The following is a 50,615-nucleotide window of genomic DNA, read 5'->3' as shown; positions in this document are numbered from 1 at the left end:
AACTAGTCCTATTAATGATGGCATTAAATTTGTTGGACATAGACATGGTAATGTTTATATGGTAGATTTGAATGATCTATTCAAGATAAACATGCAATGCCTAGTATCTTTGAATGCCAAGATTAATGAGACTAGTTGGCTTTGGCATCGTAGGCTTGCACATATTAGCATGCATTCACTTTCAAAACTAATTAAGAAGGAATTGATTCTTGGTTTGCCAAAATTGAATTTTGAAAAGGATAGAATCTATGATGCATGCCAACTAGGTAAACAAACAAGAGTTTCATTTAAATCTAAAAATATTGTTTCAACCTCTAGACCTTTAGAGCTATTGCACATGGATTTATTTGGACCTACTAGAACTACTAGTCTAGGAGGAAAATGATATGGTTTTGTAATTATTGATGATTTCTCTCGTTTTACATGGGTTTTCTTTTTGGCACACAAAGATGAAACTTTTCAAGTTTTCTCTAAATTTTACCGAAAAGTCACTAATGAGAAAGGATTTTCAATTCAAAATATTCGAAGTGATCATGGAACTGAATTTAAAAATCAAGAATTTAAAAAATTTTATGATGAAAAAGGAATAGGTCATAATTTTTTAGCACCTAGGACACCCCAACAAAATGGGGTAGTAGAAAGAAAAATAGAACCCTAGAAGAAATGGCCCGTACCATGCTATGTGAAAGCAACCTTCCAAGATACTTTTAGACGGAAGCTATTAACACGGCATGTTACATTTTAAATCGTGCTTTGATTAGATAAATTTTAAAGAAAACCCCTATGAGCTTTGGAAAGGAAGAAAACCTAATATTGTATATTTTCATATTTTTGGTTGTCGATGTTTTGTGTTAAATAATGGTAAAGAAAGACTTGGAAAATTTGATGCAAAATCTGATGAAGTGATTTTCTTGGTTACTCCTCCTCTAGTAAAGCTTTTAGAGTGTTTAACAAGAGAACCTTAGTAGTAGAGGAGTCAATACATGTTGTCTTTGATGAAACTAACGATCTTCCTTTAAGGAAGAATGAAGGTATTGATGATGCAGATCCTCTTATAGAAGGAATGAATGAGATCACTCTGAAAGATTCTACAATTCAAGATGATGAGGAACATGAAGACAAACAGGATGAGAAAGGTGAAGAACATCAAGAACAACCTCAAGGTACAAATGACCTACCCAAAGAATGGAGGTATGTTCACAATCACCCTAAGGAGCTAATTATTGGTGATCCTATGTATGGGGTAAGAACTTGTTCTTCACTTAAAGATGCATTCAATCATTTTGCTTTTGTCTCTCATCTTGAACCTAAAACCATTGAAGAAGCTGAAAAAGATTATAACTGGATTAATGCAATGCAAGAAGAACTTAATCAATTTGAAAGAAATAATGTATGGACTTTAGTATCAAGACCTAAAAATTATTCAATAATTGGCATAAAATAGGTTTTTAGGAATAAATTAGATGGACATAGAAATGTAATAAGAAATAAAGTAAGATTGATTGCTAAAGATTATAATCAAGAAGAGGGAATTGATTTTGATGAGACCTTTGCACCTATTGTTAGATTAGAGGCAATTAGACTTCTACTTGTGTATGCTTGCTTTATGAAATTTAAATTATTTCAAATGGATGTCAAAAGTGCCTTTTTAAATGGATACATTGCTGAAGAAGTCTATGTAGAACAACCCCCAGGTTTTGAAAATCATGCTTTTCCTAATCATGTTTTTAAATTAAATAAAGCTCTATATGGTTTGAAACAAGCACCCAGGGCTTGGTATGAAAGGCTAAGCAAATTTTTACTAAATAATGATTTTTCAAGAGGTAATGTAGACACAACCCTTTTCATTAAAAAAAATCAAGATGATATATTAGTTGTACAAATATATATTGATGACATTATTTTTGAGTCTACTAATGAATCTCTTTGTCAAGATTTTGCAAAGCTCATGCAGGGGGAGTTCGAGATGAGCATGATGGGAGAACTTACATTCTTCCTCAGACTCCAAATCAAACAAACAAAGAAAAGAATCTCCATTACCCAAAGCAAGTACACAAGAGAATTACTCAAAAGATTTGGAATGGAGAACTCCAAAGCAATTGGCACACCCATGAGCCCTTCATGTAAGCTTGACAAGGATGAAGAAGATAAAAGTGTAGACTTAAAATATTATAGAGGTATGATTGGCTCTCTACTATATTTAACTGCAAGTAGACCTGATATCATATTTAGTGTCTGTCTTTGTGCTCAATTTCAATCTAATCCTAAAGAATCTCACTTGAATGCTGTTAAAAGAATCCTTAGATATTTGAATGGTACTCAAACTCTAGGATTATGATACTCTAAGGACTCATTAATTGATTTAATAGGATATTCAGATGCTGATTTTGCTGGATGTAGATTAGATAAAAAAAGTACTAGTGGAACTTATCAATTTCTTGGAGTTAACCTAATCTCCTGGTTTAGCAAGAAATAAAACTCGGTAGCACTGTCTACGGCCGAGGCCGAATATATTACAGCCGAAAGTTGTTGTGCTCAAATCTTGTGGATTAAGCAACAACTCAAAGATTTTGGTATTAAACTTAATGAAACTCTCATTAGATGTGACAACACTAGTGCTATAAATCTTACTAAAAATTCAATTCAGCATTCTAGGTCTAAACATATTGAAATCAGACATCATTTCATAAAAGAACATGTTCAAAATAAAGACATAATCCTTGACTATATTTGTACTGAAAAATAATTAGCCGATATCTTTACAAAAGCCCTAAGTGAAGATAGATTCTGTGAAATTAGGAGAGAACTAGGAATCCTTGATCCATCTGCTTAAATGTCTCTTTAATCCCAAGGGTTCAATGTCAAAAACTCTTTGAACTCAATTCTCTTGAGCTTAAAAGCTCAAAATTATCATTCTCATAATTGATCATTGAGCAAATATCCTTCTCCTAAAGTTTTGAATTTTTTAAAAATTGTTCATCATTTTTTCTGAATTTCTGTGAACCATGAGTCGACCCCTAGGGTCGACCCAATGGCAAACTTATAGTTTTGGCCAAAATCTCACGGGCTCCTTCTTTTTGTTGAAATCCCATTGTTTGAGCCGACCCATTCCACCGTCTTCTTCCTCCATCCAAAACCTTAGGTTCCCTTCTTCTTCCTCTCCAAACCCAAGTCCTACCCCCAAGATTCTTCTCCCATCACCCCTTACACCTCAAATCGACCCTTAGGAATCGAGCTCTTCCCCTTTTCCTCCCTTGATTGGAAAGGATTGAGCGTGCCCTAGATCCTATCCTTCTCCTCCAAATTGGGGTATCAATCCTCCAAAAATCCCTATCCTTCCCCTAAAATCCCTCTATCTCTTCACACATTTGACCTCCTAAGACCCTTGCTTGCTCTGGTGGTGGAAATGGCTCCAAAAATGAAGCTCCCACAAAGAAAGAAGTCGGTCCGCGAGTTGGAAGAAGGCATGCGCAGGAAGAGACAGGCTTCACAGACCTCATCAACTTCCATCCCTGTTTCGGCATCTGCTCCAGGTTCTTCTCGGTCTCCATTAAGCTCCAGTAAAATTTTCTTATCTGATAGAAAGGTAGAACCCGGGAAAAATATAGATTTTATATTTTTTGAAAAAGTGGGGTTCTCCATTGGTTCAAAAATCAAAGATCAAGGTTGGGGATTCTACTGCTCACTTAAAGAACTTACTTATGTGGATTTGGTTAGGAAATTTTATCTGAACTTGAGCTATGACAATGGAACAGTAACATCCACTGTTAAGGGTATAGATATCTGTCTAGATCCTGTACTTTTGAGAGAGATTCTTCATTTACCCTGTGAGGGATACTCAAACATGGAACTCCCAGTCAAGGAAGAAGGAATTATGTGATTTTAGGAAGAACCTTCTCGGGAAGTCTAAACAAACTAGAGGCCAAGATTCTTTCCATTGAGATAAGGATACTACATCAAATGGTAACAAAGCTTTTCTTCCCTAAAAGTGGTAGACATGACCTCCTTTCAGGCCGAGACATCTGCATCATGTTTCATGTGATTACCCAAACCCCCCTAAACCTCCCAGCATTAATGATTGAGGCCATGAGAGAAACACTGAATAGATCCAAGGCACATCTGCCTTTCGGTATGGTCCTCACTTTGGTATTCAGGAGGTTTGGAGTTAGTTTTGAGGGGGAGGCAGCAGCTAGGCTTTCTCACTCTGACACCATCAACCAACATACTTTGCACCGCATGGGATTTACTAAGACAGATGGTGGTTGGACTAAAAGTGTAGAAGAGAGAGTTGAGGATAGAGCTGAGGAAGAAGGTCCTTCATCACCTCTCCATGATATCAGGGCTGCATCTCCAGACATTCAGTTTATTTCTGATCCTGAGACTGGACCATCAGAGTCTACTAGGAGGCACACTTCAGTCCAGCAGCCGACAGCAGAGCACATCCCTCAGAGATCAGATTGGCTGATGACCAGATAGAGATGATCTCTCAGCATGTGGCTTCCTTACTTTCTCGATAGTTGGGCACTTCAGCTTTTGCACAGGGATCCATATCACATGATGTATCTGATCAGACTTTGATCCCTCACATCTCCACTGTCTTCCAAATGATTTCAGATCAGTCAGTTCACATTCAGCAGCTTGAGGGTTATATATTGAGACTGACTGGGAGAGTACTTGACTTGCAGGGGCAAGTGTTAGCTCTGGCACATCCACAGCCACAGGAGTGCATCACTGAGGTCTCAGACCTATCTACGGAGGTAGCCAGACTTAGAGGAGTTTTGGAGAGTGGATTTGATTTCCTGAGGAGAGAGATCAGAGGCTCTAGTGAGCATGCATCCACCCAGTTCACTGCACTGTTACAGTCTGTTTTGAGAGCCTTGAACCTTCTAGATACCATCAGACTCTCTCTTACAGTTTAGTCTGTTACTTCTCAGCCTTCAGGATCATCTCACCCGTCCACTCGTACCGGCACCTCCACTAGTGGCAGAGGCAGACGGGGTAGAGGTCGAGCCCTTGGTCATGATCCTTCATCTCCTTACCCCATCTTCGATTCATCTGACTCTGAGCCATCCAGTCATGATCTCTACTAGATCCTTGTAGTTAGTCTTGTCTTTAGTTTCTTTCTAGGATCTATCTTTTGAGCCATGTAATGATGTTGACTGATTGACTTTTGTATTTTGGTATATGTATTGGAACAACTATGTGGTATCAGTCACTTTTTGATTATATATATATACTCTTTCACTTTCAATGAATGACCTTCAAATTGAGTTACTTTTAATTATGTGCATGCTTAAAATACTATGAATTGCAATATGCTATCCATGATATCTGGTATATCTTTTATGTTTGTTGTATTTAGGGGGAGTAAAATAATACGCAACTAAGAAACAAGCAATAAAGAAGGAAGCTAAAGAAGTAACATTAGTAAAAGGGGGAGTAAACAAAAGTAACATTAGTAAAATTAATTCCATCAAAAGAAAGAAATAGAGAAAATAAATTCAGAAAAGGAGGAGTAAACAATTTTTGTTGATGCTGTCAAAAAGGGAGAGAAATTAAAGAATCAAAAGCAAATTAATTAAAGAATCAAAAGCAAATTGAGCAAAATGTTAAGCAAATGAGCAAATTTTTAAACTCTTAGGCATGCTCTGATACCAAAATTAAATAATCAAATGAGCAAATGTTCAAAATGTTAAGCAATTGAGAAACAAGCAAATGAGCAAATGAGATATTTTTAAATGAGCAAAGAGCAAATTTTCAAATTCTAAGGCAAATTCTGCTTTGCTCTGATATCAAAAATTCTGCTCTGATACCAAAATCACATAATCAAATAAGCAAATATTTTCAAATGAGCAAATTTTCAAATGAGCAAATGAGCAAATTTTTAAATTATTAAGCAATAGACAAATTGTTAGACAAATGAGCAACACAAGCAAATGGACACATGTATCACGTGCCAAAGAATCAATCTTTTTTTCAAGCAAATACACTTATAAGTAATTTTCAAATTGATAGCAAATTTCTTATTTATCTTCAAACTACCTATGATGCATTTCATTCCTTTGAAATTCATGCTAAATGTTTCATATATATGCTTTTGCTCAAGTATTTTGTCATTATCAAAAAGGGAGAGATTGTTGCTCTTTGGATTGATTTTGATGATTACAAAGCATTTGAAGGGGTACTAATGATTTTCACTTGAAAAAGACTTATTGCTTTTCAGGGGCAAAATCATAATTTTATCAAATCTTGATTTGAAAGCATCAAGTGATAGAACAAAAGATTTGTGATCCATTGATAAAAATTTTATAATTTTTGGACATGTATTTTGAAAGATATTCATGATTGAAAAATTTGAGTCGACCCCATGAGTCGACCCTCAGGCATGAGTCGACCCATGAGTCGACCTCTGCTGTTTTTAGGCCAAAAATTATAGAACCTTATTTTCTGCTATTTTTCCACAGAGGTCGACCCATAAGTCGACCCATGAGCATGAGTCGACCCATGAGTCGACCCCTGTGACAAAAAAGTTTCGCAACGGCTAGTTTTTAACCCGTTTTAAGTGCATTTAATGCTCATTTAATGTGGACTAACGGCTCTATTTTAGTTCAGATTGTTCTCCACTATTTCTTAAAGCTATAAAAGGGACAAAAAGGTGAGAATCATCAAGAAGAGAGATTTTTGAAAAGAGGATTTCAAGCTTACTTTTCAGCTCTAAGCAAGAGCTCACTCAAAGCATTCAAGAAGCTTTTAATTCAAGCTCACCAACTCCTCAAGTGCACATTCAAGTCTCCAACCACCTTGAGGAAATCGAAAAGAGCTTTCTTCTCTTTGAGTAAAGTATATTTAAAGCCTCATTCGCTCATTAAAGGAGCTTCTTTTGTATTTTCTGTGCTATTGATTGTTATACTCTGTTTGAGTTATTGTTTTTATTTTGAAAGGATTTCAAAACAAGGAAAGATTGATCTGAACCTTGAATCGGAGTGTATTGAGTTGGCTTGTACCCAAAAAATAAGTGGACTAGCTTGGGATAGCTAGAGTCGGAGATTCTGACGAGTGTATTCAGGTTGAATACAAGTTAGTGGATTGGAATTCTCAAGTAGGAGCTTGGAGAGTGGATGTAGGTGCAAGATTGGTACCGAACCACTATAAATCTTTTTGTTTGTGTTGTGCCTAATTGCTCTTCTTTAGAACTTCTTTATTCTCTTGCATTCTTGCATTTAACCATTAGCCTTGAATCAACTATACTCTCCTTATTCATTTAGCTATTGTTAAACATTTTTCATAAGACATAAGTTAAGTTTAAAATGTTTAGAAACCCAATTCACCCCCCTCCCTCTTGGGTTGCATAGCTGGGCAACATAATTTCTAACATTTTTTTTTCATGGGGGTGACTCTTTAGGGTGAACAATACCCTGAAGAGGGAAGTCAATCAGTTGGGTGCCGAGCCAATTACATAGAATAATGAAGATAATTATCACTCGAATAGAGTTTGGAGTGATCTGGGTTGGAAGACTTTCAAAGAATCAAGGATATTAGAGTCAAAGGGATGGAAAGACAATTGGAGACCTGCTTGAAGAGTCTCCTCGTACAAAGTAACTCGACTCTCCCAAACATTTGAAATATGATCTTCTTGACTTAGAATTTCAAGCCAAAAAATAAAAGAAATAGAGTACCGAGACCAAAGCCTTCGAAGGTTGGCCTCAATAATGGATGACTTCTCATTCTTAGGATGGAAGAAATCTTTGAATCCCTGCATAGACTCTCCAGCCTACACAGTTTAGGATCTTGACACTCGGATGAGGAGGTGACCTCGATAGTATTTCGAGGACTCTTCTCAGACCCAAATCGAGGAGGAGGCAATCGAGAACCCCAGCTAGCTCGATAACTTTCACCCCGATCCTCTCTACCGAAAGATATTTTAAAGGAAAAGAGGATCGAAAGGGGTGAACAAAGAAGGAAATTAACTAAAAATAAAAAAAAAGACAGTAAGAGAACCAATCGAAAAAGAAGTTTTGGATGGAATAAGCTCCTTAGAGAACCATAAACTCACCAGAGCCAGAGAAAGGGATGGAGCACATGACAACAAGAAGCCCTCTAGCAGACTAGAGCACTAAGAGTGATTGGCGGCTGAAAAAATGAGAATAATGGGAGAGTAGGCCTATATGTATATATACACATACACACACACACACATACATACTATCTGTCGACAGTCCAGATCAGACCCTTGAACCATCGATGTCGGCCACATGGCATAGATCAAGACCATCCAACCAAGTGACCCTTTGATACACCACCACTATGACTTAGCCATACAGATTGATTTGTGTGAAATGCTGTCAAGCCAATCAACATCGGATAGGTGACCACCTCTGATTGGTTGGCCTGTAGCCATCAATTCCTAATCTGTAAAGCTAAAATAATGATCAGTCTTAAGCCACCCATCCCTCATAAATGCACTGGGATCCATGAAGTATAGAATCTGTCTAAATAATTAACGCATGATTCATGAAGTGACTTACCATGGCATCAGGTTTCATGAAATGATGTGATAGTTCATCTGAAGACTAAACTACTCAGATTTGCCAAGTCGAACATGCACCGAGGACATATTCTGAGGACTTCTATTTTCTTTTCATGACTCAACCATTTCGAGCTAAAAAGTATGGGACAAGTGTTATGAGGTCATACTACCTCGATCATTATCCTTGGGACTCATTCTCAGTCATTGTTCTTGGGACTCATCCTCAGCCATTGTCCTTAGGACTCATCTTCGGATATCCCTTTTAGATCGACTGAAATATTGAGATAAACTTCAATGATGAACGCCATCTGAATATCTTGATAAGGAAGTAGATAATTTTACTAGATTTAGTCTCTAGATATCATCTTCGGCCATATGTTGAGGATATCAACATACCACCATTGATCCAATTATCAGACTAGCATTGATGACTTCAATCGATAACTCATTAAGACTGTCATGGAGAGCCAAGTCAAAATGACTTCATCAACCTCCATTCGGCCCTTGGCTTGATTGCTTGTCGACTTTAGGATCAGGATCTTGCCGACCACATGGGTGAGGTCCCATGACTAGCACCAACAGACAAGACCATGATTGTGTGTTGATTTCAAGCTACTAGTCTATTCAGCTACGTGGATGACCAATTAGAATCTTCTAACAAACTCTCAGAATGTGGGCACTACCCATGATTAACAACCCTGATTTGTAGGTTAGTGTGTAGATTCCCTATCCTAATGGCTTGATGGATCGTGGCCTAGCCTAACGGCCTATTAGGTTCAGATATAATGATCTATAACTCTACCTCTATATAAAGAGGTAACAAGGAGATCCTTGAGGTAAGCTGAACTTCAAAAAGAGAATGCCCTTACGCTCTTGTCCATCTCCCTTTTTCTTTCTCTCTTATACTATTTTTAAGCTCCGACTAACTTAAGCATCAGAGATCTCCCATCGGAGAACTCCTGACATGAGTGGACTTCTCTTGTGGTTTCTTTTGGCATCCTAGTTCCCGGATCAGGGTCTGTCCTTGGCCACATCAATTTCAACTGGAGTCTTATGGCAACAAGATGCAGTTGATGCTTATTTTGATAATGTGTTTCCTTTATATATCATTTAAGAGATGCACTATGAAGTGTTAGTTTTTTTCATTTGGTTTAGAAGATAGGTAACTTAACCAAAGTTGATTATAATTTTTTTCCATATACAAAAGTTGGTGGACTAAAGATTGAGCAATGTTCGATAAGGGTAAGGTGAGGGATTTAGGTGACTTTTCAGAGGGGAGTAAATCAGTTGATTCTAGTCTCAATTGGCAGCCGACGGTGAGGGCTTCTTCACCAGAGGCCTCTCCAAGGTCAGGACAACCTACAAAGGAGGCGAATGTGTCATCTTCAATAATGTCTCAAGGGAGCGATGGTTCTGAAGCTTCTAAAGCACCAGGTCGTGTTGGAGAAGAGATCGAAACTGACTATTATTGTCCAACTTCGATAAGGACGCCAACCTTAGAGTCTTTTCGAAGGAGTTTCGTCACTTCAAGCATGGATCAGGGAGAGAAAGAGGCTAGAATAGACTTTTATTACCTATCTTTGATAGGGATGCCAACTCTATAGGCTCCTCAAAGGATTTTTGTCACTCCAAGCTCTTTGTCATCGCCAAAGAGGGCTGCTTAATGTAGTGGCTCAAGGGGAATGGCAGCTGAGACTTCATGGTCTTAGGTTGTCTAAAGAGTCTGCAAATTCTGATGGGAAACATCCAAGGTGACTGATGCAGAGGTTGAAGCTTTGGAAGCTTAGGTTCAATCAACTGATTGTCTTTTCTATTGAAGAGCTCCATTAGTCTACATAGCATTGAAAAAATGCGCTCATAGGAGAATTTCTTGGTCATGGGCTACCACTTGAACTTGTTCAAAAACAAATGAAAACAAGATGAAATGTAGAAGATAATTTCATGTCTTGCTATTGTCTGAGAGCTTCTTAATCTTCAAGTTCCTGACAGAGATGGTGAAGAACCGTGCTCTGGACAATGACCTTTGGTCTCGACAGGATAGATTCTTGCCCTTGAGAGTTAGAAACCCAATTTCTGGCTAGGCAAGGATACTATTTGATTTGCAAAAATGTGGGTTTGTCTCCCAGATCTACCTTTAGAATTGTGGGAGACATCGAAAATTTTAAAGCTTGTCTCGATTGTTGGCACTTCCTTGTTTGCGGATGAAAGGACTGCTGCAGCTACATCTAGGATGGGGTTTGCTAGAATGGTTGTGACGATAGATATTATCAAACCAATGTGCCTTGGTGCCAAGGTGAAACTTGATGACACAACTATTTGGCAATAGTTCGCCTACGAGGAGCTTCTGGAGTTGTGTTATACTTGTGGTAGACTTGCTACTCTTTATCAATATTCCAATGCTACCATGATAGAAGCTAAACCCTTGTATGGGCCATGGATTCATGCTATAAGAGTACAAATTTTTGTAAATTCGATGGAGCATCAATTATCATAGACATCTTTGTTAGTAAATAAGTAGCAGCAAACTAGATGGACTATACCAAAAAAGGTCTCCAAGAAGCCATCTCCTTCAAAGGAACAAGGTGTGCAGGATTCCTCTTTGGTTCAATCTAGAACATGGTTTGATCCTTTGTCTACTAATCCTCCTGAACAACAGCTGGACACTCAGAATATGGAGATCTCCATTGTGCCACTTATGCCAACTTCAAAAGAAAAGCGAAAGAGGTCTTCTCCAAAGCCTTAGAAAAATGCCTCATCACTGGGCTCAGAGCCTCCCCTGCAATAGAAGCTCATCATAGAAAATATAGAGATAAAGTCATTGGACAAACCAAAGATAAGTATTGTAGGCATTCATTCAAGACATAAAGATAGCTTAGAGCAAATTTAAAAGATGATGTGGTAGTCTATTAATGAGCTAGTGGAAGCTTCTGAGGTCAACCAATTGTCAGTAGGTGAGAAGGAGTCTCCTCATGATAAGCATGCTACTATTCCTACTTCTCATATGACTTAAGTTGCCAAACTAAAGACTAAGCTTGATCCTAAAGCTAGTTAGTTGAGTGACTCTATCACTCCTGTTGGGATGTCAGAGACTAGTGATTCACCTAATCCACCTGATGGAATTAGACTGACCAGTAGGGAGGATGGGGGGACTACCTTCTCATTCTATGCAATAAAGGTCCTAAAATAGAATTGACAGGGGATGGCAAAGCCCTCCTTTGTAAATTATGCTAAAAATCTTATTCACCAATATCATCCCTCTATTGTTTATTTTCTTGAGACTGTGTTAGCTTCTAATGTTTTGGGGAGGATCAAAAGAATAATGGGGCCAAAATGGGAGGTTTATATGATTCCCTCAATGGGATTATTAGGGGTTATTGTAGTCGCATGGTTCAAGAACATTGGTTCTATTACCTTTTTATACCATAATCATCAAGTTGCCTTCGATATTGTGACCCTAGAATTAAGGGCTACCTAGCTGCTCGGAGTTGTTTATGCGAACACATTTATGATGGAGCATAAAAAGTTATGGGAGAATCTTTATTCAACTTTATCTCTAGGACTACCTACTATTTTTGTAGGGGATTTTAATTGCATTTTATGCTCTTATGAAAAAGTTAGCAGAAAGCATTTCAAACCTAATAGACTAGTGCATGAGTTCTACTCCTTCCTTCAATAATCTAGGCTTTCATGAACTGAGGTATACTTGGTGTAATAATCATCAAAGTTTTGCAAGGGTTTGGAAAAGATTGGATCGATCTTTGGCTAATGATACTTGGTTAGATACCTTCTTTGATTCAATTATCCATCACTTGACTCAATTTGGTTTGGATCATTGTCCCATCTTATTATCTTTATATCATATGAATCATATCATTAAGCCCCTGGTGCGGACACCAGAGCCATCAAAAATCGACAACATAATTTAAGTTTGATTTGGATCGAAGAAGCCTCATTAAATTGATTCTACTTCAGTTATTTATTTTCAATCAATAAATTTTAATGCATTTGGCTTTGGGTCCATAGGGCCATACTTGGATTTGTCCACGTCACCTTTGGAGCCACCACTCTCCACATGCCAAGAGAAGAAATATGCATGCCAGCATGTATCGTGCTCATGCCAAGTTGTGTCAAGCATCAAGCACCCACATGGAGTTTCATTTCTTCCTTAGAATTCTTTAAGAGTTCTTGACTACTTACTTATTTTGTTGAAGGCTGATTTCTTTCCTATGATAGATTATAATGCTTTACTTTTTTGTGGAGGGTTGATTTCTTCCTTGTAAAGATAAGAGATTCCTAAACAAATAGGACCCTTAGAGTCCTATATAAATCTTTGTATCTTTTATGAAAGAAAAGAATGAATGATTTTACAAACTTCACAAATACTTGTGTCAATCGCTCCGAGAGGGAGAGGGTGTGAGACCCAAAATCACCCCACAAGGAGAGGGTGTGAGGCCCACTTTCTATCCTATTCCTTCTACTTAAGATTCAGTATTCCTGCGACTCTGATCGACTCCACCATCTACCCATGCAAGCCTATTCCGTCAAGAGAAGATCTGTCTCTTCCAGAATTTTTATCTGTCGTGCTGAGAGAAGGAGTGATTTCTTATTCTACAGATCATATGCTGTCAAGGACCTTCGTCCCTTAACAGTTGATCTTTGATTTTTTTTTTTAATCCGATGTTGGTAAAGACCTAGTTCTTTATCGATGGATCTGTTTGGTTAAAAGATTAAGAGCCCTAATCAGAGTAGTTTCTTAACTACCACGATCCGGATTCTTATCATCTTCTTGGATTTTCTCACGGGTTTAATGTTTTATTTTCTCTCGTTCCATTCTTATTTTTTTTTTTGCATTTACTCGTGAGCATGTTTAATTTCTGCTATCTGTTTATGAAATTTTCTATTACTAATTATTTACTGATCTCTCGAATGGCATTCGTCTGTATCATTTAGATTGATCTCACTTTAGTCTCGTATCAATCAATCACGCCTCTTGAGCAGAGTATAGGCAACTATACTGTCTGTCCTGAGAATAATGAGCCCCTGGTCGGACGTGATTTGTTGTTGATGGACAGAAGAGAACTTGATTATTAGGATTGATTTTCTTTTTTAGGATTGTCCCGCATCAATTTGGTATCAGAGCAGGTTGATTAGGGCTTTAGTTTAAATTCAGCAATTTAATTTTTCGCAAGTTAAATTTTCGCACTCTAAATTTCGTACTTTACTTTCAAGCATTTTAATTTTTATTGTACCTTATTTCTGCATCTTAGAGTTGCATGACCACTAGATCAGGTACCTGATACCAACATCCTACTTCCCCACCCAATACCAATATGGATCCCAATATAGCAGCCATCATTAATGCTCTGACTGAAAAGTTTGATGACATGAAAAATTTTATGAAAGCCATGGATGAGAGAATAGTGGTATTAGAAGAAGCTAGACAGAAACAATCTGAACCTGAGTCTCCCCGACTACCTATAGGACAAAGAGGTAGGAATCTAGAACTTGATCGACCTATAGGGGCACGCCCGCACCATAACCAGTTCGATCAAGATGAGCGTATTCTTAGGAATGTGAAAGTCGAAGCTCCAAGTTTTGATGGTTGTCTAGATCCGAGAGAGTACCTAGATTGGGAATCAGGTATGGACCACTATTTTGGATGGTACAAAATGTCTGAAGCAAGGAGAGTTAGGTTTGCTAGGATGAAATTGGTGAGGCAAGCCCGACTTTATTGGGAAAGTGTTGAGCGTCTTCTCAATCAGAGAAGACAAGATCCGATAGAAACCTGGGATGAGATGAAAGAAAAACTCAGAGAGAAGTACCTCCCCACCTCTTACCAACAAAGACTTTTAGATCAATGACAGAGGCTTACTCAAGGGAATAGATCAGTCACCGAGTATATCACGAGATTTGATGAATACCTTATGAGATGTGGAGTAACCGAAGATAGAGTTGTTACCTTATCTAGATTTAGAGCTGGATTACGAGAGGATATTCAGCGTGAGCTCTTTCTGCGAGAGGTAACCACGTTGGAACAAGCTTATCAACTTGCCTTAGATTTTGAAAGATTTTCTAGATATTCGACTCTCCGTCGTCCTGAACCCAACCGAGTAACCCCTTCTGGATCGAGACCTAATATTAATCAAACTCCTAGTAACGGATCTCCACTTACAAATCCTATTGGGAGAAAAGAAGATAAAGGAAAAGAAGCTATAGGAGAGTTATCAAAAGGAAGTAGTTCTCGATCTCATTGCTTCAAGTACCATGGTTACGGTCACTTTGCTGCACAATGCCCCAACCGATCATTATTCGTAGAAGAATTAGAAGAAGAAACTCTAAGAAATATTGAGGAGGAAGTTTATGAAGCTGATCCAGATTTAGCCAAGCAATTTGAGAGTACTGAGGACATCCTAGGTTATGCCACACCTGAGTCAGACCTTAGGCTTGGAGTCGTTAGGTATGTCCTAGCCCAAACTAAGGAAAGTGAAGACTGGCGTAGGACCTCTATTTTCCATACCTTCATAAAATTTGACGATAAAATTTATAAGGTGATCATTGATAGCGGTAGCTGTATCAATACCATCTCCACTGACACGGTTAAGCGATTAGGATTAACTCCTGTAGATCATCCCAGTCCATACCATGTGTCTTGGATTGATTCCTCCTCTATTCCCATCAAATTTAGATGCCGTGTGCCCATCCAGCTTCATTTCTATCAGGATCATGTGTGGTGTGATGTCTTACCCATGGAAGTCGGAAGTATCATATTAGGTCGGCCTTGGCTATTCGACAATGATGTTACAATTTATGGCCGTACCAACTCCTGTAGCTTTACTCATCAGGGTAAGAAGATCACGATTAATCCTTCCCCACCTAAGGCTACTAATAGAAAGATAGACGATGGATCAAAAGAAAATCTTAAGAAGAAAAGCCTCAATCTGATAGGTGCTAAAGAATTAGAGACGATCATGAGTGAAGGATCACCAGTTTGGATGCTTGTTGCTAGAGAAGTTCGTGAGGATTCTAAGATGGATTATCCTAAGGAAGTAGCTAGCCTTCTTACTAAGTTTCATGATGTCTTTCCTGAGAATCTTCCAGATTACTTACCGCCTATGAGAAACATTCAACATGCCATTGATTTAGTTTCTGGATCTACAATACCCAACTTGCCCCACTATAGGTTGAACCCTAATGAGCATGCCGAGCTACAAAGACAAGTTGGAGAGCTGATAAAAAAAAGATTTGTGAGGGAGAGTTTGAGTCCTTGCACGGTTCCTGCACTACTGACTCTAAAGAAGGATGGTACATGGAGGATGTGCATAGATAGCCGTGCCATTAATAAGATCACCATTAAGTACCGCTTTCCTATCCCTAGGTTAGATGACATGTTAGATATGATGGCCGGATCTACTATCTTTTCTAAGATCGATCTTAAGAGTGGTTACCATCAAGTAAGGATTAGATCGGGAGATGAGTGGAAAACTACTTTCAAGACAAAAAATGATTTATATGAGTGGATGGTGATGCCATTTGGATTATCTAATGCCCCTAGTACCTTCATGAGGTTGATGACCCAAGTACTACGACCATTTATAGGAGTATTTGTAGTCGTATATTTTGATGACATTTTAATCTATAGTCGAACTAGGGAAGACCATTTAGATCACCTCCAAAGAGTGTGTCAAGTTCTTAAAACAGAAAGCTTGTATACTAATCCTAAGAAGTGCGCTTTTATGACAGACCATATCATCTTTTTAGGTTTTGTTGTTACCCCCAATGGTGTATCTGCTGATCCTGAAAAGATTAGAGCAATAGTTGAGTGGCCAGTACCCAAGAGTATGCATGACGTGCAGAGTTTTCATGGATTAGCAACCTTTTATCGTAGGTTCATAAAAGGGTTTAGCACTATAGTCGCTCCCATCACTGACTGCATTAGAAAGAAAAATTTTGAATGGACTAGGACAGCCAATAGAGCCTTTCTAGACATTAAGGACAAGATGACTCATGCCCCAATCTTACGTCTCCCTGATTTTTCTAAGATTTTTGAAGTAGCGTGCGATGCGTCAGGAGTTGGGATTGGTGGTGTCCTTAGTCAAGAAGGTCATCCGGTAGCATACTTTAGTGAGAAACTTAACGATTCTAAACTCAAGTATTCTACCTATGATAAGGAGTTTTATGTGGTAATTCAACCTTTAAGATATTGGAGGCATTACCTACTACCGCAAAAATTTGTTTTGTACTCTGACCATGAGGCCCTTAGATTCCTGAATTCTCAAAAGAAATTGAATCATAGATACGGTAGGTGGATCGAGTTTTTGCAAGCCTATATTTTTGTTTTGAAACACCATGCAGGTGTAGAGAATCGTGCTGCTGATGCTCTGAGTCATCGTCATACTTTGCTGTCCATCGTTAGTATAGAAGTTGTTGATTTTGATAAGGTTAAAGAAAATTATGAGGAGTGTCCAGATTTTGGTGACATACTTACCGCTTTACGTAAGGGGCCATCTAGAGAACGTAGTGAATATACCCTTCAGGATGGTTACCTATTTAGAGAAACTAGGCTGTGTATCCCCCTTACATCTTTAAGAGATTTTTTAATTTGAAAATTACATGCTGGAGGATTAGCTGGACACTTTGGTAGGAATAAAACTATAGAGTTGGTAGAAGCCCAGTTCTTTTGGCCAAGCTTGAAAAGAGATATCGCCCGAATTGTTACCCAATGTAGAATATGTGCCGTGGCCAAGCAGAGAAAACAAAACACCGGCTTATATACACCCTTACCTATACCAAACTGTCCTTGGCAAGATGTTAGTATAGATTTTGTTTTGGGATTACCTAGGACAGCTAGGAAGCATGATTCTATTCTAGTGGTTGTAGATAGATTTTCAAAAATGGCCCATTTCTTATCCTGTTGCCAAACGTCTGATGCGTCGAAAGTTGTAAGGATATACTTTGATGAGATTGTTAGACTATATGGATTGCCTAAAATCGTTGTTTTTGATAGAGATGTTAGATTTATGAGCTACTTTTGGAAAATCCTATGGCATCTTTTAGGTACAAAACTAAAATTTTTTTCTGCCTATCATCCGCAAACAGACGGTCAGACCGAAGTGGTTAATAGGAGTCTTGAAAATCTTTTGTGTTGCTTGATTGGAGAACATATGGGTAACTGGGATCTTTTGCTGCCCCGAGCCGAATTTGCATATAATAACTCTGTTAATAGGTCCATTGGCATGAGTCCTTTTGAAGTAGTTCATGGATATCAACCTAGAAAATCAATAGACCTCATCCCACTACCCATGCATGCTAGGATTTCTGAATCTGCAGAGTCATTTGCACAGCATGTCAAGAGTCTGCATAAAGAGATCAGTAAAAAAATTAGTATGAGTAATAAAGTTTATAAACAGAATGCAGATTCTCATCGACGTGTTCAAGAGTTTGCAGAGGGAGACTATGTAATGGTTCGATTGAGGCCTGAACGGTTTTCCTCCGGAATCGTGAAGAAGTTACATACCCGAGGAGCAGGTCCGTTTAAGATCATAAAGAAAATCGGATCAAATGTGTATGTTGTGGACCTACCTTCTGATTTTGGAATTAGCTCTACTTTTAACATTACAGATCTTGTTGCCTATAAAAAACCAACTCGGATACTTAGTGAGCCATTTGAGCCTGAACCAACCTTTGAGAGCGAACCTATCCCTGAGTGTCCACCAGCCAAAATGTCAGCAAAACACGATCAGATTGAGAGAATTTTGGATGAGTAGATCTTTTCCACCCGGAGTCGAAGCTATCAGTAGTATCTGGTCAGATGGCGAGGTCGACCGGAGTCTGAAGATATCTGGATCACTCGAGAAGAGCTGCAACATATTGATCCCGATCTACTTGAGCGTCACCAGAGCGGAATCGATCCACACTCGACAGGATCGAGTTTTTTCCACCCCGGGAGAATTGGTGCGGACACCAGAGCCATCAAAAATCGACAACATAATTTAAGTTTGATTTGGATCGAAGAAGCCTCATTAAATTGATTCTACTTTAGTTATTTATTTTCAGTCAATAAATTTTAATGCATTTGGCTTTGGGTCCATAAAGCCATACTTGGATTTGTCCACGTCACCTTTGGAGCCACCACTCTCCACATGCTAAGAGAAGAAATATGCATGCCAGCATGTGCCGTGCTCATGCCAAGTTGTGTCAAGCATCAAGCACCCACATGGAGTTTCATTTCTTCCTTAGAATTCCTTAAGAGTTCTTGGCTACTTACTTATTTTGTTGAAGGCTGATTTCTTTCCTATGGTAGATTAGAATGCTTTACTTTTTTGTGGAGGGTTGATTTCTTCCTTGTAAAGATAAGAGATTCCTAAACAAATAGGACCCTTAGAGTCCTATATAAATCCTTGTATCTTTCATGAAAGAAAAGAATGAATGATTTTACAAACTCCATAAATACTTGTGTCAATCGCTCCGAGAGAGAGAGGGTGTGGGACCCAAAATCATCCCACAAGGGGAGGGTGTGAGGCCCACTTTCTATCCTATTCCTTCTACTTAAGATTCAGTGTTCCTGCGACTCTGATCGACTCCACAATCTACCCACGCAAGCCTATTCCATCAAGAGAAGATTTATCTCTTCCAGAATTTTCATCTGTCGTGCTGAGAGAAGGAGTGATTTCTTATTCCACAGATCATATGCTATCAAGGACCTTCGTCCCTTAACAGTTGATCTTTGATTTTTTTTTTTAATCCGATGTTGGTAAAGACCTAGTTCTTTATCGATGGATCTGTTTGGTTAAAAAATTAAGAGCCCTAATCAGAGTAGTTTCTTAACTACCACGATCCGGATTCTTATCATCTTCTTGGATTTTCTCACGTGTTTAATGTTTTATTTTCTCTCGTTCCATTCTTATTTCTTTTTTTGCATTTACTCGTAAGCATGTTTAATTTCTGCTATCTGTTTATGAAATTTTATATTACTAATTGTTTACTGATCTCTCGAATGGCATTCGTCTGTATCATTTAGATTGATCTCGCTTTAGTCTCATATCAATCAATTACGCCTCCTGAGCAGAGTATAGGCAACTATACTGTCTGTCCTAGGAATAATGAGCCCCTGGCCGGACGTGATTTGTTGTTGATGGACAGAAGAGAGCTTGATTATTAGGATTGATTTTCTTTTTTATGATTGTCCCGCATCAGCCCCCTTTTAGATTTGAAAAATTCTAGCTTACTTGTGAAGGTATTCTTGAAACTATCAGGCATACTTGGATTTGTGATGAAAATTGTGCCCCTGATTGAAAATTGTAGCTACTCCTATCTAATATGAAATGTGCCCTATAAAAATGAAAGTGCAGGACAGAAAATCTATTTTGGAGGGGAGTTATGCTTAGTGACCATATTTTCTGTTTGCAAAATTTGGAAGTCTAACAAGGTGGCCTCACTGATACCCAACATCAACATTTTTCTGCCCTATTGAAGGAGTATAATAAGAATCTTTGCTGGCAAAAAATATTTTGGTACAAAAAACTTAGAATATTTTGGTTATAGGAGCAGGATTCTAATAGTAGATTCTTCTACAGATCTACAATTTTTAGAAGAAGACAAAATAAAATCTTACATCTTCATTCATCTCAGGAAGACATTATTGATGATCGAAATATAGTTTGCCAAATATTTTTTTGAATCTTTTCAGTCACGCTGGTTAGCTTAATCACTTGACTAGCAAATGGCCTTGCAGGTAGTGTAGTCTGCTATGATACATACTCAAAATCAAGATCTTACTAGATAGGTGATGGAGGAGGAGGTCTATTATGCTCTTCATAGTATGGACTCTAATAAGGCTCTTGGGCCGGATGGGTTTCAGGCTTTCTTTTTTAAATATTATTGGCATATAGTTGAAAAAGATACTCTCCAAGCTATACATCACTTTTTTGATACAACTACCTTATCCTCTGAAGTTAAGCAAATTTTTACATAACTTTGATCCCTAAAGATAGTAATTCAGAGCACATCAATGATTATCGACCTATAAGTCTTTATAATACTATCTATAAACTTATTGCCAAAATCTTTGTTCATCAGCTTAAACCAATTTTGTCATCTATTATTTCTCAAGAACAAGATGCTTTTATATCGAGAAGATCTATTGTGGACCAAATTCTTTCTGGTCAGGAGCTTATGCATTGTGTTGCAAAGGCCTCTTCTACACGAAGCTTGATGATGATTAAATTAGACATGGAGAAGACTTATAATCAGGTCTCGTGGAATTTTTTTTTTACAGTGCTGCAGCAATTTTGTTTTCATAGCAAATTTATATCCTATATTTAAGAATGTGTTATGCAGTCTTCTTTTGCTTTGCTTATTAATGGCTCTCTCACCCCCTGATTTTTGCTGATAAGAGGCCTTTGTCAAGGGTGCCCTTTGTCTCTATACTTGTTTATCCTTTAGATGTGTTCTCTCATTTCTTGAATTTTATAGTACAACAGCAACTTCTTCATGTTTATCACCCTAATCCAACAAGCACTTCTATATCTCATGAGTTCTTTGTAGACGATTGCTAACTCATTTGTAGGGCTACTATCAAAGATATTATCTCTTTACTTTCTATCATACATGCTTATTGTTCTTTATCAAGGCAATCTATCAACTTTCACAAGTCTCATGTCATTTTTAGCCCAAAAATTTTAATTGCGGTGAAAAGACAGATTAGGTCTTTGTTGCATACGAATGAAAAAAAGAGGTGGTTGGAAGTATCTTGGAGTGCCAATCTCAGGAGGTAAGTTGCATGCATCAAATTTTAACTTCATTGAGGAAAAGGTGCTCATTCGGATTGCTACATGGAGATGGAAGGCTCTGGCATTAGCTGGTAGAGCAATCCTCCTACAATCCACGTTGGCATCAATCTCTCTTTACTCTCCTTCTACTGTTCCAGTGCCTTTAATTGTTTTAAACAAGTTGGAAAAAGAATTTAGAGCTTTTTTGTGGGGCCATGATCAAGGAAAATCTGCATTGCATCGTATTTCTTGGTTGATTATTACCTTGCCTAAATCTCAAGGTGGACTGGGCATAGTGGACTTAATAACTAGGAGGAAAGCTCGTCTATCTAAACTTGCTGTTCGGATCATTCTAAATCCGGACTCCTTATGTGCCAGAACTGTTCAGCGGAAATATAAGTTCAAAGGTTGCTGGGATGAATATCACAAGCCCCATAACTGTTCAAATATATGGTCTAAAATCTGTAAATTTGGCTTTCAGGTGCAGTCAAATTTCCTTTGGACTGGAGAAGCTCTTGATGTTCTTGACAACCCTTGGTTATCTTCGATTTCTATCAATCAGCGGCCAATTATGATCAATGTTGAAAGCCTTGATGGGCCCTTGGCTGTTAAAAATTTCATTACCTAGGATCGAAAGTGGGATGTTCCTAAATTATCTAATCTTTTTTCAGCTGAAATGATGATCAAAATCACTTGTATTCCTTTGCCAAGTGGGAACTGGGCTGATCAGCTATGTTGGCGGTCTTATGGGCATCATGAGATGTCTTTATCTAATATGTATTCTTTTTTGCATCCTAGAGAGACTCCAAACACTTCTACTAATTATTCATGGATTTGGAAACTCAAAGTTCCAAAAAGGGTCATGTTTTCTTTGGTGGCGTTTGTGGTGGGATGGCCTGCCTTGCAAGCAAATGCTTTGTCAGAGGAGGATTTTGCCTCAACATAGGATCTTTTGTGACCTTTGTCATAATGTACCAGAAGATGCTCAACATGTTATAATTTCTTGTCCTTATGGTACACAATACTGGATGTTATTGCAACATACTGGCAAACTGAGTTTTGTTCCTTCTTCTTTGCCGGCGTTAGTACAGTTTTTGAATGCAAGTCAGAACGAGAGTGTAGGGAAAGCTCAGTGTGCCTATCTGACATATCAAATTTGGCTGGCTTGTAATGAGCATTTATTCCAATAGGCTCAACACTTGATTAGGAAAGTTGTAATTGATGCTTTGTTATTGTCTCAAATCAGTTCCCCTAAAACCCCGTTTTGGTATTGGGGTGGTCATTCTTTTTTCCTCTCAACTAGTAATCACATTATGGTTTCTTGGCAACCCCCTCCCACTGGAGTTATCTTGATTAACTTTGATGCCTCGGTTGATGATTCAAAAGTGGTTGCTGGCTTTGTCATTAGGGACTCATGGTTTTCTTCTTAGAGCGGGTGGCAAGTTATTACCCCATTCTACTATCCCTTATGCTGAATTAACTGTAGCATGGCTTGGAGTTTATGTTGCCCATTCAGAAATTCAAGGGCAAAATATACACTTACAAGATGATTCAATCACCGTTGTTAATTGGTTAAAAGCTGTGAATGGTAGGCAGTCAAACCAATCTCCTCTTTTAAGCGAACTTCAATATTGGTTAAATGATTCTCCGAATTGCATTGTTTCTCACATACCTCAGGAAGGTAACTGGGTTGCAGACTATGTGGCAGGGATTGCTATGAATGGAGATTTTGTTATATATCCTTATGCTCAGCTGCCATCACGACTCTATGATATCTTACAAGCCGATTGCTGGGGAGTGGAGTATTTTCATGGTTTCTAATGCTTATGATTATCGCTTATTTCTCTGTTATCTATTATTGTGAGTTCATCTACAGATATTCTGGTGAGCTTGTTACCTGTACACAGGTTCACGGTGTGCCTAATCTTTGGTGTCACATGGTCAAGGAGAAATTTGTAGTTCAGCCTTTTAGCGGTGTTCTGCACAATTTTCTATCTATTTCTATGTTATTTCTGCTTAGCAAACTGTCTAATATGCTGATTGCTTGTTCTACAATCTCTAACCTATATGACAGTGTCCTGCCGATACTTCACGTACTCTTTAAGCTTCACTTAATGGGATATACATTGTTTAACAGGGGGCCAATCAGCATCAAAGATCTGGTAATGGAGCACAACTCTGAATATTTCTATTTATGTTGCTTGTAATAGAAATATTACAAGCAACATAGGAATGCTTCTGCACCAAATGGCATGTTGATCCAATCATGTGGGGGATTGTATGGCAATGGTTGTTTGGTACAAACACAAGTCTGGAGGATTTAATTCTTTCTATGCTTCATCTGCACCGGTGCCAGTTTCAGTTTGTGTATCAATGTTATGGCGGCACATTCAATATACTATACTATGTGAGTGTATTTTTTTTACACCATTTTTTCTATCTTATGTGCACATTCAAGTAGCTGATCCAGCTAATGTAGTGCGGGTAGCTCAAGACTTTGTTCAACTGATATGGATTTATCACTGCTACAGTCTCACAAGTCTCTATATGCATCCTTGTAATTCATTATATCTTCAGCAATTTCGGAGCATTTTCTCTACCAACAACAGCTGCTCTGAATTGGGGTTCAACGGTCAATCTTCTGTCATTCAATAGTAGCCCCTCTGTTTTCGTTTTGTGTTAGAAACTATAAGATGTATCTCCTTTTTATCTTCCAGTCTTTATGCTGTAAATATGGTTATCATCCATTGTCTTGGTGTAACAAGTTTGCTGATGTACTATGTAAATAGTGCTGTATCTAATATGGAATGAAGATGCTTCCTTACAAAAAAAATAAAAAATACAAAAGTTGGTTATAGTTAAAAATGCAATTTTCCCAAGCTTTATCTCACTAATGGATGTTTAATCCTAATCATGCCACATCAGGTTGGCCCAGTTCTTGGCCCAAACAGCTAAAATCGGGCCGGCCCGATAAGGTTCTAGGCTCGGGTGGGCCATCGCCCGGCCCGACTCAGCCGATCCCATTCCCAGCCATTTCGTCGAAAACTCTGGAATCGTACGATGAAATCCAACGGTAAAAACAAATCTCTCCCTCTTATAAGTAGCCGTCGTCATCTCGCCTCAATCCCTCAGCCCGTCCCCCGTTTCGAGCGGACTCATTTCTAGGGTTAGGGTTTCGTTCCCGCAGTCGGCTCGGTGTTAGGGTCAGGCTTAGGGTTTCTCTTTCGTTCGTTAGGGTTACGGTTTCTCTCTCGCCGCTGACATCGTCACGGCGGATATTACGACGGCCACCGAAATCATCCCCTCGAAGAATGGGGACCTTGGTACCAAAACCAAATAAAAAAGGCCTTCCGAAGGCTTTCGAAGCCCTTCAAGCCCTCGTCCCGTTTAGTCTCCAACGGAGAGACCTTGAGGACCACTTCGCCTCCATCGTAACTTCTTGAGATCTTTGCTTATCCTGCCCCCCCCCCGTGATCTTTGCTTTGAAATGACGAACATGGAAGAAAGATATTGACATGTGTCATCGCTTTTTATGCATCAATTTGTTGGTATTTTAGTTTTATTATGAGCATCTTTCCAATGGTCTTTTTTAGAAAAAAACTCAAGTATATTAATTTCTCACGCTACATTGTCCGGTTTGCTTTATGTTGTAAGTCCACTTTGTTGTCATTTCATATATTTCCATGCAACTGGTAACAGTTAAATTCTATGCACTAACAAGTAGGTAACTTGCTTATTTAACGATCGATTTTTTTGTTATTTCAAAAATTTTAGCACCTAGAGATCACCTTGGATCTGTAGGTACACTTGAGTACTTTAATATTGTTTTTTATTTTGTAATATTTCTAAATTTTTTTTAGAACCCACTTTTTAATAAGGAGTACTGTTGCAGTTTATAGGAGATTTCTGCCTCCTGTAGTATCTGAATACAATTAAAGCGAACGAGAAATAATATTTGATTGTCATTATTTTGGTGTTTATGCTTTTATTTTTAGCATTTTTGTTAACAATCTTATAAATCTTTTTCTTTTCTTTTGTAATCTGTTGCCGGTGATGATAGCTTATATCAGCATACCATCTTTCGGGACTGATTGGTGAATGTTACCAGGATGATATTCTGCAATTCTGAGGCGTATTTTATTAACATCTTTCAGTCTTGTGTTTTCCTGCTACATTTAGAAGGTACACTTTTCTGATCAAAATCTTTTCTTTTTTTTTTTGATATTAATTTTTGTCTGTCTGCTTTTTCTTTTTATTGTTCTTGTTATAATTATTTGTATTCTTATTCTTATTTTTATTGGTATTTCTATTGTTGTCGTTATGCTTATTCTGTTTTGACTGGCATAAGTATTTTATGCTTATTCTGTTACGACTGTCCTAAGTATTTTCTATCATATGTTCTGTTTATCACATTTGGTCCTATTGAAACCTTGTATTTTTATGTTCCTATATTCATCTACCTTTTAATCTTTTTGCCTATGAAAAAAGATACTTGATTCGAAAATACCATCTTTCGGGACTGATTGGTCCTTGTAGCCATGATGTTATTTTGCAATTCAGAGGCATATGTTTTTTTTCTGTGCCTAGGCCCTTTACGGCGTCCCAAGGAGTTGCTTTTCATTCAAGAGTAATTTACAAAGAGCAAGTCTACTACATTTATCCTGATCAAATGAATAATTTCAAGTTATAATTTTGTTTGAACCTTTTCTTGGATTTTCACAGTTGAGATTATCTATATATTTTTTTTTAAAAGAGTTTTTTTTGCATCATTTTCATCTGTTTTTTATGTGGACTTTTAGTCTTGTGTTTTCCTTCTACGTTTATAAGTACTTTTTTCTGGTCAAATTCTTTTGTTTTGTTTGATCATCATCATCATTATTATCATTATTAATGGTGGGTTGCCCATGGAAGATACCTATGCTAATATGCCATCTTTCTGGACTGATTGGTGCTTTATCCATGCTGGAGTTTTGCAATTGAGAGACATATGTGCTTTGTATCATATATTCTGTTGATTGTATTTTGTCCTATTGAAACCTTATGTTTCTATTTTGTTGTATTCATTTATTTTTAGTCATTTTGCCTATGAAGATATTTGATTTGAAAATACCATCTTTCGGGACTGATTGGCATTTGTAGCCATGATGTTATTCTGCAATTCTGAGGCATATCGGTTTTCTGTACCTAGGCTCTTTATGGCATCCAAAGGAGTTACCTGTCATTCAAAAGCAATTTTACCAAGAGCAAGTTTACTACATTTATCCTGATTAAATGAATAATTTCAAGTTATAATTTTGTTTGAACCTCTTCTGGGATTTTCACAGTTGAGATTGTATTTTTTTTTTTTTAAGTTTTTTTTTTTTGCATCTTTTTCATCTGTATTTTACATGGACTTCTAGTCTTGTGTTTTCCTGCTACATTTATAAGTACTTTTTTCTGGTCATATTCTTTTCTTTCGTTTGATATTAATTCTTATCTTATCATCATCATCATCATTATTATTACTATTATTATTATTTTGGGTTGGCCATGGAAGATACCTATGCCAATATGCGATCTTTCTGGACTGATTGGTGCTTTATCCATGCTGGAGTTCTGCAATTGAGAGGCATATGCGCTTTGTATGATATATTCTGTTGTATTTTGTCCTATTGAAACTTTATGTTTCTATTTTCTTGTATTTATTTATTTTTAGTCTTTTTGCCTATGAAGATACTTGATTTGAAAATACCTTCTTTCGGGACTGATTGGCATTTGTAGCCATGATGTTATTCTTCCATTCTGAGGCATGTGATTATTGCGCCTAGGTGTTTTATGGCATCCGAAGGAGTTACTTGTCATTCAAAAGCAATTTGACCAAGAGCAAGTTTACCACATTTGTCCTGATTAAATGAATTATTTCAAGTTATAATTTTGTCCAAACCTCTTCTTAGATTTTCACCTGTGACATCAGACAGTTGAGACTATATTATATGTTCATTTTTTTAAAAATTTTTTGCATCTTTTTCATCTGTTTTTTGCATGGACTTTTTTGCTTCACCTGTAGTCAAAGAATGCTGGTATCATTCTGACAGTGTTGTAACCATCAGTCCAACACTCAAATGCCAATCAAGCCCATTTTCATTGGCCAACCCACATTTTTTGCTTTTTGGTTCTATTATAAAAATGCGATCTTTTGGGACTGGTTGGAGTTTTTAGCTATGCTGTCATTCTGCAATTTGGAGGCCTGACTTTGCTTGTTAATTACTTGCTGTACTTCGTCCTCCCCATCCTCCCCTTTGCCTTATGATTAAAGGATTAAAGGGTTTGTTGTTCAAGAGCAGACACGCAGGTGCTTGCTCTAACTTATCAGTTGCGAATTTCATGTTTGCCAATATAGATGGTTTTATCTCCTCCTGCTTCAGTTTAGGGTGGAATCATGACACCTACAAGCATTTTTGTTCATGGCTGATCTCGTTGGGTACTTGAACAGCAAGGGTAGGCAACTTGATGCTGTCAAATTTATCCATGTTTTGAATTTAATGGATAAATACCCTTCAGTGCCCATCAAAAAAACCTATTTGAAGTAATCTGCTCCAGAACTGCAGAAGAAAGGAAGTAATTATATTGAGTCACAGGTATGGCAGCTTCCCATTGCACACCTCAAGTCAGGATGTGCAACCATGAACTCACAAAAGTCTCGTATTGACTATTATCATCTAGTGAATGAGGCCATTGTAAAAGAGCTTGCTGCTCTTAAGGTGGTGATCAGAGCTATCAAGGGTTTCAACCTGGAATTTGAATAATCATGTGACTCTTCAGAAATGTATTGTACACTTGAAGCAACAAAGATGGGTAAGTAGTAATTGAATCTCAGCATCTTGTCCCACTCATTTAAAACCTCCCAGTTGACCAAACAAAGCCCCACTTGTGGGTTCAGTTGGGTCTGTCTAGCCTTCCTATCTCAGGAGATTTTTACCATCATTCAGGCCCAAGTATATCTCAAACTCTCTCTGGGCTGGGGGAACCATTTGCCAATATCGTATCTTGCCACATTGGATACCCTTGCTGGCTCCATCCTATATGGTAGGCCAATTACCTTTGTTGGATAACCCCTTTCTAGCTTGGCAACGCCTTATGGCTCCTCCTTTCCTTGGCCATAGGACATTGGGAAGAATATGTGATTTTGTAATGGCTGTCGTTCTTGCCAAGCTGCCAAGAGTGAAAACTATCAGTAGCATATAGATCTCATTATCTGCAATTATCTGGTGCAAGCTAACTTTGCCAGAAGTTTGGACTAGTTTGCTTTTCAATGTCCATATGATAAATTGTAAAGAATCTTAGGTTTCAAAATCTTTTTTAAGGAATCAAGTTTACCTGAAACATTGTCTTGCCAATTTCCCCCGACTGGCAAGTTTAGCTAGTCGTATTTGTAGTCATTTTTTTTTTAACTAAAAGTTGAGGCTGAATGATAAGCTTTTGATCCACGATCTGTTTACTGTTGGTTGACAAACTTTGGGAATCAAGTTCCAACAGTTCTTAGTTAATGCTATCATTTATTCAGCCAGGCCCGACTAGGAACGCATTTTTTTATGATTTTTTTACTATAGATCGTGTTTTATGATATGTTTGTGAGAAGTGGAGGAGAAGTAAGTTGAGCAGAGCTTTCAACATAGCAACTTTGTATTGCTCTTCATATTTTAAGTTATTTCAGGTGATAAATTTAGTTTTTCATTCAGCTAGATTTGCTTTTTTTTTTTTTTCATGGGATTTTTGCTAAGAACAAATGGATTTAAAATTGGAAAATTTTAATCAGTCAGTTTTAATGGGTGAAATGCATGTACGTCCTGTCAGCTCGATTCAACTCGGTTATTAATGAGTTCAAGTCGAGTTCGAGTAGCTTAAATAGTTTTTTGAGTTAAGCTTGAATGGCAGAAAATTTGGCTTGAAAGATCGCGAGTTTACTCGAAATTATATATATATATATATATATATAGGGTTAGCTTTGCATTTTTTTGAGTACGTTTCTGTCCTAAACTAAAAAGAGTATAGTGTTCATTTTGACAAGAGTATTCCATACCTGTTGGAAAGTTTTCAACGTCGCCCTTATGCAACTATGGGAATTTATTTTGGTTCGGTGTAGAAACCCCTGCCTGAACATGAGCTACGGATCAAGCTCCTTCCCCCCTGGCCATCTCAGCTTCCCCGTAGAAGCATCAGACAAGGTGTTTCGGGGTCTCCTTCCTGCAAGTATACTGAGAGACTCATATATATGGCCGGTAGTGGGCATAATACAGTAGCATTTACCGATCTTCTGATCAAGTACAATGAGCCTTATATATATATATATATATTCAATAATACTACTTTTATTTATAATATATATTAATATATATATTATTAATAGGTCAAGATTAGATTTTGAGTTCGAATTTGAGTTCAAAGGTGGCTCGATTGATATTCGAGTTAATATCAAATTTTACTTATTTTTTATTGAGTCGAGTTGGAATATTTTGAGTTGAGTTAAGCTCGAGCTTCTAATTATTCGATACGACACGTCTGTCAACACATTTGGAATAAATTCGATCATTAGCCTTATCGACTGTTGCATTTTGGTGTCAGTAGGCAGCTTCTTGGTTTTGTTCAGTTTCTTAGGCTGGTTTCATTATAAACTGTTTCCGTTTGCTAAAATGCAATTGCACTGGTCTGATAGTGGCTATGGGTGCGATTCATGACAATTCTTGTGATACATTGGATTTCGTATCTCTTAAATGCAATTCTGTTCCTTTCAGGTACGGTAACTTGTATGTTAGTATTCCTCTCTCTTCAGCTCACACAGGAAATGGTCATGGATCAACGTTTGGCAGCTTGCCATTTGAATTGTTTCTGCTTGTAGTTAACCATGAAGTGACCTGAGCATGAGATCTGTGTTTATGCCCTTTGCTCACATTGTTGGAAGTTTACATTTTAGTTACTGCTCCAGTTTCAACGTTCAGAAGAAAGAGGCTATGGTTTCCCGGTTAGAAACTAATGCTTACCTAAGGTGTGTTTTCATTATTTAATTTTTAATTGTTTTTGGGGTTGTAACCTAGTTTTTACCCTGAACAGTGTGCAGACAATTTGCACTTGCTACAGATCTCTGCTTTGCCTTCGTGGCACTCGTTGCATGATGTTTCCACATTGAGGATCAAAAAAGGAGTAGCTGGAATTGTATCGATGATAAATTGAAGGAATTGAACTCAATCATGAGTAGTGAAAAGTCTGGTGATTCAAAGATTTGATCTCAGCTGTGTTGTGGGTGTAGTTAGAAGCTTTAGGTAATTGTGGCATAAGCTAGTTCATCTTATGCCAGTTATGATGAAACTTTCATTGGAGCCAGGTGGTCATCATGTCTTTTCATTCTATTGTGGTGTGCTATATTTTCATCTATTGCAGTGCGATGCTAATTATTAATAGTTAGCTTATAACCCCGTGCCATGCACGGGTAAGGTGTGATTTTTTTTTTTTAAATATATTTTATTTTATTGATTTATTAATATCTATTTTATATATTTTTAAAAATAATTAAAATTTTCTACCAAATCATTAATCTAAGCTCCATGGTGTTGTGAGGTCTGTAATCTTCAATACAAGGCATTTAAATATTTTTGACTTATGCAAGATTTTTTATCTAGTTTTTCATGGTTGCAGTTAAGAACATTAATAGGATCAGATATAAATATTTGTCAAATGAGCACAAAAACAAATTTTATGGTTGAAGATAACCATCAAGGATTTCTTATGTATCTTTAAGATAATTGAATTTGATGTATCATAAATCTTAGTTTCAAAACCTAATAACTTAATGGCTATCATTAAGTTACCATAAAATCCAGAAAGCAAAAGTATTTGAGTAGAACAATTAGATGAACATGTACCTTCCCATGGCTCCATATGCAATTGCAAGGCGTTCGCATGTATCTATTATACCCTCATGGTACGGTCTGAATGAGAAATCAATGATATTTTTTGTAAGTGCTAGCATCAGTCGATTATGGCTGGTCCATCTCCAAGAATGCCTGTCTCATATGCTTATGAATAAATCTCATCCAAAATGCTTTGGGCCAAAGCAGTTCTTCAGTTTCTCAATTGTACTTTCTAAGTATGGAGTAGCTTGTGGCATTTTTTTTGTCGCAAGAAAGTGACCACCCCATCATTGCATGATGCTCTCTTAAGATGTTGCGTTCAATGACTCCAAACTATTGTCGAACCTTTTGAGCTTGCAAGTAATCAAGCCCATCAAGTGAAGAGCTTTTTTCATGATTGAGAGTGACCATCCCCCATCCCTCTTTTTGAAAATCTTTAAAGCTCTAATGGCAAAGTAGAGAGCTTTATTGGCTTCGTCAAAGCCTGAGGAGTCTAGATGCTTGCCCACCATCATGTAGGCTATATCGAGCATCTCGTCACTTTCGTTGAGAGAGGATTTCATATCTTTGAAGGCGGTAAGGAGTTATTTTACAATGGTGGTGGCTTCTTTCATGGATGCCTTATATTTTTTTCATGGGTGTTTGTTGTCCACTTCTTTCTTTCACGCTGTATTAGGATGCAAGAGAGGGAGAAGGGACTCATGCTCTTGTTTTGTCCAAGCGATACTCTGATGACAATGCATGACGGCTCCAGTTTCTTTCTTTCGATCTACTTTTGTAGGCGTTTACGATGATGGAGAGAAAGAGGTCCTAACGACGACGCACGATGATTACTACTGTCGATGCATGACGGTCAGCACGTCGAGCTCAAGTGGTACTCCAATGACGATGCACAACGATCCTAGCTCTTTTTTCATGCAGTTTGATGGTGATGTGTGATGGCCCCCCATCCCTTTTTCATTCTTTTCTTTTACATGGCAAAAGGAGGCGCTATCTTGGTACCATGTGATGAATGGAGGCTTTTCCATTGAGAAGCATCTATTTTTATATATATAGATTAGATTAGATTGCATGGAAATCTTCATGTCATTTTAGTATTAGGTGCCCATGGGGAGATTTTTTGTTTCTTCGAGGAATAAGGGGGAACAGGAAGATTTAGCGGAGTTAGTGTCATGTTTGATGACATACTTAGGTGCCATACGATTGCCCTTTTGGTAAATTTTGTAAGCCAACTGTGTGTTCGTTTGCTGATTTATTTGGGGAAAGAGATCTATGTCGTCTATGTGATCCACGTTTTTAAATGAGTAATGTCTAAACCCCGTGCGAGGTTGTTAAATGAGTTTTAACTCTCTTGTTTTGTTAAATGAGTCAACCATCCTGTGCTGTTTGCCAACTTAGATTAGGGTTTTATGTGGTTACTTCTGAGCGGATGGATGGGAGCCAAAGGTACTTGAGGCATTTTCTTAGTTTCAGTCTGGGGCAATGAAATATCTGAAATCAATTCCTGGCCGCTCATTATGAACTAATTAATAAAATTTCCTAGACACAACCTAACATGTTAGATATGAGCCTAGAAAAGCATGCCTTCAACTCATAGACCCTTATCACTTTGATTTCCTCTTTTATCTAATTGAGCTAACCCAAGTTGAGCGGTTAGAGGTTTAAGCTTGATTTGATTTAAAATATTTTATCTCAAAGTTTAACTGTAATCAAGCTTAAAAACAAAGTAATAATTGAGATTGACTCAACTCGAACAACAATTAAGTTATATAAACTTGGATTGTAATTAAAAAATAGTTAAATTAAATCATAACATAATATTATATTTTAAAATTTTAAATTAATAATATATAAATTATAAATAAAATAAAATATTATTATATTTATATGTGTTTAACTCAAAAAATTGTTTGAACTATATAAGTTTAACATAAACTTGAGTTCAGTTTCAAATTAAGTTTGAGAAGTTTACGAGTTGCTTAGTTCATTTGCACCGCTTGATGTTCCTACTTCTCTTGAGTCTTAGTCATCTTGATTTGTTACTACTCTTCTATCTCCTTTCACAATAACATTGTTGCTAATCTTATGCGACTCTTCATATTTTTACATGTTTGATCTGATCTTGGCCTATCTCTTTGCACAATAATATTATTGCTAGTCTTGTACAACTCATTATATCTTTACATGTTTGATCTGATATTCGCCTAGTGCTTTTCTTTGCTGGCTGCACTCATCGCTAGCGGCGGTGAGAAGCCTTGCTATGACCAAGAGGATATCTTTGTTCTTTCTCATCCACTCATCTACTTTTGCCCTAGTTGTTGGGCAAGTCTGATAAAGTGGAGCGCAAGCTAGTTTTATTACATATAAGTTGCACTTAACCTATTTATTAACTCATGCTGAAGATTGTTGAGATTTTATGTCTTGAGATTCGATCCACACTAAATCCATAGCGAGATTCAGGATGACGAATGGAGTCCAATGAGCCTAAGAACAGTCCAAATGGAGTCCAGACGGTGAAAATACGTACGAAAAAAATTTAGAGTGGGTGACACAACGCAAGAGGCGGCGGAAGCCAGTGGCGGGCCAGCCGTAGCTGGCGGTGATGCGGTCAGGTCCGGTGGAGATGCGCATGCACACAGGCCAACCCAATGTGCACGGGCTCTTAGGCCCAGAGCCCTGTATGGTCTACCATAGACCGCAGGGTGCTGGGCGGTTATAACCATTTTCCTTGGCCCACATTTGGGTTAGAAGTTTTGGTCTGTCTGCTCATTCAAAAAAGCTAGAACGGAAGAGGGATAAAGGGTATCAAGTTAAAGTAGCTATCTATGTGGATCGATCATGCGGTCCATGCACGATCCACGAATATTTTTTTCATGATCCGACGATCCAGATCACATGCGGTCATGATCGAATGGTTGGAACTTAATCCGGGTATGATCAAGCATGATCAAAAACTGTAATGCACGATCAAATGGCTCTGGGGTGAGCCAGTCACAATCGGATGGCCATGGATTGTTCTGAGATTGATTGGGACTCAATATTCCTATTATAATAGTATTTTTGAGATTTTGGAGCTTATATAGCTTCGATTAACAAGCCGTTTATTGCGTTGGAGAGCTAGTGACATCCTAAAGGTGCAGAAAGACTTCAAAAAAAATTTAAAGAACTTTTTTAAGAATTTTGGAGTTTTTTGTTGAGACTTTGGTATAAAGGTTGAGTGGTGAGTTTCTCTTATATTGATTTTATTTTATTCTCTCATAGTGAAGCTTGCACGTCCCGTAGAGGTAGGCTTGAAGTCGATCCACAAATATGTATTATGTTTCTTATTTTATTTCTTTTTTTTTCTTGCTGCACCATGTGGTATCGAATGCTGCACAACAATTGGTATCAGAGCAAGGTGGTATCAGAACATAGGTTGCGGTGGTAGTGATCGAGATAAAAGATGGAGAAGATAAGTACAATCAAGATGGAGATCAAGTTTGATAGAAAGAGTAATTTTTTCTTATGGCAGGCAAAGGTAAAGGATATGCTCATCCAGTAAGGATTGATCGATGCTCTTTTGTGTAAGAAAAAGTCGACACCATGGAGGTACAGGATTGGAGGCGGCTCCAGATATAGGCACTAAGTATGATCTACTTGTACCTAGCAAATGAGATGGTGATCCATGTGCTTGATGAGATTTTCATGATGATGCTGTGGTCGAAGCTCGAGGAGTTGTACATGGTGAAGTCTCTTATCAACATTTTTTTCTTTGAAGGTAGTTCTACTAGCTGTGGATGACTGAGGAATAGAACATGCAGGAGCATCTCAGTCACTTTCAGAAGATCCTCACGACCTCCTCAACGTTGGCGAGAATGTTGAGAGAAGATCAGGATGCTGGTCTTGCTAGCGTAGCTTCTCCCTTCGTATGAGTCTTTGGTGATTACTCTTTTAGTGGGGAAGAGTACCATCAAGATGGATGAGGCTATTGTGACGATTATCCAGAATGAGATTCTTAGGAGGGAGAATTCAGCTTCGAGCTCAGATGGTTGCTCAGCTTTGATGATTTCTGGAGGAGCAGGAGGTGGCATACAGAGTGATAGGAGATCACGATGAGGGCAGTCCAAGATCAGAATGAGAGATCTAAACAAGATCAGATGTTATCGATGTGATAAGTTGGGACACAGCTAGAGATTGCCCTTAACTCAAGAATCGGACGAGGGCTATTGCAGCGACAGTCAGTAGCCAGTCAGAGAATGATATCCTAGAGATATCTAATGAGGTATCTATTTCTTTCCTACAATGAATCTTCGATTCTGCATGCACCTATCATGTATATTATAGAGAGGAGCAGTTTGACTCTCTAGAGAGCAATGAGGGCATTGTTTATCTGTCCAATGGATCGAGCTGTTCGATTAGTGGTATCGAAATGATCAACTGGAGAACACATGATGGTATAGTAAGGAGATTGAGGAAGATTCGATTCATATCCAATTTCAGACAGAATCTTATCTCATTGAGTAGACTGAATTCGAGAGGCTATAGGACGGTAGTTGGTGAAAAAATTCTGAAGGTGTTGCACAGCGATAGGATTATTCTGAAAGAAAAAAAAGGATGAGAGGACATTACTACCTGATGAAGAGTTCAGTGTGAGGTGGAGCTTCAGGAGCCAGGAGGAGCCCAGAGCAAGGTGGAGATTTAGATGGAGGTGGATCGAGCACTAGACAAGAGACTCAGGAGAATGAGAGGCAACATCGCAGAGTGAGATTTCTATTACTGCAGGAGATTTTTTCGAGAAAATATTTGGTCAGAGTGAACATAGCCTATGACGGAGATGGGATCGAGCAGCTTGGCTCGACTCCCATATTTGCCCATCTATGAAACAGCAGTCATGTCCTAGGGCATGGGGGTGAGATGGATCACAGACTCTCAAAGATAGGTGGAAGTCGAATATCAAGTCGAGGTAAAGATTGTTGAGATTTTATGTTTTAAGATTCGATTCACACTAAGCTCACAGTGAGGTCCAAGACAACGAACGGAATCCAACGAGCCCAAGAACAGTCCAAACAGAGTCCAGACGGTGAAAATACATGCGAAAGAAGTTCAGAGTGGGGGGCATGGCACACAAGGCGGTGGAGGCTAGCGGCAGCGCGGTCGAGCCCGGTAGAGATGCACACATGGCCCAGTGCAAGCATGCATAGGCCAGACCAGCGTGCACGGGCTCCCAGGCCTAGCGCCCAAACATGCAGTCCAAACATGGTCTATGGGCATTTTTGCGCGATCCAACAGTCCAGATTGCATGCGATTGTGATCAGACGGTTAGAATTCAATTCAGATGTGATCAAGCATGATTAGAAGCTGTAGTGCATGATCGAATGGCTCTGGTGTGAGTCGATCATGATCGGACGGCCATGAATTGTTCTAGCATTGATTAGGACTCATTATTCCTACTGTAATAGTATTTTTAAGATTTTGGAGTCTATATAGCTCTGATTGACGAGCCATTTATTGTGTTGGAGAGCTGGTGATGTCTTGAAGGTGCAGAAAGGCTTTAAGAGAGATTTCAAAAGGATTTTGTGAGAGTTTTGGGACTTCTTGTTGAGAGACTCTTATATAAGGTTTGAGTGGTGAGTTTTTTTTATATTGATTTTATTTTATTCTCTCATAATGAAGCTTGCACGCCCCATGAAGGTAGACTTGAGACCGATCTATGTATTTGTATTATATTTTTTATTTTATTTCTTCTTTCTTTTTACTGCATCGTATGGTATCGGATCTTGCACAACAAAGATGAAGTTGAGCTCAACCCACTATCTCAAGCTTGCTGTGCTTATAGCTTATTCATATTCTACCTGCTTGCATTTTTCTTCCCTGCTGAGTAAAACAAGCTTTATTTTTTTTCCATTCCTTCAAACTTGCAAAATGAACCTATATATATACTTATTTAGATGTGTCTAGAACAATCTTAACTCTATATCTCAGGATCGACTCCACCAATGTGGCACAATCAACCAGTCAGAGCCTGATGCAAATGAGCCACAAAATTATTACCTCGATCAATTAGTTCCTGCCATAGGGTCTCTTTGAAAGACACATAGAGATGTCTGAATTTTCTTTCACTTGATTATAGTTAGCTATTAATAGTAGAACAATCTTTATAACCGTCAGATCTATATCTCGCTGTATCTCATGGACGTGTGAGTGATTATCCTCAACAGCTTTCCTTGCACGTTCCAATATTCCAACTACAATAGGCTCCAACTCTCACCTAGATAAACCACTCTAGAGGGTCCTTTAGACTTCAGATTTGGTGAAGTTTTGAATCAGTGGCAATAAAAAGGGATCCCACCAAATGTCTAAATGGGCATCCCCCCCCCCCAGTCTGAGCTGAGAGCCTGTTCGTTTACTAAACGTATAAACCACTCTAGAGGGTCCTTTAGATAAATATGAAGTCTAAAGTTCGAACTCTCTAATTTGAGAGAAGCATCCTCTAAGTCATTGAGTCCAACTCGTGAGCTTAGAGTATGAGTGTCCATAGAGATTTATGCAAGATCTCTAATAGTCCTAGGCTAAGTAAGGTCCCCAAAGGATGGAATTCTCGAAGACACCTAGAGCCCCTCTTTCTCCCTCACCACCATTTGAGCTTCCCTTCTCTCTGGGGTTGCATTCTTCAATATAGGAATGTAATAAAGCCAAGCATGATCAAACCCAAGCCTCATCAAGCTTAGCTTCTGTTCGCACCATATTTGAACATCAAAGGATTCGCCACACGTGGCCACCCTAATGGATAAATTAGTTTATCAACCAACATATGAAAATTCTATGGTGCATGAAGAGTTAGAGTTGAAGACGTTAGCTCATCAAGAGATAATAGCCATAGACGATATTATGAGCTCTCGAAATCCACTGGCTGAGGCAACATAGAAGTTACATCTAAGGCTGCAAAAAATCAAATATTGAGGAATGTTTTGGTCAACAACTGACCGAAACTTGAGATTGTTTGTCTCAGTAAGTTTTAGATGATCAATGGTAAAGCCAGCGATTTCTTGCCTACATTAGCTCCTTATTGTTTTCTCAAAAGTGAAGGGCAAAAATATAATGACTTCAAAATTTTGGCCGTACATGTCACAAGAATTAGAATATAACCTTATCAAAGAGAGCTTCTAGAGGTTTTTAATATAATGTATTTTCTATTTGCTAGATTATAATATGACAATGCAAGGACTAAATCAGCTTAGTACCTATTGCAGCCTATTTTCGATGGGGTAGTCGATCAGCGGCTGAGTCATTATGCTTGAGTGTTGGACGGTGAAAAACTAGAAGAGGATGCCTAGTCATCAGAGAAGGTGCACAATCGAAGAAGTCGAGAGTGAGAGCAAGGTTTAGTAGCGAGTGCCAACACTGATCTTCACCCAGCATCGGGAATGCAAAACCTGCAAGGAAAGTTTCATCAAAGGTTGCTTCGATGAAGATTTTCTAATGCTCAAGTTAGAGATGTCGCTTAATAAAGAGAGCGGCAGAGTTTTGGTATTCGTGTTAGCCTTACATACCTAGAGGGATTCTCACTTATCCATGTTTATAGATGGATTAAGGTCAATGGAAGAAGGATGGGTGGTCATTCCAAGTGTGCCCCATCGTACAGAGATGCATGGGGCATCTTTAAATGGTTGTGACAGTGGGTGTGCCTTTTGCTCGATGTGCAGGTGGCTGCAACAGTGGGTGCTACCATGCATGTGGCGCAATTAATGATCTCATGGCTTCCTATCATGGTGCGCAGCTAGCCGCTCAGGGTATGGTTCTTAAATGACGTGACTTGATGTGATCTGACAGGATAGCATGACGGTCATATTTAGTATTTGACTACTCGACTGACGCCCATGCCCAGGGATCCGAAAGTCAAATGAATGAGCCCAAGGAGTGGTGCTACTAGATTGGGTAGTCGGTAGGACATCAAGGAAATAGTTGGCTTTGTGCCGAATATCGAATGTCATTAGCCAATCGAAGGTAGCCCATCGAACCAGGATGGATAGATGCTGGCCTAAATAGGCTCATTGATTGTAGTTGATTAAGCACCGATTGAAGTAAAATTGGTTGATTCAAGTCAGGTTGAGTCACAGCAATTTGGTCAGTCTAGCGTAATTGATCGATCGAGAGGCGAGGAAGAAGACTAGTTGGGTAAAGACTAAGGATCTACCCCAATACCTATCCCCCAACTCCTGAGTCTGATTGTGTGGCTTTAATCGGATGAAGGGAGTTAGTCATCATATGGTTCCAAATCACTTTTCTCGATAATTTTTTATTTAATGTTGTTCCGAAGATTGTACTCAACTATTTTATTATTTTATGGAGTGAACCATCGCTTCATTGCTTCATAGAACGTGCGGTGGCTCTGTCACATCATAGGTCGTGTGACAATAAATACCACGATACTTGAAGTGATGTTCTATAATGATGGCAGAAGATCAGATGGCAAAGCAATAATAAGTTGAGGTACCTGAGTCATCCACGTGTCGATCGTCGGTTGGTCCAACTTGTGATTACATGGATTCAGCTGGCTTAGTGCGATCTCAGTAGTGGTGTGTCGAAAAGTTGAGAAAATAGTCAGTGGAGATCGTTGCCACGCATCGAGATCTTCGAGGAAGGCACAATTCTTGACGTCGATCTTGATCGTTGAAGGAGTTTATAAATAGGGGTTGGCTCTGCCTCAGTTTTACTTCTAATTTTGGTGCCTTTGCTCCCAATCCTAGATCCTTTGCCTTCCAGCAAAGAGATTAGGGTCCCTGAGGCTTAGGCTTCATCGCAGTCGACCATCTCCTTCATTGTCGATTTTCATCATCATTAGTCCTCCCTCATTGATCTTTCGGTCGTCATCCCCCCCTCTCTTGAGGTTATGCTTCCTTGCCTTTTCTTTTGAGTTTTTGCCTTCGAACTTTCTTTCTATCATGACTTCTTCTAGTAGAGGGTCTGGAGACAAGAACCTGGTGGGAGATCAAAGTTCTCAGACTCCAACTGCTTGGAGGGAGATCGAGGAGATACCTCGAGATGATCCAAAGATGCTTCTTTTTGGTAGGATCATCCCCATCCTGAAGAGTTGGATGAACAGTCGGCTCCTAAGGACTTTCCCAGGCCTCTCGTCAAGAGATTCAAGTTATCTAAGGCTACAGTCGGCTGAATGAGGGGTCAGTACCACATCCTTAGCCAATATCGATTGATGGCGCTTGACAAAGAAGGTCAAGTTCTTCATCCTTCCGATGGCTACATCGCTATCTACGAGGAGTTTTTTTGTTCAAGACTTTGATTTCTCCTTCATCCTTTCTTCGCCAATGTCCTCGACTTATATGAGGTAGTTTCTGCCCTACTCACTCTCAATTCTTTTAGGATTTTGTCTTCTTTTATTGTCCTTTGTCATCTTCTTCGGTTTGAGCCTCAAATTTCTCTCTTTCGAACTCTTTTTATGTTGAAGAAACATCCATGAAAATAGAGATGATGGTTCTTCAATCTCTAGCTTAAGCATCAGCTTATCATCAGGCTTCCTTCTTCCATTCATAGATAGAAGAATAATTTTTTCTATGTAACTGCCAACCACCCCTAGGGCTTCGAATGGCACTGGATCACTCCCAATTTGTCTTCGAATAGAAATGATGGTCCTAACTAAAGATCAAAAGTAGTACGACAGGCTATTCGGCATTCTGATCACCCCACAGTGGGAGCTCTTGGAGGAGCAGTCATTGTATGACGTCGGGATAAGCCGGAGCAACCACTTAGGTAGTCTTCTTTCTATAGCTCTTTTTCTTTCTTTTCTTGCAGACTAACTCTTTTGTTGTTGTTTCATAGGCATGAGAGTCTTGACAAAAATCCTACAGCACGCCATCAAGAAGAAGCTAGTATCCGAGCCTGGTGGATCTTCTCAGCCACCGAAGAAACTAAGGGAAGGATCTCCTCCTTGGGTGCTGAGGAGTACATAGCCACCATCGCCACCCCAACCAGCACCAAGGCTTCCTTTGCTAGTGCCTCTTGTTGAAACTATCGCAGGAGTCACAGTTGCAAGAGTCGCAGCTACTCCTGCTAATGATGACATCATCATCGAGGCCCTTGCCAGGCCAATCGATGCGGTCCAAGCTCTGCTGGCCCAAGCCAGGATGGGTGGCAATCGAGCATCTAGTTTGGAGGGCACTGATAAGGGAAAGGCCCCTACCTTTACCAACAACTATGGTCCGAATACCTCTTCCAAGGATGCCACCATCACTCTAGGAATGCACTTTAAGACCATTGAGTAAGCGCTCTAGGATCGTCGACTCATTGAAGAGTTGGTAAAGATGGTGATGCTATCCACAAACTGGAAAGCTAGGAAGACCCGTCCAGTCGCAAAGATCTTGTCGGGCTCCTACACATCGTTATTTTCGATAAGTCTTTGACCGTTCTTCTTCGATACTTTTTTTGAATAGTTGTTGGCTGAATAAATGACTTAACTAATTTTTCTCTTTTGCAGATGATACACAACGTGATAATTTTATATGAGAGATTGATCGGCTTCACATGGCTTAACACCCAGCTTGAAGATAGACTACTCATGCTCAGATTGAAGTCGTCGAGGAGCTTCTCCGCACTGCTGAAGAGTGGGAGAGGAAGAGTCGGGAGAAGATCACCCTGCTGGAGATCGAGTTGGCATCTTCAGAGACCCAGCAGAAGAAAGACAAGAAGGAGTTCAGAAAGTTGAGGCCGACTACCAGAAGGAGATGAATCAGTAGAAAGTGCACTCACCAAGGAAAGGGGCAAGCGGTAGAAAGCTGAGAAGACCGCCAAGGAGTTGAAGGAAAAATTATCGACAGTAGAAACTCAGAATCAGGAGATAGCTTCTTGGGCTCTCGTTGAGTTTCGTGAGTCAAAAGAGTATGAGGAGGAGCTCACTGAAGCCTTTATAGATGCATACTAGCTCGGATTTGAGGACTACAAGAAGGCCATCCATCGATTGTAGCCCAAGCTTGACCTGAGCAAGATACAAGCCGACAAGCCCCCAAAGGGAGAACAGTCGGGTAGCAATTTAGAGGCCGAAGAAGACCACCCTCCTTCTTAGGCTCCTTTTGTACTTTTCCACCTTTTTGCCCTTGTACCTATCTTTCCTCTGTTTTGTAACGAACTCCCTTTTTGGCTATGAAATGAAATGATCTTCTCTATATATCTAACTGGCACTTGTGTTTGTTTGCATGTATCCTTCTTTGCTTGTTTACTTGCCTTTCTGCAAAAATGACTAAGTAGTCGGAAAGACTAAGTAAAGCAATTGGAGGTTGCAAATGGAGTAGCCCATAATCGAACATATAGACTTAAGAAAGTTTCTAAGTCATGTAGTCGGCTTTGTAAGTGAATTTAGCTAGATTCAAGTTGTAGTCGTAGATCATCCGTTGTAGATTATTCCATTAAATTAGAACCAAATCAATTAGAGAGAGTATCTCTATTTTATTCTAGATCAATTGATCTTTGATCAATCGGGAGCAAACCGACTAACCATAATTTTTTTTTCACTTGGGTCTTGCATGCAAAACGTAGCTTATACGCCTGCAGCCTTTGGGCCATAGTAGGCACATTTGTAGTTGCCGGACCTTGTAGCTCCATTAAACAGGTGTCAACTGAATGATATTTCGTCGGATACTAGCCAACGAGGAGGTAGTTTGGCCAAGTATCAAGCAACCAATTTGCTCAATAGATTGTCGAGTACTTGGATAGTTCAACTCAAAGTTATAGAAAAAAAAATCTTTTATCGACAAGGTATTCTCACTGGTAGTACATCCATAGATTCTCGATATTTTAGATATGAGAAATTTCTATGCTATCCAAGTTTTCCATTTTGTATGTCCCTGGTCATAGAACTACTGAGATTTTATAGGGGTCTTCTCAATTCAGAGATAGCTTTCCTTGCTCGGTTGGTTTGGAGATTTCGACTCTTCTAAGGATAAGGTCTCCCACTCAGAAGATTTTGGGCTTGACTCGGGAGTTATAGTACCAAGCTATCCTTTATTGATAGGAGGCCATCCTCAGTTGGGCTTGATCTCAAGTTTCATCGAGCAAGTCCAGATCAGCTCGTTGCTTGTCCAAATTGGTCAGTTCCTCGTAATGCTCTGTTTGAGTTGAAGGTAGATCGATTTCTATCGAGATCATGACTTTTATGTCAAATACCAGTTTGAAAAGAGTTTCTCTGATTGAGATTCGAGAAGTAGTTTAGTAAGACCATAGGATACTGTAGAGTTCGTCGGCCTAGCTTCCTTTGGCTTGACCAATTCTTATTTTTAGGCTTTGTAGGATTATCCTGTTGGTCACCTCAGCTTCTCCGTTAGATTGTGGATGCCTAATTGAAGTGAGTTTGTGAAAGATATGATACTTTACATAAAACTCTTCGAACTTGGTGTTGTTGAAGTGTCGGTCATTATCGGTGATGATTACTCAGGATAGATCAAATCGACAGATGATGAATTTTCATTAAAAGTCGGTAGTCTTCCGCTCTGTTATTTATGCCAATGGTTTGACCTCCACCTACTTGGTGAAGTAGTCGATGATGATGATAATGAATTTTCTTTGTCCACTGGCAAGTGAGAATGGGCAGAGTATATCGACTCTCTATTAATCAAATGGTCAAGGTGCCAAAATGGTTGTGAGGTGACTTGATGGAAATCTTTAGATATTGGCAAACCATTTTCATTGGTCGCACTTTTGCACTAAGTCGGCAGTATCTTTCTATATGATTGGCGAATAATATCCTTACCGAAGGATCTTGTAGGATAGCGACTTGCCCTTTAGATGGTTGCCACAAATGCTCTCATGTACCTTCTGAAGAGCGTAGCAATTTTGAAAAAATTGAAGACACTTGAGCAGGGGTAGGGATGCTGACCTTCTGTAGAGTTGATCGTTGATAATCACGTATTGAGTCATCGATCTCTTCATTTGATATGCCTTAGTAGGATCAGTCGGTAGGGTTTCATTAGTCAAGTAGTCGATGAATGAATCGATCCAGCTTGGTTCATGACCGACTTGGATCGGATGCACCTCCTCCTTAAAGTCAATGCTTGGATTCTTAAGATGCTCAATGAAGATTTGTTCCAGCTTGCGATAGTTGGAGGTGGCGAGTCGAGATAAGGAATCAGCTTAGACATTCTCCGTGCAAAGGATGTGGAAGGTCTCAAAATAGTCGAAGTGCACTTGTAGAGATTTGAGCTTTTAAAGATACCTGAAAAGAAAAGGATCTTAGGCTGCATAGTCTCTCTAGGATTGTCTGGCAACCAGCTGCAAGTCGGTGAACACTCTTAGGCATTTTACATCGAGATCTTTAGCAATCTTCAGTCTGACTATTAGAGCTTCATACTCAACTTGATTGTTTGAAGTTTTGAAATCGAATCGAAGTGCGTACTTAGTTACCATCCTATCGATGTTGGTTAGAATGAGGTCTGCACCGCATCCTTAAACATTTGAAGCTCCATCCACATGTAGAATCCATGCAAGTTCTGAAGTATCTTCTTGGGATTGATCTTCAACTTGGTCATCCTCAGTTGGTATACACTCGATGATAAAATTAGTGAATATCTGAGCCTTCATCAAAGATCATAGGACATAAGAAAGGTCAAACTTGGGAGTTCAACCGTCCATTTGACCATTCTCCCTGAGATGTCTGACCATTGAGATAGAGTCCTCAAGAGGAGATTGGTGAAGATTTTTGCAAAATAGGCCTAGAAGTATGGTCGCAACTATTGAATAGTCATAATGATTGTGAAGATGATTTTTTTGATTGGAGAATATCTTGTTTTGACCTCGTGCAATATCCGATTCATGTAGTAGATGGGTTTCTAGACCTTGTTTTCTTTTCAAACTAGCACCGAGCTGATGGCTTTAGGAGTTATAGTTAAATACATGAGTAGTTCATCACTGGTGTTTGGCTTCATCAGAGGTGGAGGAGAGCCTAGATACTACTTCAAGTCATCGAAAGTCTCCTGGCACTCTTCCATCTAGATAAAGTCTTTCATCTACCTGACGATTTTAAAGAAGGGGAGGCATCATTCTGTTGACTTGGAGATAAATCAGCTCAAGGATGCAATGCGTCCTGCCAATTTTTAAATATCCCATCGAGAGGTCGGGGGTCTTATGTTAAGGACCATCTTGATCTTCTCGAGGTTGGTCTCGATGCCTCACCTCGTTACCATGAAGCCAAAAAAATTTTTCGAAGTGACACTAAAGGCACACTTTGTCGGATTCAATTTTATTTGATATCTCCTTAGGGCGTCGAAAACTTCAACCTGATCATCGATATGGAGGATGGCCTCAGTGCTTTTCATGAGCATGTCATCAACATAGACCTTTATGTTGCGAGTGATTTGATTTTTGAAGACTTTATTGACTAACCTCTGATATGTAACTTCAGCATTATTGAGATTGAAAGGCATTACTTTGTAGCAGTACAAACCTTTATCAGTAATAAACACCATCTTCTCCTCATCTTTGGGTGCCATTTGGATCGGATTGTAGCTAAAGAAGGTGTCCATGAAGCTAAATAGCTGATGGCCTGATGTAGTGTTGACTAGTTGATCAACTCATGGAAGTAGAAAGCTGTTGGGAATAGTGTCCCAAAGCCAATCGTCAGCCTGTTGACGGTTGTGCTCATTTTTATATTTATACATGAATTATGAATTAATAAAAATTATTTTGGTATTTTTCAGCACAAAATGTTTCATCTTCTAATGAACTCCTATGTTGTGGTAAAGTCCTTAGGACTATTTAGACTCGACAAAGGAGGATTTATCGTTTAGTCCTTAAATCTGTTCGCGACCAAATGATACGTTGTTACCAAGGACGACAACGTTTATCAAGCATAGGTCATTGTGTGCCATATAGGTTGATTGTCCTCTTAACCAATGAGTGTGGAGACACTGGTATGGCATACAGGTGAGATGTAAGGATACATTTGCACTGAACGTGACCGACTCCGGAGCTATTTCTGCTATCAAGATTTGCACCGATGGAATATGGGTATAAATATCCCTCCAACCTGAGACCGCCACGGTGACTTGCAAGCAACTCACTGTACTTAGGCACTGGACTATCTGAATTTTTAATTCAGTGATGGAAGGCTGCTAGGTGTAGTCAAGTACTTGACTTGTCGGTGCATGTGTCAAGATGGGATTGACCACTCCAGTTTAGGAGCTGTGTAAAGTCGTATTTCAATTTAGTAAAATCTTGACCAGGGTAGTCCTTGTGAGGAGTCACAGGACTGTTTGAGTTGAGCACGATTCGGATGATCTGATCAGGGTTGACAGTTTAACCCTGAGTCATCCTAAACATAAGGGTCAAAAGGTTGAATTATACAGTAACCATATTCATGTAGGTTCTGAGTGTTGTGATTGCGACTCTTCGACCTATCTGGATGTCGGGTACCATTGCTAGATGGTCACTTCGATTAGTATAGGAATTGGTTCCTGTGCTACCGGCTTAGGTTCGAACCTACGGGGTCACACACATTAGAGGTTCCTATTTGATCTGATGACTGATGTAGAATCCTACATATTTGAGACTCGATGATCGAGAATCAGGATTCTCTGATCATGAGTTCTACACATTATGGGTATCGGGGTCAAGAGTCCCACTGATTGAGACTTTTCGATCAGGATTACATATCGATGAATTCTGATGCCCGATTACCCATCAGATTTGGACTCAGTATTTATGAGAGGTTTAATTAGTAATTTGATCGTTAATTAACTTAATTTGATTGAGTAATTATTTTTAGATCAAGTCCAATTGAATTGGATTCAGTTGGGTTTGACCCGATTAGGTTAAGAATTGACCTAATCGTCAAGATGGTTTGGTCCCTAATTTGATCAAGGATTGGGCTTAGTCAATTCCTGATTTGATTAGGATTTTATTGAGCCTAATTAAGTCTAATTAAGTTGGATTTAAATTAGTCTAATTGGATCTAACTTATTTGGTTCAATTAGGTTGGTTTAAATAATTAAACCACCTTGACCCAATCTTCATGCGCCACCTCACTTCCATTGCACCCATTTGAATTCATGAGAAGGAACTTCTTATGAATTTTTTTCCTCACGCCAAGCCCTCTCCATGCCCCACTTTAATGTGCCATATGAATGGATAAGGATGATTGGTTGGCCATTCAAATTCAAAATAAAGTTTGAATTTGAATGGGCAATCAATCTTTGCGCCTTATCTCTTTTTTTACACCCCATTTATTACATGAGAAAAGATTTCTCATGAAATCACTTCATGCACAATTTAAGCCATGCCTCACATCTTTAGTGGATAAGGGATGAGTTGGTGTCTATTTGAATTCAAAATTTGATTTGAATTCAAATGTGCAATTACTCATCTTTATCCTTTCTTTTGGATAAGATATTTGACGTTGTTATAAAAGGAGAAGAGAGTGGGGCATGCAAGAAGATGATTTTTGGAGAAAAATTCTGGGACATGAAAAGTCTTCTGCGTGAGAAGAAAGTCCATATCCTTTCAAGAGAAAAAGAAAGAAAAGAAAGAAAAGTGGGTGCAAGATTTTTGGTGAGTTTTCTAGAGTTTTAGCCTGGGGTTCGGAAAGTGAGAAAATGAGCTACGAGTGTCGTGAGCCCACAAAATCTCAGGAAGATCTTCAACATTCTCTCAAGCACATCTGTTGATGATCCGGAGCATCCGAAGAATCAACAGACATCGATCAAAGAAGTTCGATCAGCATCGGCCGTCAAAAATGCTCTACAACGAGCTAGCACTCGTGAGGAGTCGATCAGACTGGGAGCTTCATGTGGACGATCTGTAGAGGCCAGACATATTGTGTGACTACGTCACGATGATCAGACTCTCCCAACGATGATCAGATTGCGGCAATCTACTACCCGCACAAAGGTATTATGTTCTGAACACATTACAATAAAGTACTCATTGTTCAAATTCGAATTTCAAATTTAAATGCATGCATGCTATATATCATATTTAGATCCTAGTGTAGGATAAATTTATGTTAATTAATTAGATTAATTAATATTTTTTTACTGTAAAATCATGATTTTGAAAAGTTTTAAAATTATCATTTTACCCCTGCACTGAATTTCTCTAGAAATGGTATCAGAGCGGGTTCTTAGATATGATATATATATTTGCATGCGTAGATTAAGTTGTAATCTAAAAGTTTAAATTTAAAATTTAAAATTCAAAAATTTAAAATTTGAATTTTAAAAATTGTTCGAAATTCAAAATTCAAAAATTTAAAATTCAAAATTTGAAATTTGAAATTTGAAATTTGAAATTCAAAATTTAAAAATTTGAAATTTTAAATTTGAAATTTGGTTGAAATTTTAAATTTGAAATTCAAAATTTAAAATTCAAAATTTGAAATTTAAAATTTAAAATTCAAAATTTGAAATTCAAAATTTAAAATTTAAAATTTAAATTTTAAAATTGGTATATTTAGATATACTTGATCCAAGTAGCAAGTAATCGAATTGGGTTGGTTGCCATGGCCGTCCGATCATAGGAGAAAAGTAGGGTTTAAAGGCCCTCTCCTCCCATTCGATGGGGTCTCCTATGGCGGTAGGGGTGCCGCTGCAATTATATCCCATGCAAATGAAGCAGCAAAAGGAATTAATTGTAAATGTTCAATTGTGAAATTTATCATGAATGTGTTAGATTAGATCTAAAGGAATATTCATGATTTATTTTGATTGAGTTATTTTCTGTTATGTAATTAGTAATAGGATTGTTATTTATGAAATGTGCTGATCTATTTGTGAAATGAGTCAACATATTTGGTGAACAAAAAATAAAATCTTTCAAATTTGAAAATTATTTTCGAAATACCCAACCCTGATCCATCAGCCCAAATACTTAATTAAAAGAATTAAGTGTTGTCTAGTAGGTCTAGAATTGTGAATTAAGACCTAAGATAATTGCATAAATTTGTGGGTCAATGGGTTAGATAGATTAGGTCCATAATTGGGTTAGACCTAAGGTTAGCTTAAAGAAATTGACTAAATTAGAGTAATTGGTCAAATCTAATCAAAAGTTGAATTAGATTAGGTCAAGGATACTCTAGACTCAACTCCAATAGTTGTAGTTGAATGGGTCCATGTCTTTAACTAGACCAAGATGGACTTAATTCATGGCTACGCGGTGGAACCCTATTTACTAAGTTGATCAAATTAAAACTAATGAACCGGTTGGTGTCTAAGGTAAGTTTGGGAGTTTGACCAGTAGTTTTTAAGCGGGAGCTACTTGCAGTGATTTGATCTCTGACGAGTTAATGACTTATCCCCATCACTGATCTCACTTACCTGGCCAACCTGGTGAATTAGGTTTTGATTAGATCACTTGATGATTAGGGCTCGCCCATGTCATTAGGTAAATTAGTTTGACTGATTTAGGTGCTCCTAATGCCAACTTTAATTAAATCTTTTTTAATCTGACTTGGTAAAGTCAGTGGGAGGATTGAAATTGGCTGGATATTTTCTTCTCATCTATCCTTTAATAAAATTCTCAAAAAAAAATTATTAGGTCCCTAAAAATGATTAAGTTATATTGATAACTAAGTCATAGCCTCCCATTAAGTGAGTGATAATGAGTCCATTAGTTTAATAATCATTGGAGGCCCAAAGGTCTGGTGCTTATTGACTAATGAAATTATCATTCATAATATGATAATTTGGTTTGAGTCTTTCTGATGGTGATCAGGTTGGCCGGCCAAAGTTGGGCCTGATCATTTATTGGTCCGATTCACCAAATCAAATCATGTTAATGGTTGGACCTAACCAGATCTTTTCAGTGGAGGCCAAAGCCTACTGATTAGGTTCTGGGGCAAAATCAATTACTAGAAGTTGTTTAGAGAAATAACTGGTTATGAACCTACCCATAGATGCACATGGGTTGACCAACCAAAGTTGGGCTCGTGTATAGTCTGTGTGGATTCTAGTACCCACTAAGGAATTAAAGTAATTTCTCGAATTGGAGGTTGAGGCTACCAGTTTGTAAAAATACTGGGAGAAACTTTAGACTAAAGTCCAAGTCTTTAGTATTTATAATTTATGTACTAATAGAGGTCTGGTTTTTCTTTATGCAGCTATGGCCACTATCCTGTCCATCCGGTCATTATTAGATAATGACAAGCTCATGGGACCTAATTTCGATAGCTGGTATCGAAAATTAAAAATCATCTTTGAGCATGAGCGGATCCTTTATGTAGTAATGGATCCGGCACCTGAGGAGCCAGCCCCGAACGTTAGAGAGACGGTCCGAGACACTTATCAGAAGTGGTTCAACAACCGCACCACCGTTCGGTGCATTATGCTAGCGACAATGAATGATGAATTCAGCCGCAGGTTCGAGAATGCCCAGCCACAGAAGATGCTTCAAATGTTGAACGACTCCTTTGGCACGCCTGATGACGTTGAAAGGTACAAAACTAGTTGTGCCATTTTCAATGCTCAA

General features: G+C 38.5%; 1 long non-coding RNA gene and 4 other non-coding genes across 5 annotated transcripts; all 5 read left to right on the top strand.

The window, feature by feature from the left end:
- Positions 1-24,425: 24,425 nt before the first annotated feature.
- On the top strand, positions 24,426-30,732 carry LOC105056205 (uncharacterized). The gene is made up of 4 exons (XR_833815.3): positions 24,426-24,725; positions 25,355-25,476; positions 30,066-30,292; positions 30,382-30,732. It is a non-coding gene; the product is annotated as an uncharacterized lncRNA (long non-coding RNA).
- On the top strand, positions 25,339-25,428 carry LOC114914768 (small nucleolar RNA SNORD96 family). Its single transcript, XR_003802437.1, has one exon. It is a non-coding gene; the product is annotated as a small nucleolar RNA SNORD96 family (small nucleolar RNA).
- Positions 25,767-25,860, top strand: LOC114914770 (small nucleolar RNA SNORD96 family). Its single transcript, XR_003802439.1, has one exon. It is a non-coding gene; the product is annotated as a small nucleolar RNA SNORD96 family (small nucleolar RNA).
- Positions 26,374-26,463, top strand: LOC114914762 (small nucleolar RNA SNORD96 family). The gene has a single exon (XR_003802431.1). It is a non-coding gene; the product is annotated as a small nucleolar RNA SNORD96 family (small nucleolar RNA).
- LOC114914769 (small nucleolar RNA SNORD96 family) lies at positions 26,995-27,084 on the top strand. The gene has a single exon (XR_003802438.1). It is a non-coding gene; the product is annotated as a small nucleolar RNA SNORD96 family (small nucleolar RNA).
- Positions 30,733-50,615: the final 19,883 nt, after the last annotated feature.

The sequence above is a fragment of the Elaeis guineensis genome, chromosome 13 (genome assembly GCF_000442705.2).
Source record: "Elaeis guineensis isolate ETL-2024a chromosome 13, EG11, whole genome shotgun sequence".
NCBI lineage: Eukaryota > Viridiplantae > Streptophyta > Magnoliopsida > Arecales > Arecaceae > Elaeis > Elaeis guineensis.
Note: the sequence above shows the minus strand (reverse complement) of the source record. Positions and strands in the feature narration are given on the sequence as shown.